The sequence below is a fragment of the Lacerta agilis genome, chromosome 8 (genome assembly GCF_009819535.1).
Source record: "Lacerta agilis isolate rLacAgi1 chromosome 8, rLacAgi1.pri, whole genome shotgun sequence".
In the NCBI taxonomy this organism is placed as follows: domain Eukaryota; kingdom Metazoa; phylum Chordata; class Lepidosauria; order Squamata; family Lacertidae; genus Lacerta; species Lacerta agilis.
In genome coordinates this window covers 75,533,732-75,596,988 of record NC_046319.1, presented here as the reverse complement: position 1 = coordinate 75,596,988, position 63,257 = coordinate 75,533,732, and the positions used below count along the sequence as shown (strand labels likewise).

The window sequence follows — 63,257 nt, the reverse complement described above, 5'->3', positions numbered from 1 at the left end:
GCATACCCTCAAAGATTTCTCCGATGAAAATAGTAACGTCCTAAGGAAAAGCAGGACATTCTGGCATCAAACCAGAAACCGGGACAAGCTTCTCTACAGTAAATCAGGGACATCCCTGGAAAATAGGGGCACTTGGAGGGTCAGGAAGGGCTGATACTTTGTGTTTGCTTGATGTGATTTATAGGAAAGCTTCTTTGATCAAAGGAACTTGAGCACTCAGAAGTATTTTCCCCTACTAGACTAGACATTACATAGGAGATGTATTCATCAAACTCTAGTCTTGTTTGCTTTTAAAAATTTTTTTAAACAAATAACAACCTTGGCGTTTGCAGCATAGGTTGGAGGGACTGCTTAGCAATTTTCCTTTCTGGCATTTTTTCACTCATAACCTGCTGCCTCACATTTTAAAGATACAGAATCACCTTATCTCATCACCACCACCCCCCAGCTGCTGAGAGAAAAGTAGTGTGTAGGGAAGAATAATTGTGCATGTACAAATGGTGGAAATGGTTAAGCAGCCCCTCACCTTTCATTTTCCCTGCTCCTGACTGCTCCGAGGTTGCTACTGGTAGTCATAAAATGAATTTTCAGAGCAGATCCCTGTGCCTCCAAGTGTAATGGCTAGTTGATTCACTCAGGGAGCTTCCAGACTGTCACTATTTTTCGGTGGTATTCAATCACATCCTGGTCAACTCAGGCTACACAATTAAAGCTGATAATTGGTGCTCTTCCAAATGATTGGACTTTTTCTGATAAGAAAAGTGATTGGAAAACGGCACTGGAAAGTGTGAGACAATGCTTGTTGCAACATTGTCTAACCCCCCCCCCCCCCGCAAACAAATAAGCATAAATGCTTGTGAAGTAGCTGGCATCGTCTAATCTCTCCACAAAGAGTAAACAGGAGTGTGTACACAGGACACCAGAGAGGACTGGACACTGTAGTGTGCCCTTGAGTGGCACAATCTCATGCTTTGTGCTTGACTTGTTGTGGCACACTTGCCACAGAGTTTGGCTACCACCGAGCATAGGGCTTGTTCAACGGCAGATTTCCTGGTGGATTCTCATGTGACCTGATCTGGCCAGTGAAATTAAAAATGGTTTTTTGTTGTGTGTTTAATTGTCTCGCAGTACACCCCTGACTTGGTTGGTACTTGATAGTGGCGCTAGTGCAAAGGCTAAATCACTGCTTGACCCTCTCATGACCCTGCCAGTTCAAATCCCACTTTGAGCTCCGGTCCTGATAATTGACGAAAATGGCAGATGAGGGACTAGTGTAGCTGACGATTCATGAACGGAATAAAATACTTAAATAAAACTCGTTTAATTAGAAATATTTGTCGACTTCTTAATCGCAAAGCTCTCTGAGCAGCGTACATGATGGAATTGTTCACAGAACACGGCTAAAATCCATGACTGTTAAAAGAAACAAACCCAAATAAAGATAAACTATTAATCAATAAAACACAGATAAAAATGAGCAGAACTTCTAACAAAACAGAACAAATATAGATAACTGAATTTTATGTGTGGGCAGGCTTGCTGGAAAAAAACAAAACGGTTTTCTGCAGTCGTCTAAAGTAATAAAGTGAAGGCACCTGCCTAAGGCAAGGAGTTCCAGAAAGGCTAACAAATGCAACAAACTCTGATACAGAACAATGAAATGCATACCTTGACTAAACTAATGAAAACACGTGACAAAGGGAAAGGGGAAGTGTTGCCAGGGAGAAAAGGAATTGCAAGGATTGCAGACAATGCTAGTCATGGAAATGTTTTGTCGGTTCTCGGCTCCGAGTAGGAGTGTGACAAATATCTTATTAATGCTAAACTTGCATTGTCCTGACAATGCTTTGTTTATTTAACAAATGATATCCTGCCTTTCAGAGAGAGAGAAATCCTCTTAAGACAACAAACAAATATATATAAACTAAGGATGCCTCCAGACTATCACTATTTTGCCGGAGAGAATCAAGCACATATTGGAAATTTAGGTTTGCAAAGTTAAAAAGGATTGAAGTGCTCTGTCAATCTAGTGCAATGGAAGAACTTTATGTTATTATTTATTAAATTTGTATACAGTTGTGCCTTGGTTTACGAACTTAATCCGTTCCGGAAGTCTGTTCTTAAACCAAAGCGTTCTTAAACCAAGGTGTGGTTTCCCATAGCAGCGGGGGGGGGGGGGGACTCAATTTACAAATGGAACACACTCAACAGGAAGCGGAACATGTTCTTATTCCAACGCAAAGTTCACAAACCAAAACACCTACTTCCGGGTTTGCAGCGTTCTTAATCCAAGTTGTTCATAAACTAAGCTGTTCGTAAACCAAAGTACCACTGTACTGCCCTTCACCTGAAGATCACAGGGCGGTTCACAATGTAAAAATACAAAATAAGAACACAAAATTCATAATAGAACAAAAACAAACCAATAGCCCCCCCATCCCACAAACACATTTCAAAAAACAAACAAACAAACAAACAAACAAAAAACCCCATAGAATGTTAATAAGCCAAATGCCTGATTGAAGAGAAATGTTTTTGCCTGGCGCCTGAAGATACAAACATCCCTGGGTAAAGCATTCCACATATGGGGAGCCACCACAGGAAAGGCCCATTCTTGTGCTACCACCCTCTGCACCTCTCTGAACGGGGCACACCAAGAAGGGGCTTAGATGATGATCTCATGGTCCAGGTTGGAACATATGGAGAGAAGTGGTCCTTGATGTATTGCAGTCTTGAGCCGTTTAAGGCTTTATAGGTCAAAACAAAACTTTGGCCACCTGATGAGAAGAGAAGACTCCCTGTAAAAGACCCTGATGTTGGGAAAGATTGAGGGCACAAGGAGAAGGGGACGACAGAGGACGAGGTGGTTGGACAGTGTTCTCGAAGCTACCAACATGAGTCTGACCAAACTACAGGAGGCTGTGGAAGACAGGAGTGCCTGGAGAGCTTTGGTCTATGGGGTCACGGAGAGTCGGACATGACTAAGCGACTAAACAACAACAGGTCAAAACAAGCACATTGAATTGGGCCCGGAAACTAACTGGCAGCCAGTGCTGTCAGGCCAGGATCGGTGTCATATGTTCAAACTATCTTGTCCTGGTAAACCATCTGGCCAACTCCTTCAGAGAGAGTGTAACCCCCCTCAAGAGCTGGCAGCCTCTCATCCATCCAGTCTAGGGAACCACCCACTAAGAGTGCCTCAGTTTTATCTGGATTGAGCTTCAGTTTGTTGGCTCTCATCCAGTCCATTACTCAGGCAAGACATCAATCCAGCACTGCCCCACCTGTAGATGTAAAGGAGAAGCAGAGCTGTATGTCATCACCGTGTTACAACATACTCTGGATAACCCCACTCAGCAATTTCATATAGATGTTAAACAGTATAGGAGATAGAATTGAACGCTGAGGAACCCCACACTGAAGAAGAAGAAGAAGAAGAAGAAGAAGAAGAAGAAGAAGAAGAAGAAGAAGAAGAGGAGGAGGAGGAGGAGGAGTTTGGATTTGATATCCCGCTTTATCACTACCCGAAGGAGTCTCAAAGTGGCTAACATTCTCCTTTCCCTTCCTCCCCCACAACAAACACTCTGTGAGGTGAGTGGGGCTGAGAGACTTCAGAGAAGTGTGACTAGCCCAAGGTCACTCAGCAGCTGCATGTGGAGGAGCGGAGACGCGAACCCGGTTCCCCAGATTACGAGACTACCGCTCTTAACCACTACACCACACTGGCTCACTGAAGGATCCACAGGGGTGAAGAGCACTTCCGAAGCATCACCCTCTTGAAATGGCCATCCAAATAGGACCAGAACCACTGCAAAGCTCACCCCCAACTCAGACAGCTGCTCCAGAGGGTACCATGGTCAATGGTATCAAAAGCTGCTCAGAGGTTGAGGAAAATTAACAGCAGCACATTTCCCCTGTCTCTCTCCCAAAAGCAGTTTCTCTCCCAAAACCTGGCACAAACCCCAATTGAAATGGATCTAGAAAATCTGTTTCCTCCAAGAGTGCCTAGACTTGGTCCACGACTACCTGCTCAAGAACCTTGCCCAGGAAGGGGAGATTGGCTGGTAGTTACGGTACTTAGTTTCCAAATCCAGGGAGAGTTTCTTGAGGAGTGGTTTTGCCACTGCCTCCTTCAAGCGGGCAGGGACCACACCCTCTTGCAAGGCAGCATTGATCACTTCCCTGGCCCAGCCAGCTGTCCCCCCCCCCTGCTAGTTTGTATCAGCCAAGAGGGGCAAGGGTCCAGAATACAAGTACTGTAGTTGCCCTGACCGATCGAAGCAGCTTGTCCACATCCTTGAGCTTTACTAGCTAAAACTCGCCCAACACCCCTTGAGATTCATCTACCGTTAATAGCGGAGTCAGGACCCCAGTCACAAGCTTCATTCAGCTGGTCCACACAGCATCCCTGTTAAAAAAAATGCAATTAATCATCATGCACCATCTAGTACAGCAGCTGCTACAACAGGCCGAGAAGTTATTTAGTGATCTGCTAAGATGCTTAGCAACTTTCAAGTGGTTTATGCGGGGGGGGGGGGAATGTTTGGGAATCACTGTGTTTAAAAAAGATAAAGGAATCACCACATCAGAGCAAAATAGATAAGACAGCAACAGTTTTATATTTTTTTTAAAAAGGCACAACACTATCGTGCACGCTTCTTTCATGTGGCGAAGGCTTATTAACTGGTTGCCTACCTCACTAGACTGGAATATGTACACTGTTAATTAATATGGGTGGTATGAGTTGAAAACACAAATTTAAGCCGCTTCAGCCTACCACAACTGCCTTGTATTTCTTCCCAAGGGATGTTGGCCCAGGAAAAGTGATTGCTTTAACCCACATGGTGACACTCTGCATATCATTGTGATGATGTTATCACAGGCCCGCCAGTTTAGAATAAAAACAAACCTATCTGCTTGGAATTCAAAGGAAGTCAAAGCACCAGTGGAATTCTCAAGGGGGTGGAGAACCGGAGAGGAACTGCATCCCTAAGATGTAAACAACAAACTAAGGTGCTACTGGAAGGAATTTTTATTTATTTACAGTATTCCATAGAAGCGGACATGGGGCAATGGATTCAAACTACAAGAAAGAAGATTCCACCTAAACATTAGGAAGAACTTCCTGACAGTGAGAGCTGTTCGGCAGTGGAATTTGCTACCAAGGAATGTGGTGGAGTCTCCTTCTTTGGAGGTCTTTAAGCGGCGGCTTGACAGCCATCTGTCAGGAATGCTTTGATGGTGTTTCCTGCTTGGCAGGGGGTTGGACTGGATGGCCCTTGTGGTCTCTTCCAACTCTATGATTCTATGATTCTATTTATTTTGTTCTGGATGGATTATGGCATAGTAAGGAGATCTTCTCACCGTTTCATCCAACTCGTGCTGTAAGATGTGCAGAGAAAGCTCTCCTTTGCATTCCAATGTGTGGGGTAGTCTCATTATGTGATGAAGCAAGAAAGAGCCCTCTCTGTAGTGGTGCCTTGCTTGCAGATGGCCTTCCCTTTAGAAGTGTGCCTCGAACTGACACTTTCCATCATTTGGGTGCCAAGTTTTATTTATTCATTTATTTATTTATTGCATGTATATCCCACCTTTTTTCTCTGAGGAACTCAAGGTGGCGAACACTGGTTCTCCCCCTCCTCGTTTAATCCCCAGAACAACCCTGCGAGGTAGGTTAGGCTGAGAGGCAGTGACTGGCCCAAAGGACATCCAGTGAGCTTCATGACCAAGGGGGTGGGGATTCAAACCCTGGTCTCCAACCACTACTCCACACTGGCTCTTATAAGTAAAAGATTTACTTATTTGCAAAGGCATTTTCATTGTATTATGTGTGTGTGTTCTTATTGTTTAAACTGGCTTTCAGTGGTTTGTATTTTTGTTTTATGTGACTGCGTTCTGTATTTTGCACCCCACCCTGGCATCCGCTGAGCTAAAGGACGGCATATAAATATTCCTCATAAGCAAATAATTTATTGAATAGAACTGTTAATCACTGAGGTGCCACAAGCATAGCTGTCAAGTTTCGGATTTGAAAATAAGGGATCAGCAGTCTCACCTATCCCAGTGACAGTCAGATGTCAGTGGTGGGCGGAGCCAGAAGCAAAAGTGGGCAAAGCAGCAATGTAAACTCCAAGCGGGCTCGGAGCGGAGCAAAGAGGTGGGCAGCCATGTGCTCCGCGCGATGGAGCCCCATCGCCTTCTTGTCTGATCCCATCAAAACAGGACAGGAAGCAGCAGCTGCTCAAAGGCAGCCAGGCTCCACCCACCAGCTAACCCTATAGGCTGGCTGAGGGGCTCGGCGGCAACGGACAGGGGCTGATGCAGGGGGAGGAATACACCCCCCTGTAAGCACGGGAAACGGCTCCCACTTGCTTTGAGGGCTGAGGCTTTTCTCTCCAAGTAGGCGAGGTCTTCCCACCCAGTCCCTGGCCAGCAGGGGAGGAGCTGCTTCCATTAAAAATGGGAAATTTAAGGGAAATAAAAAATAAGGGAGAGCAGTGGGAAACTGCTTGAAATAAGGGAGAATCCTGGGGAAAACGGGATACTTGACCGCACTGCACAAGGACCCTTGATGGGTTTTTGTTGTTGTTGTTGTTGCAACAGATGAATGGAGTTGCCTCTCTGGAATTCATCCCAAAAGTAGCTTGTGACAGAGATTTAGTCGCTCATCTATGAACATAAGCCACTTACACTTCTAGCAGTCAGCCCAAGTCATTGTGAGCACTTTTAATGCTGCAACGAGTACTTTCCCCCAGGCAACCAGAATATGATAGATATTTATGACAAACACTTGTTTTAGAGCCATGACTGTTAAAGTGGTATTAGTGCTTTACATTTACAGTGTGGATGCGATCCAAGCCAGCTTCTGGGTACAGGCAGCAGATGGTTTGGATGAGGAAAGATCTTGGACTGCCCAGATAACCAACAGAAAAGGAGGAGCCTGGTCCCTAATGAGTATTTCCTGTGCACAGAGTAAGATCTGCTCAGTCACCCACTGCCAAATGATTATTGCCAGGTAGGCTGTCATTAACTATAGCAGGCATGTCCAACAGGTAGATCGTGATCTACCGGTAGATCGCTGGACGTCTGTGGTAGATCACCAGTAGATCAGTGGCTCCCCCCAAAGAAGCTAAAAAACTTTGGCTCCCCTAAAAAATATCTCAATGTCTTTGCCCTGCACCCCTAAAATGACCTGAACCACCAAAAACAGGGCTTTCCTCCCTAAAAAAAGCTCAACGTCGCTTTCCTCTTCCCTAAAGAAGCTCAACAACTTTTACGTGAACCCCCCAAAACAGGGCTTTCCTTCCTAAAAAAAAGCTCAACAACTTTGACCTGAACCAGGTAGATCACTGCCAGTTTTTAACTCTGTGAGTAGATCACAGTCTCTTGGAAGTTGGCCACCCCTGAACTATAGCATAGGCAGGCTGCATACACACTAACCTGTTTGGAGCACAAAAATATAGTTCATCTCAATCCGGAACTGTTCATGCTCATCTTCAACATGCTGCTTTCAATCAAAATTGATTCTAGATCCTGTCATGCACAAGGGTGGGGTGTGATTAGTTGAAACACATTATAAACCCCTCCCCTTGTGATGGGATTATCCACTCCTCTTCCCCCCTGCACATGGCCCAGGTGAATGATGGAGGAAGCGGTGACTGCAATCTTGGTTATTAGTCCACCCACAATGGAATTAGGGCAGGTGTGGCTACACCCCCCTCCTCAATTGCTGGAGCCATCTACAAACGGACACACTTTCCTACTCTACAATTGTATGATTATATGGCACTGCAGGGTAATGCAGAACCAACCTGCTCTGTTTTCGGAATGAAACCAGTTTCTCAATAAGTGGTTTAAAGCGGGGCAAGGAGAAATGCAACACATCTAGATTGTGTGTGGACTATGCAGAAAACGCAACTAATTACAGCAGAACAGAATGTTTCTCAGAGCACATTAAGGCCAAACCCTAATAAATACATGCAGTGCTATTTTTCTAGAAAAAAAGGTGCCGGAACTCACTGTGAACACCTCCCTTGTTCTCTTACAAGGGCAATGGCATCCACCTGAGAGGTGCCAGAAAAAAATGCCCTGCACACATGCATTTGTTTCATTCAGCAGACAGGACCTGCCTGCTCATGAGGAGGAATTTCTGGCTGCCAACTTGGGGGAACTGGGCCAGCTGGTTCTGAAGAAGGTTCAGATGCTTGGGGCAGGGCTTTGATTTGCAGTTTGGACCGGGGAATGAAGTGGACCAGGCCAAGAGAGAGAAAAAAAAGATTTAGAGGATCCCCAGTGTGCCAGTGAGAAAGCAAATTGGATTGTGGAGTTTTGTCTTGAAGCAGCTGCAGAGACCGATCCACAACTGGGGTGGCTCCAAAATGATTAAACCTGTGATATTTCCTGAAGTATCTGCTTAATCTGCAGGAACGGAGAACTCTGTGAGAATCTCAAGACAAAAGCAACATGTTGTTTTGTTCAGTCGTTCAGTCGTGTCCGACTCTTCGTGACCCCATGGACCAGAGCACGCCAGGCACGCCTATCCTTCACTGCCTCCCGCAGTTTGGCCAAACTCATGTTAGTCGCTTCAAGAACACTGTCCAACCATCTCATCCTCTGTCGTCCCCTTCTCCTTGTGCCCTCCATCTTTCCCAACATCAGGGTCTTTTCCAGGGAGTCTTCTCTTCTCATGAGGTGGCCAAAGTACTGGAGCCTCAACTTCAGGATCTGTCCTTCCAGTGAGCACTCAGGGCCGATTTCCTTGAGAATGGATAGGTTTGATCTTCTTGCCGTCCATGGGACTCTCAAGAGTCTCCTCCAGCACCATAATTCAAAAGCATCAATTCTTCGGTGATCAGCCTTCTTGGTGGTCCAGCTCTCACTTCCGTACATTACTACTGGGAAAACCATAGCTTTAACTATACGGACCATTGTCGGCAACATAGGCCACTGCCTAATGTGGGGGCAGGGGTTGTGTTTGTATTTTTTTTTTGGGGGGGGAGGCTGTTTACTTTTGCTACAGGGATCCTTCCTGCAAGTTTTAGCAATGGTTTTAAAATGCTGTTGATCTGTGCTTTTTGCAGATTAAGTGGTGAGAACTGTTTAATGGTTTTAAGAACATGGTGTGTGTGTGTGTGTTTGTGTTTGAAAGTCACCTTGTGCTGCAGTCGCCCAAGGGAAAAAGAAATAATTGTGATGATTGTTCTGGTAACTGTGTGTTTGTTTGAAAGTCGTGTGTGCTACAAGGGCACAAAAAAGGGAAAGAATGAACAAAGGCCTTTGGGTGATACAGCTCTACAACTGAGGCTTACATCCTGACTTAAAACAAAATAATAATAATAAAAAATTCTATCCAGTAGCACCTTAGAGACCAACTTAGTTTGTTCTTGGTATGAGCTTTTGTATCTGAAGAAGTATGCATGCACACGAAAGCTCATACCAAGAACAAACTTAGTTGGTCTCTAAGGTGCTACTGGAAGGATTTTTTTTTATTTTATATTTTGTTCAGTTTTTATGTGTTTGCAGGAAATTGCCTGGTGAAGGAACCGTCAAGGAGAACAAAGGAAGGGAATAGGCAGAGTCATTAATCAAACAAAGACAAGGGAGAGAAGCTACCAGCAAAGCTAAAACTGTGTGCCAGGCAGCCAGTAGATGGGTTGAGTCTTGCACTGTGCTCTGGGTAGTTAGCAAAAGAATTAGGCAGAGGGTTGGGGGCGGCGAGTTTCAGGATTGGAGTTGGCCTGCTGTAAGTGGGAGGAAAAATAGTTGCATTTTGTAAATGTTTTGTGAGCTGGAGAAAGCGGAGTCAGAGCACAATGCAGGCTAGCAGTTTGAATCCAACGTTGCACCCATGGCAGAAACAGGACCTGCTTGGGGTGTAAAGTTCTGAATTCTTCCACCATAGGCTCAGGTTGTATATATGTGTAAATAAACCATATGTCATAAAGACACCACAACAGTTGACACTGTGCCTCATTTCTGAAGGAAACACATACCTCGGATAAGCGCCTGGACCCCTGGAATCCCACACTGCTTGGAGGTTGGAGTGGCTTGTAACAGTATGTTTTAACATTTTGATTCTTATTATTATTCTTATTATTGTTAAGTGCTTCCTCTGCCCCAGCTGCAACAAAACACGACTCTCCTGCATCCCTCTCTACAGCCAGAGTAGGCACTGTAACCTTCCAACACTTTGACAAAAACAACATAGGCCACTGCCTAATGTGGGGGCGGGGCGTCGTGACGTCACATTGTGATGCCACGACAAAGTGCGCCTGCGCGACATTTCGCGCAGGTGCACTCCATCGGCAGGCTGCTGCCGCTTCCGCAGCCCCCTTTTGAGCCGCAAAGCAAAAAGGCGGCTCGTGAGGCTGCTGAGTGCTATCGGGCCGTATGCAGCTGCTCCCGGGGTGACGGAGTGAGTGACGGCACGTGGAGAGTGGCGGGAGGGGCTGCCGCTTGTCACCCCCATGCGTCGCCGTTCGCTCCGTCGCCCCGGGAGCAGCAGCGCTGCACAGACAGGGTGCCGGGTGGCGGGGCTCCCCTTGGGGAATGGCGGGAGGGGCTGCCGCTTGTCACCCCCCTCCCCTGGCATCCGGGGCATACTGCCCCCACCGCCCCCTAGCGACGCCCCTGCTTTGAGGTTCTTTGTAGTAAGCATTCTAGAAACTGATGAATATATAGTGCAAAATAAAATATACAGCTGTTGTTACTCCTTTTTTCTAGGGATTTGCAGGCTAAAAAACTGGACTTTACAGATTCTTAATGTTTGCCTGACAAATTGCTGTCTGCACACCTCGAGCTGAAAACAGTCATCCGTTAGAAGAGGCAAATTTTACCACGCTGTTATAATCAGCTGTGAGCATGTGGTAACTTCTGTCTCACACAGGCGTTTGGATGGGCAAATCTGTCAATTTTGATTTCTCTCAGTCTCTCACATTTCCAGTCAGACATTTCCACATCAGTTTGTGACTTAAAAAAAAAAAGTCATCATGAATATTCGTCCACATCTTAGTGCTTAGTCCGAATACACACCTTCCCCCCCTATGCAAAATATACATATTTTTACAAACCAGTTTCCCCTAATAGAATGCATTTTGTATGTTATTGTCCCTATGACGAGCATTTTATGTGCACCTTTACACCAGTACTGTACATGCATTTTTTTTTAGCACATTACTTGGCTGGTGAACTGCATTGCAAAATTCAGAGAAGTTCAAATCTCTAAGGATGGCTGTGTTTCAGATCATGTATTGACTCAAAAAGTACAAAGTTCACCTTCAAATACAAACAACAGAATTCTACACACACCCAATCCCTAAACAGAACTTTCTCATATGAGCTAGCACATACTGCTTCTGTAGTTTCGGTGCAGAGTGCTTTAATGGCTGCAGAAGAGGCAAGAATTCAAAAGATAACCCTTCTCTCCTCCCCTTGCTGCATCTTCATGTTGTAAAAAAAAAATGTATCGTGCCAGAAAAATAAGCGGCAACCAGTGTTGTTGGAGCAGGTTCATTGCTATCTCTTGGGTCCCTGATAATAGCTTCATTCCCATGTGATATAAGAGGAAACAGAGGCCAGCTTTGTACCCCGCCTACTTTATTGAGGAAACGAAACTTAATTCTGCTTTAGCAAGCTTTTGCTTTTCCTTCAGAAGGGCATAGAAAGAGAAGGACCAGGTGCTGAGATCCAGAAAGCTCCAAGATGGCTTTGCAGCCTATTTTAAACCCGGTGAGTGTGGAGAGAGTGTGTAAGAGGGGAAAGCTTGATAAGGTGGTGGTCAGGAAGGCTGCACAGGCATATTCTCAGAGGTTGTGTCTCTCCTAAGGATGAACTAGCCGGGAGATCTGACTAGCCCCTTCCCTGTCTCCTTGCAGCAAGCTTTATGTGTGCATCCTTACAGCTAGGATTGAGCTGCTGCAAGGATAACTGAGTTACAGGAAAACCCCAGAGAAAATGCAGCTCAGAAGCGGATAAGGCTTTTCTTGGCAGGGAGATAAGTAACGGAGAAAGCTCAGCTCCCCAATTGCTCTGGATTCCTCCGGACTGACACTGTTTTGTGGGAGAGATTCAAGTGCGTGCCTGAACTTTAGGTTTGCACAATTAAAGTGGACTGAAGGGCTCCTTTACCCTAGTGCAATAAATCTGCTTAGCAAAGAAGAGCCCTTTTCGTGGTTTGGAAAGTGGTATGGAAATGCATTGAAACGTATGCGGTGGACGAAGTAGCAGCGAGAAGACGTGTAAGCTTCCATCCTGCAAGCAGATTGGGATAGATGTTCATTGTAGTATAAACAAATTGGAACAAATGCTCAGTAAAAACCAGACATTGCCTAAGCTTTGTGTTAGCTCTGTGGAAGTGTATCAGGATAAATGCTCAAACGTTACATCAACCAAAAGGCATGGTAAGAGAAAAGCAAGGCAAAATTTAAAGTGGTTCCGACTCTTTGCTGCCTTCCAGTCAATGCAATCTAAGTTGCCCCATAGGTCCCTCACTCCTTGCGCACTACCAAATTTGAGTCAAATCTTTGCCCAGTGTCCCCACCACCAAGTTTGGGGCCTTAAGCTAAAAATGTGTATTTTAAAAACAGGACTTTTAAGACCATTTCCATTGTTTATCACACCAATGATATTCAGAGATATATAACGCCTGGGGAGATTATACTTGAGTTTGGGGAATAGGGACCAAGCCGATGATCACCCTTTTCTTTTCTTTTTTTCTGCCCCACAGAGCGTTCCCTTTACTGGCCCCATTTTTGGGGGTCTGACTGAGGGGAAGATGATTGTAATCCAAGGGCAAGTCCGGGTTTCTGTGAAAAGGTTTGTCCTGCTTCCACTTGGCTCCTTGTGCCCTTTTGATAATTATCCCGCCTCATCAATACCTTCCCCTCACATTTGATTCTCTGTTTCTACAGTCTTTCCGACTCCTTCCTCTTCACTGATTTTCCCCTGCTCTCCCAAATTCCAGAGAGTGCCTCACATTTTGCATTTAATGTGACGTTGCTCTGTCAGGAACAGCCCTAGCATTGGGCAGAGTAAGTTGGTTGCCTCAGGCGGCTGAAATTTTGGGAGTCGTCAAGACAAGGCATTCAATCATCTCTTATTTACTTTTATATTTATTGAGATTTTTACTTTACATTTATTGAGATGTGAGATTTCCTGCCTCAGGCGCCGTAATAACTTCCCCAGCCCTGGGTAGCTTTCATGTTGACATTAGAGGAGGTGTCATTTGCATTGTGCCTCAGGGGACAAAATATATTTGTGTGAACAAGGAATCAGGAGAAACAACAACAACATGGGCAATATTTACCTTTTGGAATAGTTTCCAGAACGATTAAGCCACAACTCCATCCAGCCTGTACTATCGTTATTTTTAGCTGTTCACCACAAGTGAATAAACTGCTTCTGCAGTGGACTTCACTGCCCATACAGATGTGGTCTACCCCCTAAATTTGAGGATTTTACATCAAGCCCTACCCTGTTACCCAGTATTCTTGATTTTAAGAATATCTGTAGAAATACTATAATTTACCAGTATTTAGCCACAAACGGGGATGGTTCAGGGTACTAATGCCCAGGCAAGAACATGTAGTGTTCCCCACAAGGGACCCACATTTTCCTCCCCCTGAAAGTGTGGTGCAGTTTTCAATCTACCCCTCTCCTTTAGCTAGGGTGGTCACTTAGATGTCACCCCAAATAAGAGGGGACAGATTTGCCCAAAATGTGCAGAAATCTTGGGTTGTATCTAATGCTAGTCCTCCTCAGAGTTAGACTCATTAAAGCTAACGGACAAGGCTAATGTAGGTTCACTATTTTAAGTGGGTCTCCTCTGAGTATAACTAAGTTAGAGAAATCTGTGTACCATAATTTTATTTCATTTTTAAAAAATCAATACATCTGCTCTCATTATCGTGGTGAAAACAAAATAAAAAATAAAAAAATCCTTCCAGTAGCACCTTAGAGGACAACTAAGTTTGTTCTTGGTATGAGCTTTCGTGTGCACGCACACTTCTGAAGAACCCAGAAGAAGTGTGCATGCACAAGAAAGCTCATACCAAGAACAAACTTAGTTGGTCTCTAAGGTGCTACTGGAAGGATTTTTTATTTTTTATTTTGTTTTGACTATGGCAGACCAACACGGCTACCTGCCTGTAACTGGAACTATAGTGGTGAAGACTGTGAGCAGGTGAGCTGTGTGCCTACCTGCTCCCAGGTGCTCATTGCTGATGGGCCCCTGCAAGGTCTCCTTACTGGATTGATTAATTCATTAAACTTATTAGTAACAACACACACACACACACACACACACACACGTAACCCAGACAATTTACAACAATAAATAGGTAACACATACATTAAAACCAGCATAAATCAAAACAGAAAAAGCTAAAACATTAGTATTTTTAAAAGGCATGACTAAAGCATTATTCTAATGTTTTAGGCCACAGGTAATTCAAAGCCAAAGTCTGGTGAGAAGAAATGTTTTTTGCCTGGTGCCTAAAGGTAAGTAATGATGGCACCAGGTGAGCCTCCCTGAGGAGAGCATTCCACAAATGGGGAGCCATTTGTTTAAAAAGGCTTTTAAACAGGGTTTAGATCAGAAATCCCTTCAAACAGAGGGCTATCTGTTAAGTCGTGGGTGGACACAGCAGACGACACAGTGATTTCCAAACAGCTCTTGTTTATTCTCAGGCTGGAACAGAACTGAACTGAAGGCCTCAGCAGCCTGCTTATATAGAACTCAGATACAAAGCAACAGTAACAACTTTCCGCCTGTTAACCAATCCCTGAACGTCACTTTACAATCCTTCTTTTGCATATGCGGACCTGAGTGAAAACTGCAGCAGAATGAACTATATACACACACCCCTAGTGGCCCAGGGTGAGAACTTCAATACATAACACTATCTTCTGTAAAGGAGGGCATACTACCTGCTGGAAGAGCAGCAGGATTAAGGATTTAGGGCTCATTCCAGTGAACACTTCAAAATACCCATAGGCCACCTTGTTTGGTGCTGGTTTTGTATATAGCATAGCTCATGGTACTTGACAATAATTTGTGTGGAGAAATTATATCCCTTTGACAGTAAGGGATTTCATTTTTTTTAAAGAAGCAACAATTTACCAGCACCCTGGGTGCTGTTCTTATACAGACACGTGAGGTAAATTACCACAAAACCGCCTGAAGAACATTCCATGGCTGCCAATATGGCAGCTTCCCCACCTCCACCTTTGCCCATTACTGGTGGTAAATTGGGAGAGGGGATGCTGCCATAAGCAACCATAGAATGGTCTTCATGTGTTTTGTGGTAATTTGCCTCACACAACTGGCTTTCAAGCAACTGGTAAAGTTATTACTTTATTTTAAAGAAGAATCATTCAAAAAAGCCTTTCTTGTATGAAGGGAGATACTGATCTGAGGGTGCCGTTGAGAGGCTTGTTTTGCAGCATTATATAATGAAATTGTTGTTGGGTTTTTGTTTTTTGTTTTTTAAAACAAGGTTTTATGACTTCAATCTAAAGAAGGAGGAAACTAGTTCCTGGTACCAAAGAGGACTTTGTTTCTTGAATAGCACCCTGTCACACAACGAGCCGCTTTTGAAATTGCAGGAACTCTCAGAAATGGTTTATGTCATGAGGTGGCTTGGGGAGAAGATCTGTTAAAAAGGCAGAAACCACATTAAGCTTCCCCATCTCTTTAAGTGCGTCAAAAGTAGCTATTTGCAGATCCCAGCATAAATGGCTATTTTAAAATTTATTCTTTTATTTTAATATTGTGAGCCATGTTGAGGGTCTGCACTAGGCCAAAGGAAACTTCACACAAACAAACAAACAAAGGTGGACAGGACCAAAAGTGGTTAGGGTCCCTGTACCTATAGAATATGGAACTTTTCTCACCCAAGCATGAGAAATCACACAATTTATGCACAGTTATTAAAACAAAGCCCTGTAATTCATTTTGCATGTGGCTGTATATATTGTTATTCACTCAGAATGGTAAGGGTGGCTTGAAGTGGCATAATTTTTTTTGGGGGGGGCAAATATTTGGTTTTCTGAACATACAAATAACAAACATTATCCTAAAACAGAAGCATGTTACTCCCGTGTGAAGTCCAGTAGATTAATTTAAAGAGTCTCTCCATGGGTTGATGGAGGAATTATCGTGTGACTAGCTCTGTTAACATATGAAATGAAACGTGACTCAACTAAATCAATTTGCCAAATGTTTGCATACCATCTTGATAATGTTAATCCTAGAGTAGTTTTACCAGTACTTATCAGCCGCCGAGCCGCCACCTTTAAAAATGTAAGGAACACCAGGATTTTGATTATCAAATATGGACAACAATGCTAGTTGAACTCTTTTGCCAGTCTCTTAAAAAATTTTTTTTAGTCCACCGTACGTTTAAAGCGCCCTCAAAGAACCTCCTGGGAACTGTAGTTTGTTATGGGTGCTGGGAATTCTAGGTCCTCGAGGGGTAAACTACAGTTCCCAATGTTCTTGGGGGAGGGGAGAGGACTGTGTTTTAAAGGGATGGTGTGTACACTGCGTAAAGCTCATTAACAACACAATCTTTTATGCACCTTCATGGCTCCTGCTCTCTCCGAATCACCCCTTTCCCCTACTCTCCATTTCAACTCTTCAGTTCTTTCCCTGCAGGTGTGGTCATGGTCAGCCAGCCCACCTGCCCATCTCTTCTCACTGAGCTTCAGCCCAACCATCCCCTCACATTTCAGATTCTCGGTCAATCTAGTGTGCGGCAACGGCAACATCGCCTTCCACTTCAACCCCCGTTTCGACGAAGGCAGAGTCGTCGTGTGCAACACTCAGCAACATGGCCGCTGGGGAGCTGAGGAGCGGGCCTACAACATGCCTTTCCAGCCAAATATTTATTTTGAGATGATCATCAATGTCAAGAGCCACTGCTATCAGGTGAGGAGGCTGGAGAAGCTGCTCCGGCTCGCTGTCTACCATGCAGCCCCTTCGTGCCTCGCAGGGGGAGGACTTGATAATTTGCAAGTGCAAGATTTATCTCCAGCATAGACTCTGACTTGGCCAGTGTGGTGTAGTGGTTAAGAGTGGTAGACTCGTAATCTGGTGAACCGGGTTTGCTTCTCTGCTCCTCCACATGCAGCTGCTGGGTGACCTTGGGCTAGTCACACTTCTTTGAAGTCTCTCAGCCCCACTCACCTCACAGAGTATTTGTTGTGGGGGAGGAAGGGAAAGGAGATTGTTAGCCGCATTGAGACTCCTTCGGGTAGTGATAAAACGGGATATTAAATCCAAACTCTTCTTCTTCTTCTTATGTTTAGGCCGGCAGAAGATTGGCCCCATAGCGGTGCAGCAATAGAGCTGCTAGCACATTTGCAAAGCTAAGCAGGGTCGGATATGGTTTCATATAGGATGGGGGGGGGGGCTCGTGTTGCAATTCTTGCTTTGCATGGGGTTGGAGTACATGACCCTCGGAGCCCCTTCCAATTCTAAAGTTCTATGATTCTATAAGAGAAGATGGAGATATGCTTCCTCATTCCTTCCCCTCCTGCTGCATTCCTGTTAGAGATACGGCTTGGCTGAAAAGAACAATTTGGCAGGGGATGATGATAGTGAAGAAGAAATATATAAAGGCTGTATAAGAGCTGTGCAGGCTGGCGCGATGTTGCAATGAATTCTCACGAGGACTTAAAACAGAAATGAACAGATCGATATGGAAATTGTGGAGAAATGAACTTAGGACTGGGAGAATTAGAAACCTGCAGAAACTTGAATGGACTTATCTGCCCATCCCTAACCACAGTAAGCGTGTAGCTGGGAAGTGAAGTGTTTAGGGGGTTCTGTGCATACTTTCACGCTGAAGGGTGTGGCGCTTGTACGAGTGCGGGCACAGCCTTCCATTTCAGGAGGGCCAGGCTTCTGAAAATACAGAAGAAATGCTTCATATGTGAGTTCTGCTGAATGGGTTTCCTCACAAGTCCCCTTTGTTTGATAGCTGCTACCACCTAGTGGGTGAAGTAGAACAAGGGTAGAATTCTAATCCAAGAAGAAGGTAGACTGCTACAGATCATATGAGACGTCCAGTACAATGCACCAAACTGTGTCTCCCTGTGGGCTGTCATTCAGCTTTAAGCAGCTAGGCCAAGAGAGAACCCAAACAAACATAGGACATCAATCGATCCAAGGCATTATGGAGATTGCTGTAGTCTGTATAATCATGTATGGGGGTGTATTTATGTTCATAATAATTTTATTCAAACAACCTTTAAGAAATAAACTTGACAGTGAATTTTCTAAATGTTTCTATTATTAAATACTGAAACCACGAGGAGGGGGACCATGTGTGCACCACCAAAAAAGGAGACACAGATTTGCATAACGTTTGCACCTGCCATTTTGCTATGATTTGAATGGAAATATAATCCATTTTGTCATAGTGGGGAGGGCAGGGGCAGTGTGTCACCCAAGGCGAAACGGGAATGTGCTGCACTGCCATGCTACACCTCTTCCTCCTCCTTCTCCTGGGTTGCTCGGTGGTGCCCATGAAGTGGCGGCAGCATCGGTGGGTTCTGGCGAGATTTGGCAAAATGTCACAAAATCTTGCCTCGTCTCAAAGGAACTCGCCTAACCAGTTCCTCAACCTCTCCCAAACTCATAACAATAAAGTTAAATGCTGAGAGTTACTAATATCCAGTTGTAGTTCTACACAGAGTAGACAACTGAAATTAATGGACATGATAGTCAGTTTAGTTCCATTAATTTCAGTGAGTCTACTCTGATTATAATCTAGTTCAACTCACTGACTCCAACACCTTAACTAGGTTGTCCCTCCAAATTCCACCCCCAGATTAGGACCCCACAAACCATAAATTCTGCCTCTTGTTTCCCAAGAACTCACCTCACCTCCTCCTTACATTATTCTAGGTATCCGTCAATGGCAACCACTTCTTGGAGTACAGACATCGCCTTCCCTTCCACGAGGTCCAGACATTGCAGATCAGTGGAGATGTCTCTTTGAACTGCATCAGCTTTGCTGGCACTAATGTGAGTTGCACAGTTTCACCTCTTACACCTCCCCCAATTTCAGCTTACCATGGTGGATCATGTACCTTGTAATGTGGGTAGCAGCCATTTGCAAATCAAAGGAGAACACTTAGAAATGTGTCAGTCTAATTTTAAAATGAGGTGCTGGCAACTGGTGAGATAAGGAGTTGGAAGAGACAAAACATTTGTGGTTGCAGTTCTCATCATGCGAGCTTGAACACTAGAAACAAGATGCAGTGAATTTGTATGAACAACTTACCATTCTTGGGGAGCAATCCTGGGGAGGGATGCTCCAGACCTCCCTCTATGCCAGAGAGGGTGGTTTGCAGACAGACTCTTCTTCCTCGTGGTGGCAGAAAACTTAAGTGCCATCGGTGCTGTGCTCTGCCATTGCTGCACTAGCAGTAGCAAGACCAATAGTGAACTGTGTTGGAGCATGCCAAGTCTGTCAGAGGAGGCTGTGGGTGCACAGGATTCCAAGCCCCCTTGTGACCCCAAATACCCCTTCAGCTGCATTGCCTGGCAGCATAAGCTTTGGGGACTTGGCAGAATTCGACAGAATGCCACACCCACACCCACACCCAGTGTCCCATTAGAATTGTTCTGTAAGTTATTTTTTGAAACGTACTTGCTGTGCATCTTTGCCAGTTCTTGAAGTTTATTTCACAGCACCCTCACTGAAACACAGATATTCGAAACAGAAGATTTTGCTTTATATCACAAGGTGATCAGCAGGGTTAAGATTCTTCTTGATTAGCCGTTGCCTGATACATGAAGCACAAGAAAGTAGGCAGCAGGCAGACCTCTCAGAGAAGGCATTCCATAAATAAGGTACCACCACCACCAATAATGCTAAGTTTCAAATCTCCAAACACAGCAGCATATCAGGTAAGAGAACTGTGAGAGGCATCTCTGAGGATTCTGCCAGAAGTCTCATGGACCTGTTACCCAAGACTCTGCCAGTTGGAGTGAGCAGAATGGGCCAAGCTGGATAAGTGATCTGACTTAGTACAAAGTGGCTTTGTGTGCTCATACTTAATCTTAAGAGGGCATGAGAAATGCAAACTTGCTTCGGAACAAATAAAAAAAGAAAAATTATTGCTTTGGAAGCCAATCATGCTATTTACTCATTCATATATTTACTAATGGATGTATCACTTTAAAGTGGTAGTTGATTGCTTTTGGATCAAATTGGGAAAAGAGACAGTGTCAGAGGGGCAAGTTGTGTTGTTGTTGTTGTTGTTTTAAAAATAGTTCTTATTTCCAAATGTATTTTTATTGTGTTTCAGCCTCCACCCCCATACACCCCTCCTGCTTACAATGTTGTGACAGCCACCACAGTAAGTAGAAGCCCTTAGTTTGTTTGCATCTCTTTGCTTTGCAAATCCAGTAAAGGGGAGGGGGTGCTGGTGGGGATTGATTAGTACTGGTTATTTATGTAGCAGTTTCAACATACAAAGTGCTTTACTACATTCACCTTCATAACTCCCTGCAAGGTAGGCAACTAGTTTTCCCATTTTTTTGGGTTGGAATGGAGAAATAAGTGACTTACTCAAGGCCACCCCCTGAAGACCTAGCCACATGGCTGTTTTCAGCACATGGTGCACTGGGGGAAAATAGCTGAGAATCCTGTTTGTGTTCACATTGAACCTTTACCTCCCTAATTCTTGGAAGCCAATCTCAGAATCACTGTTATAAGAGCCTTCTAGACTAGGAGGGGGGAACCTCTGCCCCCCCCCAGATATTGCTGAACTACAACTCCCAAGCAAATATGGCCAGAAATTATGGAAGTTATATTTCAGCAACATCTGGAGGACCAAAGGTTCCCCACACCTGTTGCGCAGATCATCTGGGCCAACCTTCTCCACTGTTCAGCACTAAGGCATTCCTAGAACAAGGCTGTCTAACGTCAACTTGCAGACCTCCAATAAGCGTGAGTCCTATGACCCCATATACGTAACCAGTGGTCTCATACACTGCGTTGCTTGGAAATTCTCAGAAACAAACAAACAAACAAAAAATCAGTTCAGTTTTGAAAGCAGTAGTTTAATATATTTTTTATATAAATTTTTTATTGATTTTCCACAATAAACAACAATTACACAAATACATAATACAAACACAATTAAAAAACACAACACATACATTAAAAAGAAAAAATAAAAAAAATAAAAAAGAAAGGAAACTTATACATACCTAACACACGAACACTGGAACAATGTATGCTTATTGATTAATTCTAATTTTGAATCTTATATGGGGACTTCCCCCGTTCTCTCTTCTGTGTTCAGTACTAATTTACTTTAGTAACTTTGTAACTATTTTCATTCAACATTATTCTTAATACAAATTCAAATAATAACTCATAATAATAATAACTAACTTATCTCATATATCTTGCTTACATTAAAAACAAAAAGTATAAACATTCTCTAAACATTACTTCTAGTTTACTATTTTTATCTATCTTCTTATAACTAAAGCCACTTATATTCACTGATTCTGCTTCAAATATCTAATTTTTCATGATTTTTTAAATAGTCCTTAAATTTCTTCCAATCTTCTTGCACCTTTTCTTCCCTCTGGTCTCGGAGTTTCGCGGTCAGTTCAGCGAGTTCCATAAAGTCCATTAACTTCATCTGCCATTCTTCTACTGTCTTGAAAGCAGTAGTTTAAATCAGTTCAGTCTTGAAAGGCTCAAAATGACATCTAACTATATCCAAACAGACAAAAACCTGTGTCTTGATCTCAGGAAACATCATGCAAAATTTTGCTACACTATCTTAAGAGGTGTATTTCCCCTCTTCGAGAGCCAGTGTGGTGTAGTGGTTAAGAGCGGTAGACTCGTAATCTGGGGAACCGGGTTCACGTCTCCGCTCCTCCACATGCAGCTGCTGGGTGACCTTGGGCTAGTCACACTTCTCTGAAGTCTCTCAGCCCCACTCACCTCACAGAGTGTTTGTTGTGGGGGAGGAAGGGAAAGGAGAATGTTAGCCGCTTTGAGACTCCTTCGTGTCGGAATACGTTGCACGGATCCGCCATAGGATCCACATTTATTTATTTTGTTTAATGAAGTTTTCGGGAACTACTTTTGGTATTACTACGCGCGAAAGCGAAAGTAAGAATGAATAGTTTGGTTCACCAATGAGATTAATCCGCCTTTATTTTGTAGTTCCGGTCATGTTCAAAGTTATTAATGAGCGTTAAACTTGCTTCCCGCCTTTTTGGAGGGCAGCAACAGTGATTTTATTGGTTGAGGCATTGATCATGATGTCACGTTTGTTCCTAAATAAAAGGCTGAGGCTCCCCGCTTGGGCAAGTTCATTCACGTTTTGCTTTAGTTGGGTTTTAGTTGAAGTCAAGTTTAGTTTAAGGGTATTGGGAGCGGGCTGGATGGGTTGGATGGGTTTTGCCTTTAGTTAGAGTTAGATCGCGGAAGATCATTCGGTTTAGCTTTAGTTAGGTTTCTTTTAGGTTTAGTCTAGGGCTAGCCTTGCGGAAGATATTTCGGTTTTAGTTTATTTAGTTAGCCTCGCGGAAGATTGGGCGCGCAGGGACTTTGAGCTTAGGAGAACTTAACTTAGGGGACGAGCCTACGCGGGTTCTGCCAAAGCCACTAAAGATACAACCGGTGTCTGTCTTTCTTTGGGGCAAAAGGGGAGTAAAAGGTTTAAGGTAAAATTTTTAATTTTCCTTGAGTTAATCTACCTATTCAGATTCAGGGTATCTTCTATTTCTCGAGGCAATATTTTGGTTAGAAGGCAACTAAGAACTCATGCACCTTCGGAGTCATTACCCGGCTTACTCAGTTTCCTTCGGATTGTGAGACTTGGCCGGCACCCGTGCTCAAAAGCACGCGGAACGCTGGCCGCTTTCCCCGCTACTGGTACCTCGTGCATGAGCAGTCCAAGTTTGTGCACGAGGAGCTCCAGCACCCAAACCCCGACACCTTCGGGTAGTGATAAAGCGGGATATCAAATCCAAACTCTTCTTCTTCTTCTTCTTCTTCTTCTTCTTCTTCTTCTTCTTCTTCTTCTTTGTGACAGCTTTCCAGATATTTGAGCAGTGTTATCATATCCCCCCTCAGTCCTCAAGGTTAAACATACCAATGGAGTGCGCCTCCGGGGCTGAAGTCAAATGGCTGCATTAGCAGCACTAAAGTGACCTTCGCCTGTAATAGTAATAATAATAGTAATATTAATATTATTATTATTGTTATTATTATTAATAATAATAATGCTGAAACTGCATCCCAGAGCTAACAGAGTCAAAACGCTAACTATCCTTCTATCAGTGCAAAAGTTAATGCTCTCTTAATGATTTATCTCTTTCTTTTCAGGTTGGTGGTATGTTTGCTCAGCCGAACTTTGTGCAGCCATCTTTTTCTGTGAGTGGCTTTGTGGAAACTTCACAGGTCCTATAAACTACTGGGCTAAAGGATGGGAGGCCTAAGGCACAACCTGGCACCCTGATCCACTCACAAATGGTGACTTGTTGTGCTTGCCGCACAACAACAGAATCCTGTTGGCAAATTGAAAGGCACAAAGCTCAGTGAAAGCAGGGCATAGCTCCATGAGAGAGATGCATGCTTTCCAGGCAGAAGGTTCCACAGGTTGCGATCCTATACTCAGTTACCTGGCTGGGAATAAGCCCTGTTGAAATCTGTGGGACTTTCTTCTTCTTCCATTTTTTTAAAAAAATCAATGTATATACAACATGAAAAACAGCTGTAGGGAAATATTAGAAAAAGAACAGAAAAGCAAACCAAGCACATGGTAGCCACGTGCTTTAATCCACTTTGATTGTGCAAACCTAAATTTCCTGGTATGCGTTTTAAATCCTACCTGCAAAATAATGAGAGTGTGGAAGAGTTTTGTTCCCTCCCACTGAGCTATGTATAGATCCACCCACTGGCAAGTCAGGATTGCAGAGAGGAAGTGAAGATTAGGGGAAGAATTGGGTTAAGAATTAGGGTGAGAGCTGGAGAATGCATAGATTCCAGAGTGATTATTTTCCCTTTCTTTCTTAGTATGGATTTTGATATTTCATCCAGGGCCCTTGCAAAGAAAACATTTAAAATTATATTAAGGGGGGATTTACTGTACTTAAATTGACTAATCAAAAAGCAAGACTCGGTGCTTTTTTTCTGGGGGGGACGCATACCCCTAAACATTTTGTGAATATAAGTTTGGCCTCACTAAGGGGCAGTATTTCAATATGAATAGGAAAATGAGAGTACCCCTAAACATTTTTTTTAGAAAAAAAAAGCACTGGCAAGACTAGTCAGTGAAACATTCTATCTAGTTAGTGGACAACTCTGGAGACATTTGATTGCTCCACCTATTCACTGTATTCAACAATTGTTCCCTGAAACAAAAAAAAATTAAAGCAAACAATAGTTCTACGTAAATTAAATGATTGCTTTTCTTTTCATTCTTTGCAGACAAGGAAGAAGAAGACTGCCCAGGTGTGTGGGTTAAAATCTGGGGCGATATTGTAGTCTACCTAGTTTAGATAAGGCAGGACTGCAGGGGTTCGTTCTAGACTGAATTTTGATGCTTTTCAGTTCTGCAATACAGTATTATTATTGCAAGGCCTTTCACTTTTTCTCTGTTTCTTCATCTTTTCTCAGGGTAACAGTGGAATAACTTTGTCCAATCCTGTGAGTATATTGGAGTTCTGTTTTCTATGCCTCTTGGTTCTCCATCATAGATAAATTTAGGAAATTTCTGTTCTTTTTTGACATAGATTAAAGATGGTAAGCTGGCAGCCTATAGGCCCCAAATATAATTTACAACACACCCACCTATCGGATGCAGCTCTTTTTGGCTATATGAAGTGTTCTTGTGGCATTCCCCCCCCCATAAGCTCCTGAATCTGTCCACTCTTGGGAGACAGGACGCTTAGTCAAGACTGATTGGTCTGATCTTGTACAGTAAGGTTACCAGACGTCCCCGTTTCCCAGGGACAGTCCCCGGATTTACAAATCAGCCCCCATACAAAATCCATTGAAGTTGAAAAGTGTCCCTGGATTCATTGAAAAAATCTGGTAACCTTATTGTACAGGCATCAGGCCAAGTCTAGACATAGGTTGCATAGTTAGATTAGGGAAAGCTGAGTTAGAGGCAGCGAAGCAGGCAGGAGTCAAAGAGGGTCTGGGCAAGGGACAGGGAAAGAAAAGGCTCTGCAAGCAAGTTCAAGAGGCAACCAAGGTGCAGATATAATCAAGAGATTTGATCTGCGTGCCAGCAGCTTCTCCCCTTAAGACATAAGCTATGGCAAGTTAAAGAGATCCCATAGCACTACAAAGAAGATGTGTATATTCTATCAGAAAAGACAAGGAAAATAGAAATAATGAAGTTTGATATTTGCATATACAGTATATTGGCACAAAGGCAAGGATGCAACCAAAAACTAAGAAACTAGTCCATTTTATGGTGTTTAGAGGCGCCTCAAAATCAGAGGCACTAAACTGTGCCTTGCTTCTCCCTGCTTCATTAGGGGTTGGAGGGTAGAGATAAAGTGTGGGAAGGTTCTAGCAGTTCAAGATGTACTTGCATTTTAGGGCTAAGGAAGAGTGATTACAGCTGACTTAATTGTGTCCTTTCGTTGCAACCAGCCTACCCAATTTCAGCCTCTGATATAGAAATGGTTCAAGATCCACTGCTGTAGGCCGACCTGTCCTGACTTCTGAATGCAGGAACATTCTCCAGCTTCCTGGGTGGCTGCAGCTTCTGGGAGTCTTAGTTCTGCTTTGTCTTCTTGCTTCTCTTGATGAAGGACTGAATCCCTGTTGTTATTTTTCTAGGCTGTCCCATTCCACATTGCCATCCCAGGGAATTTCACTCAGTTCCGCAAGATTACAATTGTGGGGAATGTGCCTTTTCACTCAAACAGGTGCGTTTGCAGAGAGGGCACCAACTTCCTACATTCAGTTATCATATAAAGTTGAAGCCAATCGGAAAGTATCTGTCAAATTATATCTGCGGGTTCCAGAGATACAGCCAATCTAATCCACTTCCCTATCACATTTGAATCTTATTTTGCTGCCTTCTTATTAAGTTTGCCTTTGCTGTGTGTGGTTTTTCCCAAATATTTCTTTCTTTCAGAGTAATTTTCTTTCTCGATTGGCAGTGATGTTGTTTGGGAACGACGTGCAAGTGTCATGAAGGGTGGCTGATTTCATAACACATGCAGCAGAAGCTGAGCTTCTAGGTCAACCTGTGGCTCCTAGGTGCAGGTTTGCTTTTCTGCAAATGAGGACAATAACGAGAGCCAGTGTGGTGAGCACTGTGGTTTGGCTGGAGAGTTCAAATCCTCATTCAGCCATGAAGCTCACTGGAAGAGGTTGAGCCAGAGACTCATAGGGTTATTGTGAGGGTAAGGCAAAGTAATCTTCAAATATGCCACCCTGAGTACAGTGGTACCTCTGGTTACGAACTTAATTTGTTCCCGAGGTCCGTTCTGAAGCTGAAATCGTTCTTAACATGAGATGCACTTTCGCTAATGGGGGCCTCCCACTGCCGCCGGCACGCGACTGCCACTCGCATCCCAGGGGAAAGTTTGCAACTAGGGGCACCTACTTCCGGTTTGGCGGAGTTCATTACCCGAAGCATTCATAAGGAAGATGGTACGTAACCCGAGGTTCCACTGTATATTGGAAGAAAGGGATGGTACAAATCTGATCCAGGGCAGACTCAGGTCTAAAAAGATCATGGGCTTATCCAGACTTTCTGTTACATTGCGCTTTTCAGGCACAGATCTGGGATTTAAAGCTGTGTCTCAGAGTGATGTTGGTGGTTTTTTTTTTTTTATCCCAGTGCTTCTCCTGGGAAAATCCGCATTTTACTGCTGAATCAGAGCAAATAAAAAATCTGCAGAAAACCTGATTGCCGTAGTCAGGAGTAAAGCGCAGGTTTCCCTAGGGAAACCACCGGGACAAAAAAAGAAAACCTGCTTGGACACAAAGCTTTAAATCCCAGACCTGTGCCTAGAAATGTGGCATAAAAGGTCGTCTGGATGAGCCATGAGTGAAATAAATGCCAGATCAAGAAGTCTGGGCCAAACAGATGAAAGAGTGAATTATTTAAGATGGCTGTAGAGAAAGAAGCAGAGAAAGGCAGGCTCAAGAAGAATGTCTTATCAGGTAAGTACTCTCAAATACCCATTTGTTTTGTGTATTTCTCAAAGAAACAGCAGGTTGTCGATACAGTAGTCACTTACCCAGTCACTTGTGGCAAATAAAGGAGAGTCCTCAAGGCTATGGCAAGAACAAAAATGATCAAAATAAGTTTTTCTTTCTGGCCACATGCAACTAACAGATCTCAATGCATATTTAATCCCGGTGACTTCAATGCAGCCCACTCCAAGTTAAGTGTACAGAAGATGATAGCATTAGATATTTATACTGGGAGCAGCCAGGCTAGTGAACATTTTTAGTGGACAAGTAACTTTGGTAGATTTATTTGCAAAGCTGTGAAGAAGTTATTTATTCAACTCACCTCATCCTCCCCATTGTATAAGTTCTTGTAGGTTACATTTCCAGGTGTGTGTGAAATTGTATATAGTGGGGAACACCATCTAAAAAACCAAACTCTGCCAAGAATCTGCCAAACTCCATCACAATTGCTCCCTCCAAACCTCCTTTCTCAAACTCCCAACTCTCCGCAGCCCTCAAAGGTCTGTGCAAAGGCACCTGGATCACTAGCCATTTTCCTGCTCTTTTCATGTCATTTTTGCAGTTTTTCTGCTCTTCTTGGGCTGTTTTCCCCCTTTAAATTGATTTATCTATATCCCGGCAATGGGCATATATGCCATCGTGCATAAGTGGGGAAACTTCTGTATTGCTTCCACTCAATAGCTACATTAAATTGGCAAAGGATCAGGAAGACTTGGTTCTCTAAGATCTATGCTGGGTTAAAAGTCGTGTTGTATCATTTTGGAGACCCCAGGAATATGCATTGTCGCCTCCTTCCTCCCAGATTCCATGTGAACCTGAAAAACACAATGAGCGGCAACATCGCCCTGCACATCAACCCCCGACTGAAGGAGGGAGCAGTAGTCCGGAACACCTTCATCCACGGCAGTTGGGGCTCTGAGGAGAGGCACTTGCTTGCGATGCCTTTCTCCCCTGGCCAGGCCTTCCATGTAAGAAATATATTTGGGGAATGAGCATTTACACTGGTTTATATTTCAGATCTAGATATTTGTCAGAAGGCACGCTTCATCAACAATAACAACTTAGGTTGCAACGGTTACACAGAAGCTTCTGACATTCTGTGGCAGCTCTTATTTTCAACAGCTGATCTTGGAAAGACCCTTCCAACACTCTTCCTTGCCCCCTGCCCTTTTAACAGAGAGGAGCAGCTTTCTCTCTTGTTCAGAAACTGGCCGCTTCCTCCTGCTCTTCATCTGCAGGTGAAAACACATGAAGAGGGACCATGTGTACCTTTGGCCTGATCAAGGAAAGCAGTGTTTATATTCCTACAGCCATTTTACTGGCTTATACTTGCTTTTCCATATCAGACAATCAATTCCAGCATTCTGTCTCAAACAATGACTTTTAAGCAGCTAAGAAGAAGGGAGAGGTTGCCGCCTCACCAGATTAGCCTAATGGGGACCAAGGGGCTGGACTTTTCTCGGGACCAGAGGCCCAGGGCGCTATACTTTTACAAACTAGTGCTATACATCTGACAGGATTATTGGCACTCTCAACAAACTGCTTCCTTTTAGAAAATCATTAAACTGATACAAAATTAGGGTTCCCATACGTCCAGAATTTCCCAGACATAGCAAGGATTTGGCAGTCAGAAACAGTGTCTGGGTGGAAATCACTTAGATGTCTGTGAAAATCCGGGTGTATGACAACCCATGTCAGAAGTGATTCTGCAAACAAACAAACAAACAAACACCTCAACAACAGTATGGCAACCCTGATAAAATTGATATAATGGATAAAACCTGCTCCTTGCTTCTTGTTTTGTGTGGATTAGTATGGTTTGAAAACTCACAATAAAACATTTCTTACTTTCTACCACTAGATGGAGATCACCAACCTAAAGAATAACTACCAGGTGACTGTGAATGGAATTGTGATATTCAATTATACCCATCGAATCCCTTCAGGACAGGTGGACCACCTGGAAATAGCTGGGGATGTGACCCTCTCCTGTGTGCAGTACTGACGAGTCTCTGTTCTTCTTACACAACATGTTAAATAAACTATCTTGAAAGAGAAAAGCAAATGCATTTCTGTAGCGCCTTTTCCCTCCGTGGATCAGTGCTGCTTAAAACCATGTCAGGCATACCTGACCTGCAAGGCTAATGTTTACTATTATGGCTTCCCTACAAGGAACCCTGGGAATTATAGTCTGAAAGGATCACTTGCAGAAAAAAAATGTGGTAACCTTGTGGGATACCTGTGGGTAGGGAAGCCATGTTTGCGAAATCTGTTAAACCTTTTTTTCTGGTACTGATGCAAATATACAGGTGTTGAATAAAGCTGTTGAATGGAGATTTTACTAACTGGACAGCAGATAATTTTTTTTTTGTCTCAAATCCAGATAATCATATACTTCTTCCCTTGTACCCTTAATCATACTTTGCAGTTATGTAAATTATGTTCATATGCCTCCTTGATGAAAAATAAATCACAATGAAGATAAAGATGGAATGATACTTGAAACTGCAGCATTCATATTCTATATAGTTGTGCTATTTTTGTCTGAGCAGACTCCATAACCACCTGCAAAAGTATGAAGTAACGAAACAAGCTCACACAATTAACGCAAGGTGTAACACAACTCTCTCACTGAATTCCACAAATACTCAGCCTTCTGTATTCAGAAGATTGTGTTTTATAAAGACACAACTAATTTCAAACCAGTCCTGTTCCACCACCATCATCATGGATCACAAGCTTGTACAGGGCAAGTCTTTTAAAAGAGGCCCTGTGGAACATGTACTGTGTATCCACGGGGCCTCTTTTAAAGGACTTGCCCTGTACTAGTCACTAGCTAAATCACCTACATTAAATATGTTTGTAGGTGGGCAAGCTTTCCCTATCTTTCTCAGACTATTCACGTCACAAATGGACAGAGGTATTTGTGGACAGACAGACTAGATTTTTTCTTTACATAAAATGGAAGCTTTTAAGATGCTGGTGAGAGTATAAATATGGTAAGCATTAGCTTAAAAAATTCAATATAACTTGAAGTGCAACAAAAGATTTATCAAGAGCAGTTTAATTTTCTTTGACTTTACCATGCTGGACTATTTAGGCAAGATTATTACAGGCTATACAAGTGTGATTGAAACACTAGGCATCAAAAGTTTTGAGTCAAAAGCTTCTATTCCAGTTTCTTATTGCACCTTATGGCCAGGGTTGCAGCAGTCTCTCTCTCTCTCTCTCTCTCTCTCTCTCCACCTTTAACTGTCTGCAAATAGCAGTTAATTGGCCTCTTATTGTTCTAGAACCAGCTAATTGTTTACTGGAGGTAGCTCTATCTGGATATCAGGAAGCAGGTTGCAGCTGGTGATGATGTCAATCTTTTCTGCAACAGCACGCAAGTCCTCCAGGACAAGCCGGATGTTGTGTGATGCACTGATGATGCCATTTTGGGAGTTACTGAGCTGTCCAGTTATGGCCCCAATCTCCTTGATAGCAGTCTGGTACACTTGCTTGACGGTGCTGCTGACATCGTAGTACAAGCGGGCATTACTCTCAATCAGCTTCTGCTGTAGCAAAGTGCTATAGCGGCCGCGGTGTCTGATACGAAGGGCAGGCTTCTCTTCAACCGCTGTGGGGGACCCCAGATCCTCATTCCTGAAAACAATCAGTGGAGGCAAGTCCGTGCTGATCAATTTAGGCTCTGCTTTTGGCCTACAGGGGCTTGCATCTTCCTCCTCATCTGTTTCAGAGGCCTCCCCAGCAATTTTTACACCAGAAAGGTTGGGACATGAAGCCTGGGGTATGGAGGACAGATAAACCTCTTCCTCTGAATCAGTCTCTGAGGCTTCTCCCTGAACAACAGTTTTGTATCTCTGGGTGGTCATTTTTGCATTACCTAAAGAAACAAAAGCAACTTCAATTTTGAGAATTTGTGACGGAGATAAACATACCAGGATAACCCCAATTGATTACCATATATCCTATTATGGAGCAGTAATTAAGAATAGGATGTACAGACAGTGCTGTTGGTGGGGGGGGGGGCATACAAAAAATCCGGGAACTGCTCCACGAATCCTCCATATCCAGAGACCAGTTCCATCTATGTACTGACAGATGAGAAAACATAAAAGGGGGGGGCTCCCTCCATCATCCCCTCTTTGTTATCTTCTCAGGGACAGCTGTCTAATCACTGTTGGAGACAGAGGTGAGAAACCTCGAACCTAGGACTCTGAGATGCAAATGTGCCCCTCCAAGCCTCTCACATCACAGCTTCACATCTTCCTTTTGTCTGGCTGGAAGGTGTCCTCAAACTCTGATTATGCCTCTCACTTTCACTCTTCCCACCATGGAAATGTGGCTCCTGGAAGTTTGCCCAGAAAATTCCTCCATCCCCTCCACACTCACAATGCCAGCAGCCAGATAGCATACCATTATCCAATCTTCTCACACGGGTTACCCCAGGGTTGTTACTTTTAACACACCACCACAAACGAGATTTGTGTAGCATTTGCTAATTTATATTTATTAAACTGTTTGCTTATAAAAGCCTACTGTAACTTAAATGGAAATGCATCTCACCGCAGCGGTGAGATACTATATGTCTCGCTTAAATAGTTTTAAGTTGCTCTGCGTTGCCTTGGGCACAATAAAGCAACTGACGAAATCAATAATAATAATAATAATAACAGCGAGAAAGACTGTGGCAAGGCTACCTGTGTAGCTGCTCAGTGTGTACTTCAGGTGCTAAATTCAGATAGGAAACGTCAATGCCCCCCTCACTTCATAGAATCAGAGAACTGTAGAGTTGGAAAGGAACCCAAGGGTCATCTAGTCCAGCCCCAGAAAATGCAAGAGTCTTTAAACTGGATGCGTTGCCACCCCAGCTCAAGCAAACGTGCGACCCCCTTGCAGAACCAGCCGCAACACCCCCCCACCCTCCTCTCCCCTCCATTTTTTCTCTCACAGCCTGACCCAATGGATGCCTACTCGGAAGTAAGCGCCACTAACTCCCAAGGGAGCTTTATCCTGAAGTAAATGCACACAAAACTGCAGCTACGGCATACAACCCACCCCCCTCGAAAAAATCCAAACTCAACCTTTCTATCAGGAAGAAGCGTCTCCACCTTTGAGCTGGTCACATGACACCGACGGATCACGTGCCATAGCAGGGCTTCGCTTTATGTTTAGAGGTAAAAAAAGCAGCAGCACGTAGCGCATGCGTGCTGCCGGCTGAAGGCTGGCGCGAGCCGTCCTCTTCTCTCCTCCAATCCCCCCTCGCCTCCGCCTCGCCGTCTTCTCCTTCCCTCCGCGAGCCCAACCGTCGAAAAGTTTTGAGCTGAGGAGAGGCTGTAAAAGGGGCCGCTCGCCTGGTGCAGAGCGCATTTCCCTCAGCGCCAGCGAAGTGTGGGAAGCTCTAAAGGGGTGGCGGGGAGAAAGGGAAGGGAGAGCTCACGGTTGGGCGGTGGTTGTGTGTCCAAAGACGCACGGCCGCACGCACTTAATATCATATAATTTATACACCGCTTCATCGTAAACACACAGTCACCCTCAAAGCGAATTACAAAGAAACCAAAAATCTACAACCCTGCTTTAAAACACGCCAAAGTTAACATTCTAACGCAGATTAAAATGACCTCGTCGACTTATTTTCCTACATTAAGAGCTGTTCGGCAGTGGCATGGTCTCGGGAAGTTGTAGACTCTCCTTGGAGGTTCCCCCCCCCTTTTGAATGACTTAACAACAATCTGGTTTACAACGCTTCGAGTAAAAAGTTTTCTTTTGCTCCCTTTTTGAATAAAAGTTAAAATAGAACTCTGAATATAGATTTCCCCATTATTTACATGAAATCATTCATATATATATATATATATATACACACACACATTTAATTTATATACATATACAGAATACAATCTTGTACAGCAGAATTAACAATGTGCCTCATTCTTTTGTGGACAGGAAGCATTAGGAGACAGTATTATTCCCACCTCTCTCTCACTGTTTTTCGGGATTTCTGCCTTCCAAAACACTCTCAACTTGGGCTGTTACACACGCCATACATTCATAGCACACACCCCACCCATTGAAAGAATGCTGGGAGCTGTAGTCTGCCCTCCACAGAGCTCCTTGGAGGTTTTTAAGCAGAGGTTGCATGAGTGCTTTAGTTGAGATTCCTGCATTGCAGGGGTTTGGGCGAGATGACCTTCGGGGTCCCTTCCAGCTCTTAAAATATGCCTTCCTAAGCGCATTGCCTAAACGGGAATGCTTTTAGCAGGCACCGAAAGTAGTGTGGTGAAGGTGCCTTCTGGATCTCAATAGGGAGGGAGTTCCAAAGGGCAGGGGCCGCCACGCTAAAAGATCAGAGTTCTTGCAAATGTGGAACGGAGGCTCCAGTACTTTGGCCACCTCATGAGAAGAGAAGACTCCCTGGAAAAGACCCTGATGTTGGGAAAGATGGAGGGCACAAGGAGAAGGGGACGACAGAGGATGAGATGGTTGGACAGTGTTCTTGAAGCTACCAACATGAGTCTGAACAAACTGCGAGAGGCAGTGGAAGACAGGAGTGCCTGGCGTGCTCTGGTCCATGGCGTCATGAAGAGTCGGACAGGACTGAACGACTAAACAACAACAACAACAACAAAGCACCACAGCTGCAGGAAGCCACTGGAGGGGATGAGGGCTTTTGTGATTGAAACCTGCTTGCTGGTTTCCCACGCAGGCAACTCTTCAGCCATAGCGAAAACAGGATGCTGGACTAGATGCAGGGCCGGATTTAGGTTTGATGAGGCTCTAAGCTACTGGTAATGGGGCCCTTTATATGTCCAGCTGTCCTTAGTCAACAACAAATTGTCGCTGTTTTTGTGCTGAATATATGCTATATTGGTAGTTTATGGACCTAATAGGTATCTAAAGCCATTTGCACATGCATAATGTAGGCACGTGACCCAGGTGGTGCTGTGGCCACAGAGTCTAGGGCTTGCTGATCAGAAGGTCGCCGGTTCGAATCCCTGCCACAGGATGAGCTCCCGTTGCTCGGTCCCAGCTCCTGCCCACCTAGCAGTTCAAAAGCACATCAAAGTGCAAGTAGATAAATAGGTACCGCTCCGGCGGGAAGGTAAACGGTGTTTCCATGCGCTGCTCTGGTTCGCCAGAAGCGGCTTTGTTATGCTGGCCACATGACCCGGAAGCTGTCTGTGGACAAACGCCCCCTCCCTTGGCCTATAGAGCAAGATGAGCACCGTAACCCCAGAGTCGGACACGACTGGACCTGATGGTCAGGGGTCCCTTTACCTTTACCGAATGTAGGGACCCTATATATAGAAATTAGCAAACCAGTGATATTTTAGGGAGCAGGCTAGCAGGCGGGGCCCATTACTTACATCACAGGAGCCTACACAAAACAAAACACAACAAAACAAAAATACTGTTGCTGTGTGTAGGTTTTATTTTATTTGTTTTTTATCTTATATTTTAGAAATGTACATCCAGTTTTTTTTCCTTTTAATTTTTTTGGGGCCCCCAAGAGAGGGTCCCTAAGCTATAGCTTGTTTAGCTTATACGTAAATCCAGCACTGGCTAGATGGACCATTGGTTCTCTTTTACGTATGCTGAAATTAAAAGATATTCCAAATGCAGTTCCATTGTTTCCTGGTTATTCTTTGATCCAAATCTCACACCTGTTTTCTCTATCTGATTCCAATCCCAAGTTTAACCAGTCTTATAATTGAAATTCAGTCTTGAAGTTACATCTTTATCCAACTAAGAGATAATATAGTTTCACAATTGTTCTCTTTCCTGACTTCCCCGTGTTTTTGTATCAGAGAGGAGATCACACCTCTAATTTGAAATACTGTATTGGAAGAGTGGAGGTCTCCTTCCTTTCATAGCACTCACAACCTCCTCTATTGTCAGAATGAAAACCTCGCAACAATGTCTTTATGCTTTCTAAACCAGTATTTTCCCATTGCTTGAAGTATTTACCATTTATTCTGGATTTATAAATTCATTATAAAATGGGGAAGTTAAAGACGACATACCCATAGATATTCTGTCTTAATTTCATACTAGGTTCTTATACTAAGGGAAGAATTTCAAATTTAAGTTCCAAATAGTTTTCTCCTTCATGGATCACTGCCTCTCCTTCATGGATCACTGCCTCTCCTTCATGGATCACTGCCTTGTTGTGGCAAAGGGGCTTGAATAACTCAGGGAAGCTATGAGCTATGCCATGCAGGGCCACCCAAGATGGACAGGTCATAGCGGAGAGTTTAGACTAAATGTGATCCACCTGGAGAAGGAACTGGCAAGCCACTCCAGTATCCCTGCCAAGAAAACTCCATGGACAAAGACAACAGGCATATAAAAGTTATGACGCTGGAAGATGAGCCCCTCAGGTTGGAAGGCGTCCAACATGCTACTGAGGAAGAGCGGAGGACAAGTACAAGTAGATTCAGAGCTGATGAAGCGTCTGGGGCAAAGCCGAAAGGTCGCTCAGTTGCGGATATGCCTGGAAGCGAAAGGAAAGTCCAATGCTGTAAAGAAAAATATTGCATAGGAACCTGGAATGTGAGAACCATGAACCTTGGTAAGCTGGATGTGGTCAAAAATGAGAAGGCGAGAATAAACATTGACATCCTGGGCATCAGTGAACTAAAATGGACGGGAATGGGCGAATTCAGTTCGGATGACTATCATATCTACTACTGTGGGCAAGAATCCTGTAAAAGAAATGGAGTGGCCCTCATAATCAACAAAAGAGTGGCAAAAGCAGTACTGGGATGCAATCTCAAAAATGATAGAATGATCTCAATACGAATCCAAGGCAGACCTTTTAACATCACAGCAATCCAAGTTTATGCACCAACTACCGGTGCTGAAGAAACTGAAATTGACCAGTTCTATGAAGACTTACAACATCTTATAGAAATGACAGCAAAGAAGGATGTTCTTCTCATTATAGGGGATTGGAATGCTAAAGTAGGGAGTCAAGAGATAAAAGGAACAACTGGCAAGTTTGGCCTTGGAGTTCAAAACGAAGCAGGGCAAAGGCTAACAGAGTTCTGTCAAGAGAACAAGCTGGTAATCACAAACACTCTTTTCCAACAACACAAGAGACGACTCTACACATGGACATCACCAGATGGGCAGCATCGAAATCAGATTGATTATATTCTCTGCAGCCAAAGATGGAGAAGCTCTATACACTCAGCAAAAACAAGACCTGGAGCTGACTGTGGCTCAGACCATCAGCTTCTTATAGCAAAATTCCAGCTTAAACTGAAGAAAGTAGGAAAAACCACTGGGCCAGTTAGATTCAATCTAAATCAAATCCCTTATGAATACACAGTGGAAGTGAAGAACAGGTTTAAGGATTTAGATTTGGTGGATAGAGTGCCTGAAGAACTATGGATGGAGGCTCGTAACATTATACAGGAGGCAGCAATGAAAACCATCCCATTGAAAAGGAAATGCAAGAAAGCAAAGTGGCTGTCCAATGAGGCCTTACAAATAGCGGGGGAGAGATCATGGAAGATACAGGAAACTGAATGCAGATTTCCAAAGAATAGCAAGGAGAGACAAGAGGGTCTTTCTAAATGAGCAATGCAAAGAAATAGAGGAAAACAACAGAATGGGGAAAACCAGAGATCTGTTCAAGAAAATTGGAGATATGAAAGGAACATTTCATCCAAAGATTACCATAATAAAAGACAAAAGTGGGATGGACCTAACAGAAGCAGAAGACATCAAGAAGAGGTGGCAAGAATACACAGAGGAATTATACCAGAAAGATATGGAGGTTTCATACACACCAGGTAGTGTGGTTGCTGACCTTGAGCCAGACATCCTGGAGAGTGAAGCCAAATAGGCCCTAGAAAGCCTTGCTAACAACAAGGCCAGTGGAAGTGATGATATTCCAGCTGAACTATTTAAAATTTTAAAAGATGATGCTGTTAAGGTGCTACACTCAATATGCCAGCAAGTTTGGAAAACTCAGCAGTGGCCAGAGGATTGGAGAAGATCAGTCTACATCCCAATCCCAAAGAAGGGCAGTGCCAAAGAATGCTCCAACTACCGCACAATTGCACTTATATTGCAAGAAATTCACACCAAAATGCTGATTAGTTTTCATGAGGGCTCCGGGAAAGAAACAGCAACTGATGTGGAAATGTGGAGATCTACTTCCGGCGGCGACGCCATTGCGGGTGGTCGTGGGCTGCTTCGGCTGCGAAGCGCCCAGTCCATCCCGGGGGTTAGGAGCCCCGCCACCGCAAAGCGGGGCTCCGGTTGGGGTGCGGGAAGAGCGTCCCGCACCCTGGGCTCCCCGGCTGTGCCCGTTGTGGCTCCGAACCCTTCCCTCGCCCCCCCTGTAAAGGGGGAGTGGGGGTGAAGGGACGGCGGAGCTGGGCCATAGGGGATATGCCCCAACCGGGATGTAAATGCGGCGACAGAGCCTGTGATGAGCGTCTAAGTTCTACCTTTGATGTATGGATTTAAAGAAACCCGGTGGTCGTGAGTATTTGATTGGACTAGATACTGTGCTTTTTGGACGATCCGGGGGGAAGGAGAAAGGCAGCCTGCCTCCCTCCCTTCGAGTGAAAGAAGTTAACCAATTTGAGTGACTGCTGCTACAGAACTGGTTACAAAGTATCTAAATTTGATACATGAGACTGTTGAAATTTTCTTTTGGGAAGTAAACTAGCGGAAAATATCTCCGTTTAAAGCTGCGGTATTTGCGCTCCGGCTTAGGAAAATGGCGACGAACATAGAGACAGGAATAGTAATCTGACACCCACTCCCTCCCCCTCTACCATTATGCTGGGCTTCGTCTTTGAACTTGTTTTGAACTCTGGACTAACGGATGAACAAAGGCTCAATGCTTTGAGGCTGGAACTGCTTTATCGGAAAGTGAAAGTCTTGTGTGGGGGTTTGAAAAGAAATCTACTGCCCACAGAGGAGGCTTTTAAAATCTTTGATACTATGGAAGAAAGCCTTGTTAAGGAGCTGAGAGGGTTGTTGGAAGGATGGAAAGAAATGACAGGGCTACTCCGGGAAAAAGATTCGTTTTTTGGGGGTGGCAGCCCCAAGACGACGACAAGATTTGTTATATCCAGTCCCCGAGGTGTGAGCTCGGGGGCAAGGGACAAAGAATCAAGATATTTACAAGAAGAAAAGGAATGGTACAAAGAAACGGAGCAGCTGAAAGAAGATGAGATGGGTACCCTGAGGCTCGTTACAAGGAGTGTTCTGAACTGTGCCTGGATCTGTGGATATTTGGAAAAAGAAGACATTTGGAAGTTTGGTTCTGGCGTCACCAGGAGAAGGACAATGGACAGAGGGGGAGTGGGGTGAAGTATTAAGTAAAATCTAAAACAGTCTGTTATGGCATTTTGAAATTGGAGGGTGAATACTGTCAGCTATATTTAGTTTTATTTTTTGTTTGAATAAGAAAGGAGATATTTGAAGTTTCTATGTTATTAGCAGCAGTTTAAAGGACAGAGGAGATAGTGTAGATTTGATAAGAATGATTTACGAAGATTTATGATGATGTGTTATAAGTAAAGTCAATATAAGCCGACTGAGTTTATAGACTAAGATGATCAAGATTAAGATGAATGTTTTATTCTATATATATAATTGAGTTTAATTTTTAAAAGAAGAGGTTAAAAAGTAGATTATGGGTATAAAATCGAAGGTGAAAAGGCAGGGGAAGTCAACTGTCAAGATTAAGAAAAAGAAATTTTTTATGAGATGCTTAAATAAGAAGGAAAATCCTGGCAATGTATGTATTTGATTTATAACTGTATTAGTTTTGTATGTGTATAAATGTAGGTGTGGTTATGGGTGTATGTTGTCATAAGTAAAAAATGTCAATAAATTCTTATTAAAAAAAAAAAAGGAAATGTGGAGATCTATACTTAAGATTGGAAAAACCAAAAATTGAGAGAAACCAAAATGAACAGAACTGAACCTTGGCCTGAATCTTGCTCAAAATTCCTGAACCTTGGCCTGAATCCTGCTCAAAAGGAGCTGCCAGCATTGTGTCCCACCCCTTTCCTGAGGAAGGTCGATGTTTGTTAGATGAGGCTTTGCTTTCACTTTCACGCCAGGAGAACGTGAGAAGAAAAGCTGACGAACCAGCTCAAAGATGGTGAGTGGGGTGCAGAGAAAGTGCATGTCAGAGGGGGAAACCCTTTCTTCATGGGGGAGAGGGGTGGTGCTCCTGGCTTAGCCTTAACATGTGCTGTTGATCTCCAGCACTGAGCTGTTGCTTTATCATCATCAGGAAAAGCGACAGCATCTTTATTGATGTGTGACGCAGTTCACTCTCAAGGAAAGGATCGGCTCTTAACTGCCTCGTTTTATCTGGCACATCCCTTATTTAATGCCCCTTTCCTTAGCAGAGCACTGCCCCTGTTTTGCCTTGTGGGGAAATCATGTTGTTGACTTCTCAAAAGTTTTGTGAATCTGCGTAAGAGTTTCTTCAGGGTAGAATCTTCCTCTCCATCCCATGTTCCGTGACATCACCTACACGGTTAAAAGTTTGGCTACTCTGAAGTAAGTCCCATTGTTAATGGGGCTTGCGGGGTATGGGAAAGCAGCCTAAAGATGTTTGGGGAAAGTAGAAGAGCCTTTGATCTCAGGTAGTCAGGTGAGCAGAAGGCAGATTGAGATCTCTCAGGAGTTATTTGTCACAAATTGGCAAGAGTTTATGACTCCAGTTTTCTAACAATATCTTTTCTGACTGAAAAGTTTACCTGACCCCAAGTTAGGTTGCTGAAAAAGGACACAGGGGTTTGTGGGTGGAGAACCATGAGTGGGTTTTGGGCAAAAATACTTCTGATCTTGGTCCTGGTATCGATCATAAATTCCTTAGCCAAGAATGTGCTCTGAGGATTGCTTATGTTTTATGGATTCCCCCCTCTTTTATTATTTTTACTGTCTTAATTATGCCAATAAAGGATGAATGACTGAATATTAGTATATAAATGCAGTTTATACTAGCACAGAAGATGGGGGTAGACTCTCAAAACTTGAGCAGGGGTTCTGTGCAGTGTTCTCATCTCTACCCTGGGCCCTGGAAGGCCATGCTCTTAAAACAAATTCTTGTTTTAAACAATGGATACATAAAACTCTACCTTTAAAATACATTTGATAAACCTTTTCCCCGTCGAAGAATTTTGGGCATTCTGGCACTACCCCTTAGAGAGTTGTGATTCCTATCCTTTGGAACTCACTTCTCTGAATTTTGCAATGAAGCAAAATAATATGCACAAGAATACTGGGGTAATGCGGAAATAAAAACACACATATGAAAATAATATACAGAAACTTGTTGTATTAGGGGAAATCGATTTGCAAAAATATATGTATGAGGCGTGACTGCATACAAACGTGTTATACGGTATATTACAAGAAATTCACACCAAAATGCTGAGGTAGTTTTCATGGGGGCTTGGGGGAAAGAAACTGCACCTTATGTGGAAATGTGGAGAGCTATTCTTAGGATTGGGGAAATGAGAAATTGAGAGAAACCAAAATGGACAGACTGGCCCATCCCTCCCCTCCACAAGGATGTTCTCCCTATGGCCTGAACCTTGCTCAAAAGGAGCTGCCAGCATTGTGTCCCACCCTTTCCTGAGGAAGGTTGAAGTTTGATAGATGAAGCTTTGCTTTCACTTTCACGCCAGGTGAACGTGAGAAGAAAAGCTGACAAACCAGCTCAAAGATGGTGAGTGGGGTGTAGAGAAAGAGCATGTTAGAGGGGGAACGACCCTTTCTTCATGGGGGGGGGAGTGGTGGTGTTCCTGGCTCAGCCTTAACATGTGGTGTCTAAATTATGTCAATAAAGGATGATTGAATGTATATTAGTATACAAATGCAGTTTATACTAGCACAGAAGATGGGGGTAGACTCTCGAAACCTGAGCTGGGGCTCTGTGCAGTGTTGTCGTCTCCACCCAGGGTCCTTGAAGGCTATGCTCTTAAATTCTACCTTTAAAATACATTTGACACGCCTTTCCCCCCTCAAATAATTCTGGGCATTCTGGCATTATCCCTCAGAGAGTTATGATTCTCAGCAGCCCCTAACAAAGTACAATGAGGTGAGGAGAGAATGCGCTTCAAACGTGCTTTAAAAGTATAGCATGTATGCAGCCGATATGAACAGTTTCCATTAAAATGTGAGTTCTCTTCATGATGGTTGGGATGATTTTGAGGCTGAGTTTGAGGCTATTGGATCGAGAATTTGATTACCTTCTTTTTCCGCTTTCCTCCCCACTCCACAGAGTCTTCCCGTTGCTGCTGCTTGGACCATTGTTGAAGGCCTCAGTGAGGGAAAGAGATTTTTAATCCAAGGCTATGTCGGACCATACACGAAAAGGTTTGTCTAGCCTCCTGGTCGATTCCCTTTGTTTTTGTCCTGCCCCATCCATCTCTTCCTCTCAGACCTGGCCCTTCTTCCTCTGTGACCAAAATCATGGATGTGGGGTGATGTATGCAGTCTGTCAGGGTAGTGAAGCTGCCGTGTTCTGCTGTTGACTCTTCTTGAGTTCATTTAGGAATAATTTACTTCAGAGTTGTGTAGGCAAAAATAGTACTCCATAAATAAACGCTGATTGAAAATAATAATACAAAAAGTTTGAAAAGCTTTGTTGCTGATTTGAATGTGTTACTGTGGGGCTTATTTTGCCGCTTGATTTCGTTACCATTCGTTGTTGCAATAGACCACCACAGTAAAGACACAACAAACAAATCAAAGTATCAGAGAACTGTTGGAAGGGACCACGAGAGTCATCTAGTCTACCCCCTGCAATGCAGGAATATTTGTTCAATGTGAGGCTCGAACCCACAACCCTGAGATTAAGAGTCTCGTGGTCTACTGACTGAGCTAAATAATCATTTTGAGGTAGTCAACACACACACACACCCCTACAAACTAATAACACCCCCTTGCACTGTCAGTTTGCCTTTCTTGGTACAGAAAGTATTGATGTGATGTGTAGAGATCTTTCCTATTTTAATTAATTCAAGAGGATTCTGAAAACCTCTGTGTGTGAAAGAAACAAGCAAGAAGGTTCATGATGTTTGAGTTATACCTTCAGAGAAGCTAGTGCAGCTGGTTTAAACTGGTTCTCATATCTCTTTCTGTCAAGTCATGCTGACTATAAACGTAGAGCCAGAAGGAGCCTGGACTTCACTTTCTCTTTCTATCTCTCTTTTCCTTCTGGTGTGTTCTGTACATAGATAGTGTTAAGGTTTAGACTTATTATAAGTTATTGTAAGTTTAAGTTAAGTCTGCTGCAACTGGACTTCTTATGGAAAGTGCCAATCCTGAATGTATTGGATTTGTGACCATTATGCTCATTTGCCTTCAGCAGCAGTAAAGCTCTGCTGGATGAAATACAATTGCCTCTGGTCTGGTTTTTGGGAATCCTGCAATGTGTTTAAGTTTTTACTCTGCTAACTATACATCGGGGTTCTGCTCTGGATCAATATTAAATAGAATTCTATGGCATGCACATCACACACTGTAACTCTTCAATAAGCTATAAACTCTTCAATAAGCTATAACTCTTCAATATAACTCTTCAATAAGCTATAAGCTATATTACAATAGAACAGAAGCACACACACACCAAGTTTCTTGGAACCTGGCTTGCATTTTCTCAGTGGCCAGAGCAAATCTTGCAACTTGGATGTTAATGACTATGTCTTCCCCTGGAACTTTTTTTTTTTTTTAAACTGGTTTTGCGTTGTTATAGCTGAAAGCCAGTGAGCATCTTGTGAACATGCACCGAAAGTCCTGATTCAAGCTGCTCCCTCAGCTCTCTGTTTCGTCAAGCAAGGAACCAGGAATGGGGGATAAGGATCCGGGAACAAACTTCAGCCTGTTATTCATTGGAGGGTTAATTCAGAGAACTGGCAAGTGCATGCCTTGATAGAATTATATTCATGCTTAAAAGACTCGGTGAGGATAATCAATGGGCGTGCTATAGGTGCACAGAAACTTTGCTGTGGTGTGCCACTTCCTTTTGCTGAGTCCCAGTTGTGCTCCCTCAGGTCAGCCTTCATGACTCCTGCCCTTTCCAAACCTTGCCTTTCGCGCTTGCTCCATTCTCCCCTCCACTTGGCTTTTTCTCGTCTCTCCTTTTTTCTTTTTTTGGTTTGCATGTTTATTTATTTTTGTTTAAATAATACAGAAAAAACAAAAACAAAAAAGACTGAAAACAATCCAAAAACATTGAAAACAAATATTACATACTTATCATATAATACTCCCCCCACCCGCAGCTTCCCTCCGCCACAATTCGACTTCTTTGAATCTCTTATTTCCGCCTTTATCTTTGCATTCTCCAAATGTATCATTCTTTGTATTTCTTTTATCTCTTCTCTTTTCCAGTTCATAGATATACTTTACATTTTTATTCTAGGCATATTAGCATATTTCTTAGAACAATATTTTAACATATAATCTTTGCAACATTTCCATTCCTTTTTTAATTTTTGATTTGACTGGTATCTTATGATTGAGGTTAGCTTTACCAGTTCTAAATATTCATTTAATTTGCAAATCGACTCCTCTTTTGAGGGCAAGATTTGAGATTTCCATTTAGAAGCAATCACTACCCTGGCTGCTGTAGTTGCTTATAGAAAAATTACTTTTTCCTATTTGCGGTATATCTTTCCCTATCAAGCCTTGGAGATATGCCTCTGGTTTTTTTAGCAATTGGGATTGTCAACATTTTCTTTAATTCCTCATGTATTACTCCCCCAAATTTCTTAATCTCCTCACAACCCCACCCCATGTGTTTTGTTCCTGCTTCTTTGTCCACTTTTCAGTTCCTTTCCCTCTGCAATCGGCTGCTCTCTCCTTCCTCACAGTGCTTCTGCCCTTCTCACATTTCAGATTTGCAGTGAATTTCCTGTGCGCCAATGGCGACATCGCCTTCCACTTCAGTCCACGATTTGATACCATAAAGCCGGTGGTCGTGTGCAACACACAGATGAAAAGTGAAAAAACATTCTGGGAGCTCTTCAAGAGCAACGAACTCTTCTGCGGGGAAGAGGAAATTGCCTCCAGCACACCTTTCAAGCAGGACAATTCTTTTGAGATGACCATCAATGTTGAGAAGAGCTGCTATCAGGTGTGGTGGGATTGGGGTGGTGAGCCAGGTTACTCCATTTGATAGCAAGCAACCCGGAGTGTCAGCTGGAAAAGAAAAGGCTGAGGAGGAGAGGAAGACTCTCCTATATTCCTGGAACCAGAAATGTTTTAGGATTTAACCAATCCCCAGATGCAGCAGGGATTCAGTTGCTGAGACTGGCCAAGTCGTTAAGCAAACAAAGCAGGGATATGCACCATTAGCAGAGACTGTACCAGGCAGCAGAGGGATGGGGCCCCTTCTCCATCTCTGTGTCAGTTAGCAGAGTTGTGCTTAGGATCTCAGCTTACCTGATGTGAGCTAGGGGGAAAAGGTGTCAGTTTGTAAGAGGCAGCAGGCTGGAGAAAGGCAGGGATCAGAGCACACCATGTGGGCTGACAGCATGAATCCAGAATCGTGGCCATGAGAGAAGCAGGACTCATCATAGGCTCAGGTTGTATATATGTGTAAATAAACCATCTATTATAAAGACACCACAGTCTTCACTGTGCCACGTTCCCAAAAGGAAACACGAACCCTGATGGGACCCCTGGAGTCTCGCACTGGTGTGGAGATTGGGGTGGTGTGCAACAATGCTGGGTAAATAACTGAGGAGTTTTGCATTTTTATTTATTATTTGTTTTGTGGCATTTTTATTTATTATTTGTTTTGTGGCAATGGCCCAATGCAACAGTTTAAGCCATAAAATTTATATGCTGCTTGATTTTTTGGGGGAAAGCCTCAAAGCAGTTTATTTAAGGGTCTAGAACTAACCAGCCAATCAGAATTCAAGTTACCTCAGCATGGATTATGTCAGGGCTTGTCCACACGTAACTTGCCTCCACGCTTTCTAGGCACAGGTCCAGGCAGTATTTTGTTTGTCCCCCTCCCATGAAAAACCAGTGTTTTACCATTAATCAGAGCAAACTGCAACCCACAGATAACTCTATTGCTGTTTGCTCTGCTTCAGTGGTAAAGAGTGGTTTCCCCCAAGGGAAAACAGCAGGAGGAGGAGAAATGTGGGATAAGCCCTTAGTGTGAATGTGTAGGCCGGCAGTGAAGTGTGAGTGCGTCTCTGTGGGTAAAATATTATTTTATTCAGCACTGTGGGAGTGAAGCTACTGGCTTAAAAGAAAATAATAGGGCTAGTGAGCTTGCCTCACCACAACTCTGCCTCCCTACCTAGCCAAAATCTTGTTTCTGACTCACCCACACACTTTTCTCAGGCTTGGGCTAAACAAATGACTCCAGTTATTCTTAATTAAATTTCTCAGTTGCTTTATCTTGCTGAGGGCAACCCAAAGCATCTTACAACCGATCTTAACTTCTGAGCTATAAGCAGCTAAATATTCGCGTCTAAAAAGTGTGTCACCAACATGAAAAGTTTGGAAAGCTCTGAGGTAGAAGCTTAGCCCCCCCCCCCCCAGCTGAGGCTGTAAACCTCTGTAGCATGGGTGGGCAAACTAAGGCCCGGGGGCCGGATCCAGCCCAATCGCCTTCTAAATCTGGCCCGCGGAGGGTCCGGGAATCAGTGTGTTTTTGCAAGAGTAGAATGTGTGCCTTTATTTAAAATGCACCTCTGGGTTATTTCTGGGGCCTGCCTGGTGTTTTTACATGAGTAGAATGTGTGCTTTTATTTAAAATGCATCTCTGGGTTATTTGTGGGGCATTGGAATTCATTCATTTCACACCCCCCCCCCAAAAAAAATCTAGTCCGGCCCCCCCACAAGGTCTGAGGGACAGTGGACCGGCCCCCTGATGAAAAGGTTTGCTGACCCCTCTTGTAAGCTGCGCTGATGATCTAAATGGCAGAAAGGAAGGGCAAAAACAAGTTAAATTTGGTAAATAGAAAACATTTACTCTGGAATAAGCTTTGGTGAAATAGCTGACAGTCAGGTATGCCCCACGAGAACTTACATTGTATTAAGCCTGGTAGTCTTTAAAACACCTGAAGCCTTCTTCTTGTACCTGCCAGCTGGTAATTGAACGAGGGACTGCTTGTTGCATTTTTTCCTGTAGGTATATGTCAATGGAAATCACTTTTTGGATTACAAACACCGTATTCCCCCCAAAAGAATCCAGACCTTGGAGATCAAAGGTGATGTCTCAGTGAACCGCTTTGAATTTTCTGAGACTAAAGTGAGTTGGTTTTTCTCCTCTTTTGTCCTTAGCTTAAATTTGCCAGCGTGGTTTATGGGGCATCTAACCTGGGAAACAGCCATTTGTCAAAGAAATAATTTGAGGAGGCCCTCACCTTTTTACCTGCAAAATTCTGGACAGGATATTAATGATTTCTGGGAGAATGCCTGATTTCTGTTTTTAAATGATTCAGCATAGAGTTGGAAAAGATGGATGAGACTACATAGCAGTTTCAGGTCTCTGAGGATGAAAAGTTGAAACAAGAAAACTGTTATGATGCAAGTGGGCTGGATTTCTAAAGCTTAGTCCCCACTATCTGAAGCCATGCACTTTTCAACATCTGCTCTCATCCCCTGGTATCTATATCTTTGTGTTACAGGCTCCACCCCCTTACAGCCCTCCTGATTCCGGTGAGTCGGTGGCACCACATATGACAAAGTAAGTCAGCCCCCTGTGTTTATATGCAATTCTTTCCCAATAATGGATGGAGCTGGTAATGATTTTTCAGTAAGTTCAATTCTGCACATCAGTTTATAATGAAGATTCATTAGCAGTTTAATTGATTCTCATGAAGATTCATTAGCAGTTTAATTGAAGTTACAGGTAGGTAGCCGTGTTGGTCTGCCATAGTCAAAATAAAATAAAAAATTCCTTCCAGTAGCACCTTAGAGACCAACTAAGTTTGTTCTTGGTATGAGCTTTTGTGTGCATGCACACTTCTTCAGATACACTGAAACGGAAGTCAACAGACCCTTAAATATAGTGAAGGAGTGGGGAGGGGTATTACTAGGAAGGGTGGTGGGGATAGGTGTGGAAAACCTGTTGACAACTGTTAACGACTGCAATTTTTACAGGGTCTTACAGGGAAAGGCAAGGGGTGAGATGGCTGAAGATAGCTTTGTCATGTATAATGAGATAAGAAATGAAACCTGGTCTGAACAAAGACATTGGATTCTTATCTCATTATACATGACAAAACTGCCCGGGCCCCCCCTCCACCCCCCCTTGCTACGCCCCTGCCCCTGCCCCTGCCTTCCATCTTAATACAGCCTGCAGACCTTTGGGCTTTACCAGGGACGTAGCTAGGGAATTTGGTACCCGGGGGCAAAGAAATTTTTGTCACCCCCCCCATTGAAATTATTAAAAGAAGGAACAATAATATACAGTTAAAAATGTTATTTTCTGGTTTATTTACCTACATTGGTTTATTTACATTGTGAGCAGGGGGAATGAAGGCAGGCAAGGGAGATTCCTCAAACCCTGCCTTGCTTCTCCGGCAGGGGAAGGCACCTGAAGGTGGTAGGGGAAGAGGGCTATTTGGTGACCCCTGCAATGAATTACCCTAGAGGGATATGGGTGTTTCCCCCAAATGTTGGCACTGGACTCCTGCACTGCAGAGGGTTGGGCTGGATGACCCTTGGGGGTCCCACACAACACTACAATTCTGTGGCTCAAAGCATATTTTTTGGTTCCCTGGGCCTGCCCCATGGGGAACCCCACTTTTGGCCCTAGGTGGGAACCTGCAGCACCCCTGTGGAGTTTTATTTATTGCACACACACACAAACATGCACAAAACCAAACAAACCTGAGAGCAATTGGTGAAGAGAGTCAGTCAATAAATCTATTGGTAAAAGCAACTCATCAGAACAATCAAAGAATAAAGCCAGCAATAAACTAAAAAAAAGATTAAGACATTGGCTTTCTAAGCATCTGGTCAGGCCTTAGAATCACAGAGTTGGAAGGGACCCCGAGGATCATCTAGTCCAACCCCCTGCAATGCAGGAATAGGCAACTATGCCATACAGGGATGGAACCTGCAACCTTGGCGTTATCAGCACCATGGTCCAAGTCCAACCAGGCAGGCACACATTACCTCCACAGTCTTCGGCTGCTGGAAGGCTCAGGGGAAAGTGAAAGGGATGTGAGGATCGCTTGCTCGGCCATCGATTTGTTATTCCTGCAGCAGGAATAACAAATCGCCAGCCGAGCAAATGCTCCTTGCTCTGCACGGCACGGCCTAATTTTTTTTATAAAAAAAGTAAAAAAAATTTTTTAAAGCCCCCGGTGTGTCGCCCAAGCAGGGGTGCTGCCCGGGGCCCCCCGCCCCCCCGCCCCTCCCCTGCGACGCCCCTGGGCTTTACCATGATGTCCAAAGGCATATTTCCCCCTAAAAGGTCACTGCCTCTGCTGGCTAACAAAAGTTTAGGATTTTGGGGGTTTGTTCAGAGCACTTATCCTTTAAAAAACAAAACGAAAAACACTTTGCTTTTACTAAAGTTTTAATGACCTATGTATTGAGCACTGCAATGACAATAAGCAGTCATCCCAGCCTCCTCTTGGTTGGGCAAGCTTTGGCCATGTTTCCTTTATGGCAGTCTTCCACAAGCCCACCTAGGTTGGTGATAACCTGGCATTGACTTCATTCTGTGCTTTTATTTTCTTTTGTCTCTGCCACTCAGCAGGAAGAGAAGTGTGCTCCAGAATCCAAAATGCAGACTGAATTGATTGAGCCAAATACTAAAAATCTTTCCAGAATGTATAAGTTATTGCTTGAATGGCATACTAAGAATGAAATGGTAAAATCAACAATGATAGATTGGGCAAAGGATGTGGGGCACAACATCATGTTGGAAGATTGGGAAAAATTGTGGAAAACAGGTATAAAATTTTCAGCATGTAACTTGCTTAAAGAGAATATTATGAAGATGATGTATAGGTGGTATTTGACCTCGGTGAAATTATCAAAAATGTATCATGGACAAAGTAACAAGTGCTGGAAATGTAAACAATCAGAAGGAACCTTCTTCCATATGTGGTGGTTGTGCCGAAAGGTAAAAGACTTCTTGGAAAAGATTTATAATGAAATGAAAAAAGTGTTGAAAAACACATTTAAAAAGAAACCAGAAGCCTTTTTACTGGGCATCCTAGGCCAAGAAATCCCTAAATGTGATGGAACTCTATTTATGTATGCCACAACAGCAGCTAGAATTTAAACAGCTAAAAACTGGAAGACAGAAGAATTACCAACGATTGAAGAATGGCAGATGAAAATGACGGACTATATGGAGCTCGCTGAGATGACCAGGAAACTTTGTGACCAGAGGGATGACGCAGTGGAAGAAGATTGGAAGAAATTTAAATTGTATTAAAAAAATTATTGTATGATCAAGAATTAGATATAACTAGGAGGAAAGCTAGACTGTAGACGTAGAGTAAGGTTAAGTGTTTAAGACAGATGAATATAAGTTAAGAAAAATAGTTAAGATTGAATATTTAGGTAAGTTTTATAGTAAATATGATTTGGTAAGATGTTTAGAAATTACTAAAGATGATAGACAAGGAATGCGGGAAGAGGAGATAGGAGGAAGTCTATTACAATGTGAGGAATAAATATTAGGTATATAAATGTGTATCTGTGTATTTTTTTATGTGTTAAAAACTTTCAATAAATATAATTTTTTTTAAAAAAAGAGAAGTGTGCCCCAGAAGCAAAGTCAACCAAATAGTGAAGACCCAAGATGAGCCTGCATGATGATCCTTTGAAAAACGGAAGCCCTGGCTGGTTGGGTGCTCTTTTCCTGACCTCACTGAGGATAGAGTTCAGCTGTTACGTGCAGAATGAAGCAAAATTAAGTAGTGTCAACAGTGCCCTTCAGTTCTCTATATTGGACAAACAGGCCAAACCCTACGCCAAAGGATAAATGGACATAAATCTGATATCAGGAATCACTAGACAGAGAAACCAGTAGGAGAACACTCCAGTCTCCCAGGACATTCTATACAAGATCTCAAAGTAGCTATCTTACTGCAAAGGAATTTCAGAAATAGACTGGAAAGAGAAGTTGCTGAATTGCAACTAATTACAAAACTTAAAACCATGGAGAAACCTGGTCTGAACAAAGACATTAGATTCTTATCTCATTATACACGAGAAAGCTATCTTTAGCCATCTCATCCCTTGCCTTTCCCTGTAAGACCAATTGCAGTCGTCAACAGGTTTTCCACACCTATCAGCCATTCACCCATTCCCACCACCCTTCTGAGTAATAGCCCTCCCCACTCTCTCACTATATGTAAGGGTCTGTTGACTTCTGTTTCAGCGTATCTGAAGAAGTGTGCATGCACAGTGCACACGAAAGCTCATACCAAGAACAAACTCAGTTGGTCTCTAAGGTGCTACTGGAAGGATTTTTTTTTATTTTATTTTTTTTTTTTTATCATCCATAGCTGTCAACTTTCCCCTTTTCTTGTGAGGAATCCTATTCGGAATAAGGGAATTTCCCTTTAAAAAAGGGAAAAGTTGACAGCTATTATCATCTGAAGGGCATATTGTTGGCTTCTCCTGGTTTAAATAGTAGGTGGTAGGTGGCAAAGGGAGCCTACCAGAACCTGAATTCTCAGCACCTACTTTTCTCTCACACTGCAAGCAAAAATGCAGAGTGGCTTCTTGCTTTATGCTTCTTTTGCCCAGCAGAGTGTGCTGCACCATTCACCATGTGAACAAATTTCAATGTTTCTATTATTTTTGAATGCTTTTTTAACATCTGAACACACCCACAAGATATGCCAACCTTAAAAGACACAAGGAGTTGTCAACTAATGGAGCATATGCTCACAATTTATCTCCCAAGAAGTTTGTGTTGAAGTTCAAATGGCCTTTCAAACCTTTTTCCTCATGGCAGTCACCTCACTTCTATGTTTAACCACAGAGTTTTGTGTTCAGAACCCGATTCTTTGCAGAGAGCTTCTGGCGAGAGCACTAGTTTCGACGAAAATAACAATTTTCCTAGGATAGAATGCAGGACTTCACTCGTGTGTTTGGAAGTTTATGATTTTTGTGGAGAGGAAAGCAATGGATCAGAGTTGCTTTGTGAACAGATTGTATCTGGCTATTCTTCCTTCCTGTCGCATATGGAACAAAGTTTCCCTGCTCTTCAAAAACTGGTTGTCCACAGGTTTGTTTGTTTTTGAAAATAATTTAAAAATGGCTTGTTTTCAAAACTGGCATGCGTTGTTTCTAAATGAATGAATGAACAGCTTTGATGGTTGCAATTTTTCATTTGCTAGCATCTCACCACCCTTCACATGCAAATATATTGACATGCTATTTTTTTCAATACGTGAAACCATATTTCATGTATTGTTGGTCAGACTTTCAGTAGTCGTGTTCTGTCTTTGCTTTCTGGGGTTTTTCACAGGATCATCTTCTGTGTCTTCTACTGCTTTCTTTTACTTTCAAAACCTATTTTCCTTTTCTGTCACCTGCCTTTAACTCTCCTACCTTATTGCACTTTTTGTCCTCTGTCACCTGCCTTGGTTTTGTTTTCCTTCTTTCTCTTTGCCTCCTTGCCCTTTCTCTGTACTTTTTCTGCTGCCACTCTGAACCTCATGTCACCTTCTTTCCAAATCCTTTATCAACAGTGGCCTGCATGCTGCCTTTCCCCCTCTGCTGGCATCTTCTTCCACCTTCTCACTCATTTCAATACTTTCTTTCTCTCATGTTCTTCTTTCTTTCACCAGGTCTATTTACCAGTTGCAGCCTCTGGGACATGGGTAGGCAAACTAAGGCCTGGGGGCCAGATCTGGCCCAATCGCCTTCTAAATCCGGCCTGGGAATCAGCGTATTTTTACATAAGTAGAATGTGCTTTTATTTAAAATGCATCTCTGGGTTATTGGTGGGGCATAGGAATTCATTTATTTATTTTTCCCTTCAAAATATAGTCCAGCCCCCCCACAAGGTCTGAGGGACAGTGGACTGGCCCCCTGCTGAAAACATTTGCTGACCCCTGCTGTGGGAAGCTTGTGACCAGGAGCTTGCAAACAGAGGGTTGGGGGGGGGGTTGTGAAGGATTGGCGGAGGAAACAAAAGAGAGTGATCTTGTGTCTTTTGGATTTAAGGTAATAAGAGATTGCAGGCATTAATTAACTAATTTTAACTAATAAGAATTCAAAAGAAACTTTCAAAGGTAAAGAATGCCTAAGCACTTTAAGAAAGATTTAGCAAAGAGGGGCCCCAAATTCTTTGTTGTGGGACTATATAGATCACAATCCACACCATTCTAAAAAGGGAAGTCCAAAACATCTATTGGACCAGAAAGAGTCCAGATGTGCTAGCCACATGGGTGGTGCTTGTCCACTTCCTCCTAGCCAAGGAGAAGTTGTGAAGTACCAAAGATCTTCAAATCATTGAGATCTCTCTCTGAAGAGAGAACTGAGAATGAAAATGGAGAAGTCACCACTCACCCAAATAACAATTGTTCGAGCGCCTTTTTAGTAACATATGTAAATGCCTCCATATCATGCATTTGATGATTCCCCCCACCCCCCGCACACGAGCTTTGGATATAGAATAGGGCTCCAAAGGCATCAATGTGCAGCTATTCAGCTGCCCTTTCTCCCCGGATTTCAGAGGGCATGCCATACCTTTCCTCAGAAGGCAGGAACGGTCCGCCAACTTTTGGTTGCCCCAGAAGGGGGCAGGCAGCCTCTCATCATGACTCCAGACATCTCAAAGGAGATTTACTGTAGGTCCTAGACAGAGCTCTGGAGATATCCAACTTCTGGAGTTACAGAGAAAACAACAGGAAAATAATAATAGAATAATTTATTGTTCATCTAATTTCCTGCTTCCCACTTCCCTTTCCTGGGTGATTTAGGAATGACAAGGGAGACACCATATAAGGAGGACAAAGACCCTTCTTTTGCCACCACAGCACCCTCATTGCAGCCACATCTAGTGGAGTGCTAGACAGGGGGGAAGCAGATGGGTCTCCTCATTCTTGCCCTGCAATTAGATTATTCACTCTAAGCATATTTTGGGGGGAAATGTAGCAAACAATCAATATCAAACGAATGAGTGAAGGCCAGTGAAATCTCACCAGTTCTTTGACACAGAAAATCTTGGTTTCAGCACCATTTTACCATTTTTCTGTATGTGGGCTGCAATGTGATGTGGCAAGATTCATCAAGATTAAAAAGCACTGGCTGTGATTCTTGCACCCCCATGTTTCTTTATGTTATGATTATGGACAGGGATGAGTGAAGCTGTCAACTTCCGTTTCTCTCAGTTTATCATTTGTCCTCATTTCCACATCTGTTTGTGGGGGGAAAGGTCCTCATGATGATCCACCAGCATTTTAGTGTGAATTCCTCCTAATATACACATTTTGTACGTAATTTTGCCTGAGATACACATTTCAGCAAAACAATTTGCTGTAATATTTTGCCCGTTGCTATGGTACCTTCACTAGTATATGTACACCTCACCTTGGAATGTGCAGTACTGTAAACGTTGGAGAACTGCAAAATTCAGGGAAGTGTGAATTTCAAAGTACGGGTGTGTTCCAGTTTGCACGTTGTCTCAGAATGGGCAAATTAGAAAAGTTCATCTTTAAATGCAAGCCAAATCAAACGCCCCTACTCGAAACTGAACTCAAAGTAAAACGAAAAAACCCACACAGGTAAAACACCAGAAAGTTGCCAACTCTTGCGTGGTTGAAAGAGAAGTAGAGTTGTATCATGAAGATGATGTACAGATGGTATTTAACACCTGTTAAATTGGCAAAAATGTATCATGGACAAAGCAACAAATGCTGGAAATGTAAACAAACTGAAGGTACCTTCTTCCATATGTGGTGGACATGCCCTAAGGTAAGGGACTTCTGGGAAAAGATATAATGAAATGAAAAAAGTGTTGAAAAACACATTTAAGAAAAAACCAGAAGCCTTCTTACTGGGCATCCTAGGCCAAGATATTCCTAAATGTGACAGAACTTTGTTTTTGTATGCCACAACCGGCTAGAATTTTGATAGCTAAGAACTGGAAGACAGAAGAATTACCATTGATAGAAGAATGGCAATTGAAAATGATGGACTATATGGAACTCGCAGAAATGACCGGGAAACTCCGTGACCAGAGGGACGACGCAGTGGAAAAAGAATGGAAGAATTTTAAATTATACTTAAAAAATCATGGTATGATTGAAAGTTAGATATAACTGGAGAATAAGTTAGGTTGTAGAATAGAAGACAGGTGAATAAGTTATAGGATGATAAGAATTAAGATAAGATGATAAGATTAATTAATTAGGCAATGTTAATAGGTTAATAGGTATAGAAGAATTAATGATTTTTAGTGATCATAATGTGGACTAAGATTGTTATGAATGTATGAAGTTACGAAAAGATAATTTGACAAGGGACGCAGGAGGAGGAGGCAGGAGGAAGTCCCACTATGATGTGAGGAAAGAATAATAGTTATAAGAAATGTGTATGTTGTTGTGTTTGTCCATGGAGTTTTCTTGGCAGGGATACTGGAGTGGCTTGCCAGTTCCTACTCCAGGTGGATCACGTTTGGTCCAAACTCTCCACTATGACCTGCTCACTGGAAGGACAGATCCTGAAGTTGAGGCTCCAGTACTTTGGCCACCTCATGAGAAGAGAAGACTCCCTGGAAAAGACCCTGATGTTGGGAAAGATGGAGGGCACAAGGAGAAGGGGACGACAGAGGATGAGATGGTTGGACAGTGTTCTCGAAGCTACTAACATGAGTTTGGCCAAACTGCGAGAGGCAGTGAAGGATAGGCGTGCCTGGCGTGCTCTGGTCCATGGGGTCACGAAGAGTCGGACACGACTGAACGACTGAACAACAACAACATGTTGTGTTTAGTTTTTATGTAGTTATGTTGTGTTGATGTGTATGTTGTCTTTTCTTTGTTAATTTTTTAAAAATAAATATTATTATTATTATTATTTTAAAAAAGAGAAGTAGAGTTGGAGCCTCTGCAACTGATTTCACCCACCCACACACCACATATCCTCACACGACTGCCATGTCTTTGACAATCGCACACAAATGAGAAGTGGAAGTGTCGCCGAGCTCATGCCACGTAACGTCTTTCTCTCTTTTACAGTCTTCCCTTTCTGATGTATTTCCACCTGGCTGCAGAGTAAGCAAAGTGCGAAATCAGAAACCACAAAGAGAAGAGGGGAGGTCAGAAAACTTGCCAGCCTTCTCGGTGATGATGAAGGTGTGAAAACGAAACCCCCATGTGTGACTTACTTGGTCTTCCTGTTGAGCTCCAGGGTGCCACCCTGGCTGGGGAAAGGCAGAACTGGTGCTAAAAGGACCTGAGCAGGTGCCGAGATGGTGCGATAAAGATGTTCAGAACAGAAAAGCTCAAACAACTCCACACCACGAGCGCCTATTTATTTATTTCATAACATTTCTATACCGCGTGATCATTGAAAGAAACGCTCCAATAAAATAACGCAATAAAATTATTGGCAAAATAGGTAAAAACAATTGTTTTAAACATAATACCAATAGTAAGCTTGAAAACAGATTAAAACACATGCTAATATTCTATATATCTGAACAGGCTTGCAATACTCTACCTACCTGCTTGCCTACCTTTTTTTAAGGACCTGAATGCAGCAGACCATACGAAGAACGAAGAACGAGGGGAAGGAGAACTTAACCAGAGAGTTATTTCCTCCTACGTCTGCTATGCAAATTGGGAATCTGAGCTCAGATTGTGGGGGGAAGAACCTGCTGAGCAACTGCTCTGTGCATATTGCTTTTGGTTTTGTTGTTTTGAATGATTTTTATTAAATTTATAGAAAGGCTCACAAAAGGAACCATCTCATTCAATGCAAACCAATTAGCCGAACGTAAAGTGGCGTTGAGGATTGTTGCAAATAAATCATCTACGATAACATCGTCAGTTGGAAGAATTGAGGAGACAAATAAATAAAATCTCACTTGCTTAACTTTTTAATTAATAAGCTTCTTCCTTGCAGGTTCCAGGCTACCTTTGGCATTTTTTCCTCCCTGTTGCTCTCATGTGCCTTCAGCTCGACTGAAGATGGTTGAAGCTGCATCAAAGAGAAATGGGGGTCTTTTTCAACCTGGCATGGTGGGCCCTTCTCTGAGAGATGTTGTCTGCAAATGATGCAACCTTGACAGTACACCAAGAAGCTCTACAGAGACTCATTAGCCCTTTTGTGCAAGTCTGCAGAGTTTGGTCTTAACATCAGCCTGCCATGTAGGAATCCCTTGCAGATGACTGCAGTCAGGTTGTGCATCCATAGCAGTGACCAAAGGAGGAATGACCTCTGGGAGGAACACAGAGACAAGAAACGCTATGGTGCATCTGCAGAAGCCCAACCAGACACCTCCTTCTGCCCCAGCTGCAACAAAACATGTCTCTCCCATATCAGTCTCTAAATCCACAGCAGGCGCTGCAACCTTCTAAGCATTTGACTTCACCCTCAAAGGCCCTCTCCTCCATTAACTCCCGAGACAGATGGACGCCAACAAAATCCATGGCTATTCGTTTGGAAATCTTTCCAGCACTTGGAAATTGCAACTCTTGCTCCCTTGGTCTTCACTTTAGATCACCTTTGTCCGCAGCTCAAACTCTCACTGCTACACCACATCAACCCTCTTCTGGGTTACACTTGGACTTTGTCCCTCTGTTTCTTCACTGGGTAGGTATTGTCAATTTTAGTTTACTTGATGTGTCTCAGGGGGAGGCATTGACCATGTGCCCTCAGGTCGTCACTGTCCTTCCCCTCCAGTGGCGGCAAACAGGGGGGCGGGCTATCTGCTTGAACATATGTTCTCCAGAGCTAGCCCACTCCCCACTCATGCTGGATAACCCTGAAATTACCCATAACCCCGGCTGGGGGGCTGGGAAGGATAAACACCCAATGCCTGAGCCAAGGTCTCCCTACATCTGAATATTAAGAAAGTTGTGGCCAATTTAAGCCCATGGAATGTTGTCACGTGTCGTTATTCCCCTCAGGGGCTGCCCAGGGTTCGGGGGACTCTGCCTGGCCACGTGAATCCCTGTCTAAGGAACTGGAGGAAATGCGGTTATATCACAAGGCTAGAGTGTAGACCAAGTTTTTGTACACATTCCTTCAGAGTCTATCTTTCTGGGCCACATACCAACTGAGGGCAGGATGAAGCCTGCAGCAGGTGGGGCCAGAGCAAAATTGGGGGAGGGGCCACCCCTTCTCTCCATCTTTCTGCCACCCCTTTTATCTGTCTTTTGTTTCGGCCACTCTGAGAACAGGATCCTGAACTAGGTGGCCATTTTGTCTCACCCAGAAGACTTTTCTTACCACCTGCAGACAGCAGCTTGACTGGATATTTCAAATTAGACAGTGACCTTCAGTGTTCCTTATCTCCGCAACTCTTGCCAGTGTGAACAATTTTGCTCTGCCAAATCTCCACTTGCGGCTCTTGAGCGGCTCCTGAGCTCTTCCTCCTCTGTCTCCAAGCATTGACTGGCAAGAGATCCACCCCACACACTTCCCACTTTTGCTGAGCAGAAGCGAGAACCAGTTTCACACCATGCTGCTGCGCATGCATGTGTCCTGAAGTTCTCGAGATCTTGAAGTGCAGGAATGGCAACCAGCCCTCTTGGGAACTCCACAGAGAGGAAATGAGGCCCCCTCAAGATATTCACCAAGAGGCCACGCAATGCGGATGCTTCTGTCACTTGCATCAAAGGTAAGATGCACAACATCTTGCCCCACCCACCCACCCACCCCACTTTGCCTCTGGAACCTGCCCCTTTGACACTTGGAAGATTGGCCGGGTGGGAAGCCAACCCTCAGGCTGAAAGAGGGTTCTCAGCTCCTGCTGCAGGTAGCCAGCTTGTGTGAAACAAGTGTATTGGTTAGAATGTTAGACCAGGACCTGGAAGACAAGGGTTCAAATCCTCCCACTCAACCATAGGCTGCGACTCCTAGGGGCCAAGGCAGTTTGGGCGCCCCGAATATTCAGAGGACGTCCAATGTCACACAGGGCTCCCCCGATCCTCTGGAGAAGTTGGCCCCTCTGCACTCAACCAGTCCCAGTCTCTCTAAGCCTGACCTACCTTGCCAGGTTGTCGTGAGGACACAAACAGGGAGGGGGAGAACCATGCGTGCACCTCCTTGAGCTCCTTGGAGGAGATGTGGGAAATAGTAATAATAATACTAGCAGCAGCAGCAGCAGCAGCAATAACTTTCATAGAGGAAGTTGCCTTACACCCAGCAGAGGTTGGTCCATCTAGCTTTTGTCTACATTAAATGGCAGTGGCCCTCCAGGATTTCAGGTGAGGAACATTCACAGCCCTACCTGGAAATGCTGAGGGTTGAACCTGGGACCTTCTGCATGCAAAACAGATGATCTGCCACTGAGCTCTTGCCCTTTCCCATGATGCACATGTATGTGTGATTCAGTCTTTTAAAATGACTGGCCAGGTTAGGGCAAGGGACGATGGGCAACCTTGGGTGCAGATAAGAGATGGCCAACTCAACTCAACTCAACTCAACTCAACTCAACTCAACTCAACTCAACTAATTTTATTTTGGCTTTAAGCCCATATACCTAACAACCAAAAACAGAAACAGAACAGCACAGTCTGGTTTACAATTACTAACAATAAAATAGATTAAAAAATACTCGGCTGAATAGACTATGATAAAAGTTAAATTAAAATTCCAAACTCTATATAACAATCCATTGCATTTCTTAAGTGTCAGGACTGAGGTCAGAAATTTTGCCATATGCAGGGTTACAATCGAGTCTGTATCTTGCAACAGAAGAGCAAGGTAGGTCTCTTCCAAATACCCCGATAATTTTTGAATTAATGGGAGTAATAAAGTATTTCGGGCATCAGAATACAAGGGGCAGACAAACACTATGTGATGCAAAGATTCAATCGAACGGTTATCGCAGGCACATAAGACTGAAACTTGGCCCCTAGAAAATCTGTGGAAAAGAACGTTTGAGGGGAAGACATTAAACCGTGCTTTAATAAAAGCGAAACGATGACTAGCAATAGAAAGAGTTGATAGATAGGCAGGTGTTTGAAGTGGGGGTACAATGCCCAGAGATGAGATGGCCAGCTTGAGGGCCTCCTGAACAAACTCAAATTGGTTGAGTTATGAAACGGTGGTAAATTAGCTGTACATATTTACTCCTGTTCTCTCTTGGCATGTTTTAATTTAAAAAATTTTTTTTTAAAAAAAATAATTAAAAATTTTTTTTTTAATTAGCAATTTTTTTTAAAAAAATTAATTTTAATTAAAAAATAATTTTTTAAAAGAAACAACAACCAGAAATGTTTCTGATGGCTGTCCACAATTGAATGTTTTCACACCTCTGCTAGTTAATTGCTCCTCCTGGTTCCATCAGTTCGACAGATATGACTTCAAAAGCCCGGTTGGCAGAATTCAGACTGAACATTCATTTATGTTTATCGTCTTGAGTGTATGGACACATGTCATCCCTTAAAGTTTCTTGACGATCTGAGCCTGGAAAAGAAACTGTTGCGTTTCTTAAAATCAAGAGTTTCACTTCTCTTCAGTCTGGCCTGGGTTATTCCAATACAACAAAAGAGCTTTAAAGATGATCTCAAGGCAAATCTAAAAAGAAATGCAGTATAAGCACAGAAAATTGGGAAACACTGGCCTGCGAGCGCTCCAATTGGAAAATAGCCTTTACCAAAGGCATCATGGACTTTGAGGAAACACGAACTCAGAATGAAAGGGAAAAACAAGCCAAGAGGATGACACATTTGGCAAATCCTCAATGGGATTGACTCCTGCCCAAAAACCTATGTATGTCCCCACTGTGGAAGGATGTGTGGATCCAGAATTGTCCTCCACAGTCACCTACGGTCATACCGTTAAGACCGTGTTTATGGAAGACAATCTTACTCAGCTATGAGTGATCACCGAAGAAGAAGACGATTCCAAGTGTCAATACAGCCAGCCAGTACGTTTCCTCTGATCCAGCTACTCCTGTTTGTTTCATAATAAGGCAACAGATAAAGTAGACTGCAGGCACATAGCAAGAAAATTGCAGCTGTTAGGGAGCCTTTCACCAACAGAATCCCAATTGGCACAAATCTACTCAGATAGGGAATGTTTCAATTCGGTTCCAATTTGGTTTGCACTTTGACTAAAGTTCTGCTCGTTGGGTTCAGGTTCAGACCAGCCAAGGTTTGGCACTGGATTCAGCCTATGTTCAGGACAATGTTGCCAACCATTTTACCAGTCCCTGCTCCTGCGCTTATAATAATGAACCACAGACTTTAGCCCTGTGCTAGAAATGGATTCGCGACATCGATCCTGCTGGTCAAGCTGATAAAAAGGGAGCTGATGGGAATGCACAGAGAACTTGCTCTGATTCTGAAATTCAGGCTCAAGGCGGAAGCCTTGCTGTGATTCAGGGTGAGATGAAAGGAGAAGGTGACGGACAGGGAGACCTAAACTTTAGTGGCCCTTGTGGAGGTTGGACTATTGTAGCAGCGTTACAATCACATTGCAGTGGAAGACCTTAGGTGTTGGCTATATATGAAAAACAGGGGCAGTTGTGATCTGAGCCATGAATGGTTCTTTTGGATTCAGGTGCCAGTCTGGGAGTATTATGGCAATATGATGGTATCCTTTGACTGGCTTTGCAGGATCTACCCTGCGACGGGGTGAGCTCCCGTTGCTCGGTCCCTGCTCCTGCCCACCTAGCAGTTCGAAAGCACGTCAAAGTGCAAGTAGATAAATAGGTACCGCTCCGGCGGGAAGGTAAACGGCGTTTCCGTGCACTGCTCTGGTTCGCCAGAAGCGGCTTAGTCATGCTGGCCACATGACCCGGAAGCTGTACGCCGGCTCCCTCAGCCAGTAAAGCGAGATGAGCGCCGCAACCCCAGAGTCATCCGCGACTGGACCTAATGGTCAGGGGTCCCTTTACCTTTACTACTTGTATAGCTAGCACATATGAAAACCCATATTGATACTGTGGTGTGTGATATTTCAGTGAACCAGGCACAATTGCACCAATTAACTGAATGCTCCTCCAGAATCCCCTTTGTGCCATACTTTCCAAGCAGTTCTCTCTCTTTTTGGTGCCTGTGCTTTCCCTGGGCAAACCATTTTACCGTTGAATCGGAGAAACAGGCAATCAGTTTTTCCAGCAAAACTCAGGTTTCCCCAGGGAAAGAACTGTACACACCCAAAAGAGAGAGAGAGAGAGAGAGAGAGAGAGAGAGAGAGAGAGAGAGAGAGAGAGAGAGAGAAACAGAATGCTCAGACAAAGAGATTCAAATCCTGGACCTGCGCTTGGAAAGTGTGGTGCAAAATGTAGCCTGGATGAGTCCTTACTGATGCTAAACATTTCTGCAATATGTAGCAATGCCTACACACACACACACACACACACACACACACACACACACAGTTTTTATTTATTTTCATGGTACAGAAGATAAATTCTGAGAAAGCAATTGTTACAACAGTGAACCAGTAACTTGCCCTGATAAAAGTACCGGCTTTTATCATGCCATGTGTTAAAGTTTCATTTGATTCCTCTAAGAGTTCGTGCCACGTTTTCCCACGAGTGCTGGGTGGATTCCTGCCGCGTTCTGAACAAAATATGTGTTTAATAAAATAAACATCTGCGATGCCTATTCCAGGTGACTTGGATCTACACTGAGGAGGAAGATTTCATATTTTCATGCACTTGAGACAACGCTCTCTTTCTTCTACATGCGCTTAAAAATACAAGATCTCTGTACATGTTTGCATCTGGTGAGGGGAGCAGGCTTGGTAAAAACAGTTGGTGATCTTAAATCAATTACTGTTTGTGATGAAATAGTTTATCAGCTTCTGGCTTCAAGTGTGTGTGTGTGTGTGTGTGTGTGTGTGTGCGTGTGCACGCACACACACACACACACACACACACACACACACACAGCTTTCTTTCCCCTTTTTAATGTACATAATGGATTCCACTGAGGGAAAGTAAGTTTCACTCCTACTTTCCACTTGACGCTGAATTTCTTATTGAGAAGTGCCTCTTTCAAAGCCTCATTGGGAGGTTTCTTTCTGCCCTGGATTCTTTGACCCATCCAGTCGTCGCTGAGAGGAGGGGGGACATGCACTCTGCACGATGTCAGGAGCCCGGCAGGCCAGGGGGAGGCAAATCTTCAGCCCCCTTTCATGCTGTGCAATCATACCATACTTTTACCTCAGCAGACTTCCTGCCCTCCGCTCAGCAGAGAGAGGATATAAAATAGTCTAGGCCACATAAAAGGCTCCATCCTCTGCAGAACCTCCTCCCGTCTACTCCGTTGGGCTACGTTGAGTCTAAACACTTCTAGCTATGGTGAGTTTCCCCATCTCTGGTTATATTTGTGATTGTATAATTAAATAAGGCATAGACAGTGCTGCTTCCAATCTACTTTGCTCTTAAAACTGGGTTAATTGTTATGTGTGTGTGGTGTGGTGTGTGTGTTGGGTGTCATTTTCCCCATCCACAAAGAAGTTGCTTAAAGTGGGTTACTAATATGAAAGAAAACCTATCAATAACACTTAGCTGATTATATTGTTGTCTGGGTTTTGATGGGGCTACACAGGTTTGTACACTGCACATCCTATAAAGCGGTGGGCAGGGAATGTAAAATTTTACTGAGCATGGGTGGGTGGAGGGCCTGATGCCTTGAAAAAACAAGTGCGGGGACAGAATCATAGAATGGCAGAGTTGGAAGGGGCCACGAGAGTCATTTAGTCCAATCCCCGCCTTGCAATGCAGGAATATTTAGCCCAACATGGAGCACAAACCCACAACCCTGGGATTAAGAGTCTCAGGATCTACCGACTGAGCTTCTTGTTGTTGTTGTTCAGTCGTTCAGTCATGTCCGACTCTTCGTGACCCCATGGACCAGAGCACACCAGGCACGCCTATCCTTCACTGCCTCTCACAGTTTGGCCAAACTCATA

At 43.5% G+C, this 63,257-nt stretch overlaps 4 protein-coding genes across 5 annotated transcripts in view; 3 read left to right on the top strand and 1 right to left on the bottom strand.

Annotated features, from left to right (window-relative positions):
* Window positions 1-11,600: 11,600 nt before the first annotated feature.
* LOC117051738 (galectin-4-like) lies at window positions 11,601-29,559 on the top strand. 2 transcript variants are annotated; one of them, XM_033158375.1, is made up of 11 exons: window positions 11,601-11,727; window positions 12,725-12,813; window positions 16,732-16,927; window positions 18,911-19,030; window positions 20,320-20,370; window positions 23,370-23,417; window positions 24,474-24,497; window positions 24,663-24,692; window positions 25,839-25,927; window positions 28,012-28,177; window positions 29,071-29,559. In XM_033158375.1, the coding sequence occupies exons 1-11, from the start codon at window positions 11,701-11,703 to the stop codon at window positions 29,212-29,214; spliced, it is 984 nt and encodes a 327-aa protein (XP_033014266.1). In that variant the 5' UTR covers window positions 11,601-11,700; the 3' UTR covers window positions 29,215-29,559. The 2 variants fall into 2 exon arrangements, with proteins under 2 accessions (XP_033014266.1, XP_033014267.1); XM_033158376.1 differs by lacking the exon at window positions 24,474-24,497.
* An 881-nt stretch (window positions 29,560-30,440) lies between these two features.
* Window positions 30,441-32,382, bottom strand: BLOC1S3 (biogenesis of lysosomal organelles complex 1 subunit 3). The gene is made up of 2 exons (XM_033158377.1): window positions 32,297-32,382; window positions 30,441-31,095 (listed from the first exon to the last, which is right to left on the bottom strand). Exon 2 carries the CDS (start codon window positions 31,082-31,084, stop codon window positions 30,509-30,511), a length of 576 nt encoding a protein of 191 aa, XP_033014268.1. The 5' UTR covers window positions 31,085-31,095; window positions 32,297-32,382; the 3' UTR covers window positions 30,441-30,508.
* A 6,855-nt stretch (window positions 32,383-39,237) lies between these two features.
* Window positions 39,238-50,120, top strand: LOC117051740 (galectin-8-like). Its single transcript, XM_033158378.1, has 7 exons — window positions 39,238-39,348; window positions 41,485-41,579; window positions 44,106-44,343; window positions 46,360-46,479; window positions 46,859-46,917; window positions 47,701-47,704; window positions 49,949-50,120. Exons 1-7 carry the CDS (start codon window positions 39,346-39,348, stop codon window positions 50,000-50,002), a joined length of 573 nt encoding a protein of 190 aa, XP_033014269.1. The 5' UTR covers window positions 39,238-39,345; the 3' UTR covers window positions 50,003-50,120.
* A 12,194-nt stretch (window positions 50,121-62,314) lies between these two features.
* The window catches only part of LOC117051733 (C-X-C chemokine receptor type 3-like), a 13,454-nt gene continuing 12,511 nt past the window's right edge, over window positions 62,315-63,257 (top strand). The window contains exon 1 of the mRNA XM_033158369.1: window positions 62,315-62,643. Within this exon, the coding sequence (XP_033014260.1) occupies window positions 62,641-62,643 (3 nt within the window). The 5' untranslated portion in view covers window positions 62,315-62,640. The remainder of the gene's footprint in view (window positions 62,644-63,257) is intronic.

What these genes read in the sequence shown, in the direction of transcription:
- LOC117051738 (XM_033158375.1), top strand. Translation starts at nt 11,701, where the DNA reads ATGGCTTTGCAGCCTATTTTAAACCCG. An exon ending in GTCCGGGTTTCTGTGAAAAG is followed by an intron (nt 12,814 to 16,731) that starts GTTTGTCCTGCT and finishes CTCACATTTCAG; the next exon opens with ATTCTCGGTCAATCTAGTGT. An exon ending in CCCCTGGCCAGGCCTTCCAT is followed by an intron (nt 28,178 to 29,070) that starts GTAAGAAATATA and finishes TTCTACCACTAG; the next exon opens with ATGGAGATCACCAACCTAAA.
- LOC117051740 (XM_033158378.1), top strand. An exon ending in GTCGGACCATACACGAAAAG is followed by an intron (nt 41,580 to 44,105) that starts GTTTGTCTAGCC and finishes CTCACATTTCAG; the next exon opens with ATTTGCAGTGAATTTCCTGT. An exon ending in TTGAATTTTCTGAGACTAAA is followed by an intron (nt 46,480 to 46,858) that starts GTGAGTTGGTTT and finishes TTTGTGTTACAG; the next exon opens with GCTCCACCCCCTTACAGCCC.
- BLOC1S3 (XM_033158377.1), bottom strand. Translation starts at nt 31,084, where the DNA reads ATGACCACCCAGAGATACAAAACTGTTGTTCAGGGAGAAGCCTCAGAG.